Source organism: Hypanus sabinus, chromosome 2 (genome assembly GCF_030144855.1).
Source record: "Hypanus sabinus isolate sHypSab1 chromosome 2, sHypSab1.hap1, whole genome shotgun sequence".
NCBI lineage: Eukaryota > Metazoa > Chordata > Chondrichthyes > Myliobatiformes > Dasyatidae > Hypanus > Hypanus sabinus.
In genome coordinates this window covers 191,809,413-191,881,501 of record NC_082707.1, presented here as the reverse complement: position 1 = coordinate 191,881,501, position 72,089 = coordinate 191,809,413, and positions in this window count along the sequence as shown.

The window sequence follows — 72,089 nt, the reverse complement described above, 5'->3', positions numbered from 1 at the left end:
CCGTTTCAACTGTTTTAGCAGGGGAAACGCAGGAGCCAATGTTGTTATGTACCGTTTGCAGTGTGTTAGCCGGTGTAACACAGCAGCCAATGTCCTGCACCGTTTGAACTGTTTTAGTATTGGAAACACAGGAGCCAATGTCGTTCTGTACCGTTTGAACGCTGTTAGCATGGGAGACACGGGAGCCAATGTCGTTCTGTACCGTTTAAACTGATTTAGCAGGGGAAACACTGGAGCCAAAGTCGTTCTGTACCGTTTGAACTGTTATAGCTTGGGAAACATAGGAGCCAATGTAGTTCTGTACCGTTTGAACGGTGTTAGCATGGGAAACACGGGAGCCAATGTCCTTCACCATTTGAACTCTCTGAGTACGGGAAACAGGGGAGCCAATGTCGTTCTGTACCGTTTGAACTGTTTTAGCAGGGTATACACGGGAGCCAATGTCGTTCTGTACCGTTTGTACTGTTTTAGCACGTGAAACACAGGAGCCAATATCGGTCTGCACCGTTTGAACTGTGTTAGCATGGGAAACGCAGGAGCCAATGTTGTTATGTACCGTTTGAAGTGTGTTAGCATGGGAAACACGGGAGCCAATGTCCTGCACCGTTTGAACTGTGTTAGCATGGGAAACGCAGGAGCCAATGTGGTTCTGTACCGTTTGAACTGTTTTAGCATGGGAAACACTGCAGCCAACGTCGTACTCTACCGTTTGAACTGTTTTAGCTTGGGAAACACGGGAGCCAATGTCGTTCTGCACCGTTTGAACTGTTTTAGCATGAGAAACACGGGAGCCAATGTCATTCTGTACCGTTTCAACTGTTTTAGCAGGAGAAACACAGGGGCCAATGTCGTTCTGTACCGTTTGAACTGTGTTAGCAGGGGAAACACAGGAGCCAATGTCGTTCTGTACTGCTTGAACTCTTTTAGCAGGGGAAGCACAGGAGCCAATGTCGTTCCGTACCGTTCTAACTGTTTTAGCAGGGTAAACCCGGAAGTAAACTTGGTTCTGTACCGCTTCAACTGTTTTAGCAGGGGAAACACAGGAGCCAATGTCGTTCTGTACCGCTTGAACTGTTTTAGCATGGGAAACACTGGAGCCAACGTCGTTCTGTACCGTTTGAACTGTTTTAGCAGGGGAAACACAGGAGCCAATGTCGTTCTGTACCGTTCGAACTGTGTTAGCAGGGGAAACACGGAAGTAAACGTCGTTCTGTACCGTTTGAACTGTGTAGGCAGGGGAAACACGGGAGCCAATGTCGTTCTGTACCGTTCGAACTGTGTTAGCAGGGGAAACACGGAAGTGACCGTCGTTCTGTACCGTTTGAACTGTTTTAGCAGGAGAAACACAGGGGCCAATGTCGTCCTGCACCGTTTGAACTGTGCTAGCAGGGGAAACACAGGAGCCAATGTCGTTCTGTACCGTTCTACCTGTTTTAGCAGGGGAAACACGGAAGTAAACGTCGTTCTGTACCGCTTGAACTGTTTTAGCAGGGTAAACACAGGGGCCAATGTCGTTCTGTACCGCTTGAACTGCGTTAGCATGGGAAACACAGCATCCAACGTCGTTCTGTACCGTTTGAACTGTTTTAGCAGGGGAAACAGGGCAGCCAATGTCGTTCTGTACCGTTTGAACTGTGTTAGCAGGGGAAACAGGGCAGCCAATGTCGTTCTGTACCGTTTGAACTGTGTTAGCAGGGGAAACACGGAGACAATTTCCTGCACCATTTGAACTGTGTTAGCCGGTGTAACACAGCAGCCAATGTCCTGCACCGTTTGAACTGTTTTAGTATTGGAAACACAGGAGCCAATGTCGTTCTGTACCGTTTGAACGCTGTTAGCATGGGAAACACGGGAGCCAATGTCGTTCTGTACCGTTTAAACTGATTTAGCAGGGGAAACACTGGAGCCAAAGTCGTTCTGTACCGTTTGAACTGTTATAGCTTGGGAAACACAGGAGCCAATATCGTTCTGTACCGTTTGAACGGTGTTAGCATGGGAAACACGGGAGCCAATGTCCTTCACCATTTGAACTCTCTGAGTACGGGAAACAGGGGAGCCAATGTCGTTCTGTACCGTTTGAACTGTTTTAGCAGGGTAAACACGGGAGCCAATGTCGTTCTGTACCGTTTGTACTGTTTTAGCACGGGAAACACAGGAGCCAATATCGGTCTGCACCGTTTGAACTGTGTTAGCATGGGAAACACGGGAGCCAACGTCGTTCTGTACCGTTTGAACTGTTTTAGCAGGGGAAACGCAGGAGCCAATGTTGTTATGTACCGTTTGCAGTGTGTTAGCCGGTGTAACACAGCAGCCAATGTCCTGCACCGTTTGAACTGTTTTAGTATTGGAAACACAGGAGCCAATGTCGTTCTGTACCGTTTGAACGCTGTTAGCATGGGATACACGGGAGCCAATGTCGTTCTGTACCGTTTAAACTGATTTAGCAGGGGAAACACTGGAGCCAAAGTCGTTCTGTACCGTTTGAACTGTTATAGCTTGGGAAACATAGGAGCCAATGTAGTTCTGTACCGTTTGAACGGTGTTAGCATGGGAAACACGGGAGCCAATGTCCTTCACCATTTGAACTCTCTGAGTACGGGAAACAGGGGAGCCAATGTCGTTCTGTACCGTTTGAACTGTTTTAGCAGGGTAAACACGGGAGCCAATGTCGTTCTGTACCGTTTGTACTGTTTTAGCACGGGAAACACAGGAGCCAATATCGGTCTGCACCGTTTGAACTGTGTTAGCATTGGAAACGCAGGAGCCAATGTTGTTATGTACCGTTTGAAGTGTGTTAGCATGGGAAACACGGGAGCCAATGTCCTGCACCGTTTGAACTGTGTTAGCATGGGAAACGCAGGAGCCAATGTGGTTCTGTACCGTTTGAACTGTTTTAGCTTGGGAAACACGGGAGCCAATGTCGTTCTGCACCGTTTGAACTGTTTTAGCATGAGAAACACGGGAGCCAATGTCATTCTGTACCGTTTCAACTGTTTTAGCAGGAGAAACACAGGGGCCAATGTCGTTCTGTACCGTTTGAACTGTGTTAGCAGGGGAAACACAGGAGCCAATGTCGTTCTGTACTGCTTGAACTGTTTTAGAAGGGGAAGCACAGGAGCCAATGTCGTTCCGTACCGTTCTAACTGTTTTAGCAGGGTAAACCCGGAAGTAAACTTGGTTCTGTACCGCTTCAACTGTTTTAGCAGGGGAAACACAGCAGCCAATGTCGTTCTGTACCGCTTGAACTGTTTTAGCATGGGAAACACTGGAGCCAACGTCGTTCTGTACCGTTTGAACTCTTTTAGCTTGGGAAACACGGGAGCCAATGTCGTTCTGTACCGTTCTAACTGTTTTAGCAGGGTAAACACAGAAGTAAACGTCGTTCTGTACCGTTTGAACTGTTTTACCAGGGGAAACACAGGGGCCAATGTCGTTCTGTACCGTTTGAACGGTTTTTGCATCGGAAACACAGGAGCCAATGTCCTTCACCATTTGAACTGTGTTAGCCGGTGTAACACAGCAGCCAATGTCCTGCACCGTTTGAACTGTTTTAGTATGAGAACCCCAGGAGCCAAAGTCGTTCTGTACCGTTTGAACTGTTTTAGTTTGGGAAACACAGGAGCCAATGTCGTTCTGTACCGTTTGATCGGTGTTAGCATGGGAAACACGGGAGCCAATGTCCTTCACCATTTGAACTCTCTTAGTACGGGAAACAGGGGAGCCAATGTCGTTCTGTACCGTTTGAACTGTGTAGGCAGGGTAAACACGGGAGCCAATGTCGTTCTGTACCGTTCGAACTGTGTTAGCAGGGGAAACACGGAAGTGACCGTCGTTCTGTACCGTTTGAACTGTTTTAGCAGGAGAAACACAGGGGCCAATGTCGTTCTGTACCGTTCTACCTGTTTTAGCAGGGGAAACACGGAAGTAAACGTCGTTCCGTACCGCTTGAACTGTTTTAGCAGGGTAAACACAGGGGCCAATGTCGTTCTGTACCACTTGAACTGCGTTAGCATGGGAAACACAGCATCCAACGTCGTTCTGTACCGTTTGAACTGTTTTAGCAGGGGAAACCGGGCAGCCAATGTCGTTCTGTACCGTTTGAACTGTGTTAGCAGGGGAAACACGGAGACAATGTCCTGCACCATTTGAACTGTGTTAGCCGGTGTAACACAGCAGCCAATGTCCTGCACCGTTTGAACTGTTTTAGTATTGGAAACACAGGAGCCAATGTCGTTCTGTACCATTTGAACGGTGTTAGCATGGGAAACACGGGAGCCAATGTCGTTCTGTACCGTTTAAACTGATTTAGCAGGGGAAACACTGGAGCCAACGTCGTTCTGTACCGTTTGAACTGTTATAGCTTGGGAAACACAGGAGCCAATATCATTCTGTACCGTTTGAACGGTGTTAGCATGGGAAACACGGGAGCCAATGTCCTTCACCATTTGAACTCTCTGAGTACGGGAAACAGGGGAGCCAACGTCGTTCTGTACCGTTTGAACTGTTTTAGCAGGGTAAACACGGGAGCCAATGTCGTTCTGTACCGTTTCAACTGTTTTAGCAGGGGAAACGCAGGAGCCAATGTTGTTATGTACCGTTTGAAGTGTGTTAGCATGGGAAACACGGGAGCCAATGTCCTGCACCGTTTGAACTGTGTTAGCATGGGAAACACAGGAGCCAATGTCGTTCTGTACCGTTTGAACTGTTTTAGCAAGGGAAACACTGGAGCCAACGTCGTACTCTACCGTTTGAACTGTTTTAGCTTGGGAAACACGGGAGCCAATGTCGTTCTGCACCGTTTGAACTGTTTTATCAGGGTAAACACAGGAGCCAATGTCGTTCTGTACCGTTCGAACTGTGTTAGCAGGGGAAACACGGAAGTAAACGTCGTTCTGTACCGTTTGAACTGTGTAGGCAGGGGAAACACGGGAGCCAATGTCGTTCTGTACCGTTCGAACTGTGTTAGCAGGGGAGACACGGAAGTGACCGTCGTTCTGTACCGTTTGAACTGTTTTAGCAGGAGAAACACAGGGGCCAATGTCGTTCTGTACCGTTCTACCTGTTTTAGCAGGGGAAACACGGGAGCCAACGTCGTTCTGTACCGTTTGAACTGTTTTAGCAGGGGAAACGCAGGAGCCAATGTTGTTCTGTACCGTTTGAAGTGTGTTAGCATTGGAAACACAGGAACCAATGTCGTTCTGTACCGTTTGAACTGTGTTAGCATGGGAAACACGGGAGCCAATGTACTGCACCGTTTGAAATCTGTTAGCATGGGAAACACAGGAGCCAATGTCGTTCTGTATCGTTTGAACTGTCTTAGCATGGATAACACGGGAGCCAATGTCCTCCACCATTTGAACTGTTTTAGTATGGGAAACACGGGAGCCAATATCCTGCACCGTTTGAACTGTGTTAGCATGGGAATCACAGGAGCCAACGTCGTTCTGTACCGTTTGAAATGTGTTAGCAGGGGAACACTGGAGCCTACGTCGTTCTGTACCGTTTGAACTTTGTTAGCATGGGAAACACAGGAGCCAAGGTCGTTCTGTACCGTTTGAACTGTTTTAGCAGGGCAACACGGGAGCCTACGTCGTTCTGTACCGTTTGAACATTTTTTAGCATCGGGAACACTGGAGACAACGTCGTTCTGTACCTTTTGAACTGTTTTTGCTTGGGAAACACAGGAGCCAATGTCGTTCTGTACCGTATAAACTGATTTAGCAGGGGAAACACGGGAGCCAACGTCGTTCTGTCCCGTTTGAACTGTTTTAGCAGGGGAAACACAGGAGCCAATGTCGTTCTGTACCGTTCGAACTGTGTTAGCAGGGGAAACACGGAAGTAAACGTCGTTCTGTAGCGTTTGAACTGTGTAGGCGGGGGAAACACGGGAGCCAATGTCGTTCTGTACCGTTCGAACTGTGTTAGCAGGGGAAACACGGAAGTGACCGTCGTTCTGTACCGTTTGAACTGTTTTAGCAGGAGAAACACAGGGGCCAATGTCGTCCTGCACCGTTTGAACTGTGCTAGCAGGGGAAACACAGGAGCCAATGTCGTTCTGTACCGTTCTACCTGTTTTAGCAGGGGAAACACGGAAGTAAACGTCGTTCTGTACCGCTTGAACTGTTTTAGCAGGGTAAACACAGGGGCCAATGTCGTTCTGTACCGCTTGAACTGCGTTAGCATGGGAAACACAGCATCCAACGTCGTTCTGTACCGTTTGAACTGTTTTAGCAGGAGAAATACAGAGGCCAATGTCGTTCTGTACCGTTTGAAATGTTTTAGCAGGGGAAACACAGGAGCCAATATCGTTCTGTACCGCTTGAACTGTTTTTGCATTGGAAACACTGGTGCCAACGTCGTTCTGTACCGTTTGAACTGTTTTATCTTGGGAAAAACGGGAGCCAATTTCGTTCTGTACCGTTTGAACTGTTTTAGCTGGGAAAACACGGGAGCCAACGTCGTTCTGTACCGTTTGAACTGTGTTAGCAGGGGAAACACAGGAGCCAATGTCGTTTTGTACCGCTTGAACTGTTTTAGCAGGGGAAACACGGAAGTAAACGTCGTTCTGTACCGTTTGAACTGTTTTAGCAGCGGAAACACGGAAGCCAATGTCGTTCTGTACCGCTTGAACTGTTTTAGCAGGGGAAACACGGAAGTAAACGTCGTTCTGTACCGTTTGAACTGTTTTAGCAGGGTAAACACGGGAGCCATTGTCGTTCTGTACCGTTTGAACTGTTTTAGCATGGGAAGCACGGGAGCCAAAGTCGTTCTGTACCGTTTGAACTGTTTTTGGAGGGGAAACACAGTAGCCAATGTCATTCTGTACCGCTTGAACTGTTTTAGCAGGGGAAACACAGGAGCCAATGTCGTTCTGTACCGTTCGAACTGTGTTAGCAGGGGAAACACGGAAGTAAACGTCGTTCCGTGCCGTTTCAACTGTGTAGGCAGGGGAATCACGGGAGCCAATGTCGTTCTGTACCGTTCGTACTGTGATAGCAGGGGAAACACGGAAGTAACCGTCGTTCTGTACCGTTTGAACTGTTTTAGCAGGAGAAACACAGGAGCCAATATCGTTCTGTACCGCTTGAACTGTTTTAGCATTGGAAACACTGGAGCCAACGTCGTTCTGTACCGTTTGAAGTTTTTTAGCAGGGGTAACACAGGAGCCAATATCGTTCTGTACCGCTTGAACTGTTTTAGCATTGGAAACACTGGAGCCAACGTCGTTCTGTACCGTTTGAACTATTTTAGCTTGGGAAAAACGGGAGCCAATTTCGTTCTGTACCGTTTGAACTTTTTTAGCAGGGAGAACACGGGAGCCAACGTCGTTCTGTACCGTTTGAACTGTGTTTGCAGGGGAAACACAGGAGCCAATGTCGTTTTGTACCGCTTGAACTGTTTTAGCAGGGGAAACACGGAAGTAAACGTCGTTCTGTACCGTTTGAAATGTTTAAGCAGCGGAAACACGGGAGCCAATGTCGTTCTGTACCGTTTGAACTGTTTTAGCATGGGAAACACTGGAGCCAACGTTGTTCTGTACCGTTTGAACTGTGATACAATGGGAAAAACCGGAGCCAAAGTCGTTCTGTACCTGTTGAACTGTTTTAGCATGGGAAGCACGGGAGCCAATGTCGTTCTGTACCGTTTGAACTGTTTTATCAGGGTAAACACGGGAGCCAATGTCGTTCTGTACCGTTTGAACTGTTTTAGCATGGGAAGCACGGGAGCCAAAGTCGTTCTGTACCGTTTGAACTGTTTTTGGAGGGGAAACACTGTAGCCAATGTCGTTCTGTACCGCTTGAACTGTTTTAGCAGGGGAAACACAGGAGCCAATGTCGTTCTGTACCGTTCGAACTGTGTTAGCAGGGGAAACACGGAAGTAAACGTCGTTCTGTACCGTTTGAACTGTGTAGGCAGGGGAACACGGGATCCAATGTCGTTCTGTACCGTTCGAACTGTGTTAGCAGGGGAAACACGGAAGCAGCCGTCGTTCTGTACCGATTGAACTGTTTTAGCATTGGAAACACTGGAGCCAATGTCGTTTTGTACCGCTTGAACTGTTTTAGCAGGGGAAACACGGAAGTTAACGTCGTTCTGTACCGTTTGAAATGTTTAAGCAGCGGAAACACGGGAGCCAATGTCGTTCTGTACCGTTTGCACTGTTTTAGCATGGGAAACACTGGCGCCAACGTTGTTCTGTACCGTTTGAACTGTGATACAATGGGAAAAACAGGAGCCAATGTCGTTCTGTACCTGTTGAACTGTTTTAGCATGGGAAGCACGGGAGCCAATGTCGTTCTGTACCGTTTGAACTGTTTTAGCAGGGTAAACACGGGAGCCAATGTCGTTCTGTACCGTTTGAACTGTTTTAGCATGGGAAGCACGGGAGCTAAAGTCGTTCTGTACCGTTTGAACTGTTTTTGGAGGGGAAACACAGTAGCCAATGTCGTTCTGTACCGCTTGAACTGTTTTAGCAGGGGAAACACAGGAGCCAATGTCGTTCTGTACCGTTCGAACTGTGTTAGCAGTGGAAACACGGAAGTAAACGTCGTTCCGTACCGTTTGAACTGTGTAGGCAGGGGAATCACGGGAGCCAATGTCGTTCTGTACCGTTCGTACTGTGATAGCAGGGGAAACACGGAAGTAACCGTCGTTCTGTACCGTTTGAACTGTTTTAGCAGGAGAAATACAGAGGCCAATGTCGTTCTGTACCGTTTGAATTGTGTAGGCAGGGGAACACGGGATCCAATGTCGTTCTGTACCGCTTGAACTGTGTTAGCAGAGGAAACACGGAAGTAAAAGTCGTTCTGTACCGTTTGAACTGTTTTAGCTTGGGAAACACGGGAGCCAATGTCGTTCTGGACGGCTTGAACTGTTTTAGCAGGGGAAACACGGGAGCCAATATCGGTCTGTACCATTCGAACTGTGTTAGCAGGGGAAACACGGAAGTAACCGTCGTTCTGTACCGTTTGAACTGTTTTAGCAGGAGAAACACAGGGGCCAATGTCGTTCTGAACCGTTTGAACTGTGTTAGCAGGGGAAACACAGGAGCCAATGTCGTTCTGTACCGCTTGAACTGTTTTAGCAGGGGAAACACGGAAGTAAACGTCGTTCTGTACCGTTTGAAATGTTTGAGCAGAGGAAACACGGGAGCCAATGTCGTTCAGTACCGTTTGAACTCTTTTAGCATGGGAAACACTGGAGCCAGCGTTGTTCTGTACCGTTTGAACTGTGATACAATGGGAAAAACAGGAGCCAATGTCGTTCTGTACCGGTTGAACTATTTGTAGCATGGGCAGCACGGGAGCCAATGTCGTTCTGTACCGTTTGAACTGTTTCAGCAGGGTAAACACGGGAGCCAATGTCGTTCTGTACCGTTTGAACTGTTTTAGCATGGGAAACACATGAGCCAATGTCGGTCTGCACCGTTTGAACTGTGTTAGTAGTGTAAACACGGGAGCCAATGTTCTTCTGTACCGTTTGAACTGTTTTAGCATGGGAAACACGGGAGCCAACATCGTTCTGTACCGTTTGAACTATTTTAGCATGGGAAACAGAGGAGCCAAAGTCGTTCTCTATCGTTTGAACTGTCTTAGCATGGGAAACACGGGAGCCAAAGTCCTGCACCATTTGAACTTTTTTAGTATAGGAAACAGGGGAGCCAATGTCGTTCTACACCGTTTGAACTGTTATAGCATTGGAAACACGTGAGCCAATGTCCTGCACCGTTTGAACTCTGTTAGCTTGGGAAACACAGGAGCCAGTGTCGTTCTGTACCGTTTGAACTGTTTTCGTATGGGAAACACAGGAGCCAATGTCGTTCTGTACTGTTTGAACTGTGTTAGCATGGGAAACATGGGAGCCAATGTCCTACACCGTTTGAATTGTGTTAGCATGGGAAACACAGGAGCCATTGTCGTTCTGTATCGTTTGAACTGTCTTAGCATGGGTAACAGGGAGCCAATGCCTTGCATCATTTGAACTGTTTTAGTATGGGAAACAGGGGAGCTAATGTCGTTCTGCACCGTTTGAACTGTTATAGCTTTGGAAACACGTGAGCCAATGTCCTGCACCGTTTGAACTGTGTTAGCATCGGAAACACAGGAGCAAATGTCGTTCTGTACCTTTTGAACTGTGTTAGCAGGGGAAACACAGGAGCCAATGTCGTTCTGTACCGCTTGAACTGTTTTAGCAGGGGAAACACAGGAGCCAATGTCGTTCTGTACAGTTCGAACTCTGTTAGCAGGGGAAACACGGAAGTAAACGTCGTTCTGTACCGTTTGAACTGTATAGGCAGGGGAACACGGGATCCAATGTCGTTCTGTACCGTTCGAACTGTGTTAGCAGGGGAAACACGGAAGCAACCGTCGTTCTGTACCGATTGAACTGTGTAGGCAGGAGAACACGGGATCCAATGTCGTTCTGTGCCGTTCGAACTGTGTTAGCAGGGGAAACACGGAAGTACCCTTCATTCTGTACCGTTTGAACTGTTTTAGCAGGAGAACCACAGGGTCCAATGTCGTTCTGTACCGTTTGAACTGTGTTAGCAGGGGAAACACAGGGTCCAATGTCGTTCTGTACCGTTCGAACTGTTTTAGCCGGGGAAACACGGAAGTAAACGTCGTTCTCTACCGTTTGAACTGTTTTAGCAGGGGAAACACAGGAGCCAATATCGTTCCGTACCGTTCTAACTGTTTTAGCAGGGTAAACACTGAAGTAAACGTCTTTCTGTACCGCTTGAACTGTTTTAGCAGGGGAAACACAGGAGCCAATATCGTTCCGTACCGTTCTAACTGTTTTAGCAGGGTAAACACTGAAGTAAACGTCTTTCTGTACCGCTTGAACTGTTTTAGCAGGGGAAACACAGGAGCCAATATCGTTCTGTACCGCTTGAACTGTTTTAGCATTGGAAACACTGGAGCCAACGTCGTTCTGTACCGTTTGAACTGTTTTAGCTTGGGAAAAACGGGAGCCAATTTCGTTCTGTACCGCTTGAACTGTTTTAGCAGGCGAAACACGGAAGTAAACGTCGTTCTGTACCGTTTGAAATGTTTAAGCAGCGGAAACACGGGAGCCAATGTCGTTCTGTACCGTTTGAACTGTTTTAGCATGGGAAACACTGGAGCCAACGTTGTTCTGTACCGTTTGAACTGTGATACAATGGGAAAAACAGGAGCCAATGTCGTTCTGTACCTGTTGAACTGTTTTAGCATGGGAAGCATGGGAGCCAATGTCGTTCTGTACCGTTTGAACTGTTTTAGCAGGGTAAACACGGGAGCCATTGTCGTTCTGTACCGTTTGAACTGTTTTAGCATGGGAAGCACGGGAGCCAAAGTCGTTCTGTACCGTTTGAACTGTTTTTGGAGGGGAAACACAGTAGCCAATGTCATTCTGTACCGCTTGAACTGTTTTAGCAGGGGAAACACAGGAGCCAATGTCGTTCTGTACCGTTCGAACTGTGTTAGCAGGGGAAACACGGAAGTAAACGTCGTTCCGTACCGTTTGAACTGTGTAGGCAGGGGAATCACGGGAGCCAATGTCGTTCTGTACCGTTCGTACTGTGATAGCAGGGGAAACACGGAAGTAACCGTCGTTCTGTACCGTTTGAACTGTTTTAGCAGGAGAAACACAGGAGCCAATATCGTTCTGTACCGCTTGAACTGTTTTAGCATTGGAAACACTGGAGCCAACGTCGTTCTGTACCGTTTGAAGTGTTTTAGCAGGGGAAACACAGGAGCCAATATCGTTCTGTACCGCTTGAACTGTTTTAGCATTGGAAACACTGGAGCCAACGTCGTTCTGTACCGTTTGAACTGTTTTAGCTTGGGAAAAACGGGAGCCAATTTCGTTCTGTACCGTTTGAACTGTTTTAGCAGGGAGAACACGGGAGCCAACGTCGTTCTGTACCGTTTGAACTGTGTTAGCAGGGGAAACACAGGAGCCAATGTCGTTTTGTACCGCTTGAACTGTTTTAGCAGGGGAAACACGGAAGTAAACGTCGTTCTGTACCGTTTGAAATGTTTAAGCAGCGGAAACACGGTAGCCAATGTCGTTCTGTACCGTTTGAACTGTTTTAGCATGGGAAACACTGGAGCCAACGTTGTTCTGTACCGTTTGAACTGTGATACAATGGGAAAAACCGGAGCCAATGTCGTTCTGTACCTGTTGAACTGTTTTAGCATGGGAAGCACGGGAGCCAATGTCGTTCTGTACCGTTTGAACTGTTTTATCAGGGTAAACACGGGAGCCAATGTCGTTCTGTACCGTTTGAACTGTTTTAGCATGGGAAGCACGGGAGCCAAAGTCGTTCTGTACCGTTTGAACTGTCTTTGGAGGGGAAACACAGTAGCCAATGTCGTTCTGTACCGCTTGAACTGTTTTAGCAGGGGAAACACAGGAGCCAATGTCGTTCTGTACCGTTCGAACTGTGTTAGCAGGGGAAACACGGAAGTAAACGTCGTTCTGTACCGTTTGAACTGTGTAGGCAGGGGAACACGGGAGCCAATGTCGTTCTGTACCGTTCGAACTGTGTTAGCAGGGGAAACACGGAAGTAACCGTCGTTCTGTACCGTTTGAACTGTTTGAGCAGGAGAACCACAGGGGCCAATGTCGTTCTGTACCGTTTGAACTGTGTTAGCAGGGGAAACACAGGAGCCAATGTCGTTCTGTACCGTTCGAACTGTTTTGGCAGGGGAAACACGGACGTAAACGTCGTTCTGTACCGTTTGAACTGTTTTAGCAGCGGAAACACGGGAGCCAATGTCGTTCTGTACCGCTTGAACTGTTTTAGCATGGGAAACACAGGAGCCAACGTCGTTCTCTACCGTTTGAACTGTTTTAGCATGGGAAACACTGGAGCCAATGTCGTTCTGCACCGTTTGAACTGTTATAGCTTTGGAAACACGTGAGCCAATGTCCTGCACCGTTTGAACTGTGTTAGCATCGGAAACACAGGAGCAAATGTCGTTCTGTACCTTTTGAACTGTGTTAGCAGGTAAACACAGGAGCCAATGTCGTTCTGTACCGCTTGAACTGTTTTAGCAGGGGAAACACAGGAGCCAATGTCGTTCTGTACAGTTCGAACTCTGTTAGCAGGGGAAACACGGAAGTAAACGTCGTTCTGTACCGTTTGAACTGTATAGGCAGGGGAACACGGGATCCAATGTCGTTCTGTACCGTTCGAACTGTGTTAGCAGGGGAAACACGGAAGCAACCGTCGTTCTGTACCGATTGAACTGTGTAGGCAGGAGAACACGGGATCCAATGTCGTTCTGTGCCGTTCGAACTGTGTTAGCAGGGGAAACACGGAAGTACCCTTCATTCTGTACCGTTTGAACTGTTTTAGCAGGAGAACCACAGGGTCCAATGTCGTTCTGTACCGTTTGAACTGTGTTAGCAGGGGAAACACAGGGTCCAATGTCGTTCTGTACCGTTCGAACTGTTTTAGCCGGGGAAACACGGAAGTAAACGTCGTTCTCTACCGTTTGAACTGTTTTAGCAGGGGAAACACAGGAGCCAATATCGTTCCGTACCGTTCTAACTGTTTTAGCAGGGTAAACACTGAAGTAAACGTCTTTCTGTACCGCTTGAACTGTTTTAGCAGGGGAAACACAGGAGCCAATATCGTTCCGTACCGTTCTAACTGTTTTAGCAGGGTAAACACTGAAGTAAACGTCTTTCTGTACCGCTTGAACTGTTTTAGCAGGGGAAACACAGGAGCCAATATCGTTCTGTACCGCTTGAACTGTTTTAGCATTGGAAACACTGGAGCCAACGTCGTTCTGTACCGTTTGAACTGTTTTAGCTTGGGAAAAACGGGAGCCAATTTCGTTCTGTACCGCTTGAACTGTTTTAGCAGGCGAAACACGGAAGTAAACGTCGTTCTGTACCGTTTGAAATGTTTAAGCAGCGGAAACACGGGAGCCAATGTCGTTCTGTACCGTTTGAACTGTTTTAGCATGGGAATCACTGGAGCCAACGTTGTTCTGTACCGTTTGAACTGTGATACAATGGGAAAAACAGGAGCCAATGTCGTTCTGTACCTGTTGAACTGTTTTAGCATGGGAAGCATGGGAGCCAATGTCGTTCTGTACCGTTTGAACTGTTTTAGCAGGGTAAACACGGGAGCCATTGTCGTTCTGTACCGTTTGAACTGTTTTAGCATGGGAAGCACGGGAGCCAAAGTCGTTCTGTACCGTTTGAACTGTTTTTGGAGGGGAAACACAGTAGCCAATGTCATTCTGTACCGCTTGAACTGTTTTAGCATTGGAAACACTGGAGCCAACGTCGTTCTGTACCGTTTGAAGTGTTTTAGCAGGGGAAACACAGGAGCCAATATCGTTCTGTACCGCTTGAACTGTTTTAGCATTGGAAACACTGGAGCCAACGTCGTTCTGTACCGTTTGAACTGTTTTAGCTTGGGAAAAACGGGAGCCAATTTCGTTCTGTACCGTTTGAACTGTTTTAGCAGGGAGAACACGGGAGCCAACGTCGTTCTGTACCGTTTGAACTGTGTTAGCAGGGGAAACACAGGAGCCAATGTCGTTTTGTACCGCTTGAACTGTTTTAGCAGGGGAAACACGGAAGTAAACGTCGTTCTGTACCGTTTGAAATGTTTAAGCAGCGGAAACACGGGAGCCAATGTCGTTCTGTACCGTTTGAACTGTTTTAGCATGGGAAACACTGGAGCCAACGTTGTTCTGTACCGTTTGAACTGTGATACAATGGGAAAAACCGGAGCCAATGTCGTTCTGTACCTGTTGAACTGTTTTAGCATGGGAAACACAGTAGCCAATGTCGTTCTGTACCGCTTGAACTGTTTTAGCAGGGGAAACACAGGAGCCAATGTCGTTCTGTACCGTTCGAACTGTGTTAGCAGGGGAAACACGGAAGTAAACGTCGTTCTGTACCGTTTGAACTGTGTAGGCAGGGGAACACGGGAGCCAATGTCGTTCTGTACCGTTCGAACTGTTTTAGCAGGGGAAACACGGAAGTAAACGTCGTTCTGTACCGTTTGAAATGTTTAAGCAGCGGAAACACGGGAGCCAATGTCGTTCTGTACCGTTTGAACTGTTTTAGCATGGGAAACACTGGAGCCAACGTTGTTCTGTACCGTTTGAACTGTGATACAATGGGAAAAACCGGAGCCAATGTCGTTCTGTACCTGTTGAACTGTTTTAGCATGGGAAACACAGTAGCCAATGTCGTTCTGTACCGCTTGAACTGTTTTAGCAGGGGAAACACAGGAGCCAATGTCGTTCTGTACCGTTCGAACTGTGTTAGCAGGGGAAACACGGAAGTAAACGTCGTTCTGTACCGTTTGAACTGTGTAGGCAGGGGAACACGGGAGCCAATGTCGTTCTGTACCGTTCGAACTGTGTTAGCAGGGGAAACACGGAAGTAACCGTCGTTCTGTACCGTTTGAACTGTTTGAGCAGGAGAACCACAGGGGCCAATGTCGTTCTGTACCGTTTGAACTGTGTTAGCAGGGGAAACACAGGAGCCAATGTCGTTCTGTACCGTTCGAACTGTTTTGGCAGGGGAAACACGGACGTAAACGTCGTTCTGTACCGTTTGAACTGTTTTAGCAGCGGAAACACGGGAGCCAATGTCGTTCTGTACCGCTTGAACTGTTTTAGCATGGGAAACACAGGAGCCAACGTCGTTCTCTACCGTTTGAACTGTTTTAGCATGGGAAACACTGGAGCCAACGTCGTTCTGTACCGTTTGAACTGTTATAGCATGGGAAAAACAGGAGCCAATGTCGTTCAGTACCGTTTGAACTGTTTTAGCAGGGAAAACACAGGAGCCAATGTCCTCCTCCGTTTAAACTGTGTTAGTGTGGGAAACACAGGAGCCAATATCGTTCTGTAACATTTGGACTGTATAGCAGGGAACACAGTGGAGCCAATATCGTTCTGTACCGTTTCAACAGGTTTAGCATGGGAAACACCGGATCCAATGTCGTTCTGTACCGTTTGAACTGATTTAGCAGGGTAAACACGGGAGCCAATGTCCTTCACCATTTGAACTCTCTGAGTACGGGAAACAGGGGAGCCAATGTCGTTCTGTACCGTTTGAACTGTTTTAGCAGGGTAAACACGGGAGCCAATGTCGTTCTGTACCGTTTGTACTGTTTTAGCACGGGAAACACAGGAGCCAATATCGGTCTGCACCGTTTGAACTGTGTTAGCATGGGAAACACAGGAGCCAACGTCGTTCTCTACCGTTTGAACTGTTTTAGCATGGGAAACACTGGAGCCAACGTCGTTCTGTACCGTTTGAACTGTTATAGCATGGGAAAAACAGGAGCCAATGTCGTTCTGTACCGTTTGAACTGTTTTAGCAGGGAAAACACAGGAGCCAATGTCCTCCTCCGTTTAAACTGTGTTAGTGTGGGAAACACAGGAGCCAATGTCGTTCTGTAACATTTGGACTGTATAGCAGGGAACACAGTGGAGCCAATATCGTTCTGTACCGTTTCAACAGGTTTAGCATGGGAAACACCGGATCCAATGTCGTTCTGTACCGTTTGAACTGATTTAGCAGGGTAAACACGGGAGCCAATGTCCTTCACCATTTGAACTCTCTGAGTACGGGAAACAGGGGAGCCAATGTCGTTCTGTACCGTTTGAACTGTTTTAGCAGGGAAAACACGGGAGCCAATGTCGTTCTGTACCGTTTGTACTGTTTTAGCACGGGAAACACAGGAGCCAATATCGGTCTGCACCGTTTGAACTGTGTTAGCATGGGAAACGCAGGAGCCAATGTTGTTATGTACCGTTTGAAGTGTGTTAGCATGGGAAACACGGGAGCCAATGTCCTGCACCGTTTGAACTGTGTTAGCATGGGAAACGCAGGAGCCAATGTGGTTCTGTACCGTTTGAACTGTTTTAGCATGGGAAACACTGCAGCCAACGTCGTACTCTACCGTTTGAACTGTTTTAGCTTGGGAAACACGGGAGCCAATGTCGTTCTGCACCGTTTGAACTGTTTTAGCATGAGAAACACGGGAGCCAATGTCATTCTGTACCGTTTCAACTGTTTTAGCAGGGTAAACACGTGAGCCAATGTCGTTCTGCACCGTTTGAACTGTTTTATCAGGGGAACACGGGAGCCTACGTCGTTCTGTACCGTTTGAACTTTTTTAGCATGGGAAACACTGGAGCCAACGTCGTTCTGTACCTTTTGAACTGTTTTAGCTTGGGAAACACAGGAGCCAATGCCGTTCTGTACCGTTTAAACTGATTTAGCAGGGGAAACACGGGAGCCAACGTCGTTCTGTACCGTTTGAACTGTTTTATCAGGGGAAACACGGAAGTAAACGTCGTTCTGTACCGTTTGAACTGTTTTAGCATGGGAAACACTGGAGCCAACGTCGTACTCTACCGTTTGAACTGTTTTAGCTTGGGAAACACGGGAGCCAATGTCGTTCTGCACCGTTTGAACTGTTTTAGCATGAGAAACACGGGAGCCAATGTCATTCTGTACCGTTTGAACTGTGTTAGCAGGGGAAACACAGGAGCCAATGTCGTTCTGTACTGCTTGAACTGTTTTAGCAGGGGAAGCACAGGAGCCAATGTCGTTCCGTACCGTTCTAACTGTTTTAGCAGGGTAAACCCGGAAGTAAACGTCGTTCTGTACCGTTTGAACTGTTTTACCAGGGGAAATACAGGGGCCAATGTCGTTCTGTACCGCTTGAACTATTTTAGTAGGGGAAACACAGGGGCCAATGTCGTTCTGTACCGTTCGAACTGTGTTATCAGGGGAAACACGGAAGTAGCCGTCGTTCTGTACCGTTTGAACTGTTTTAGCAGGAGAAACACAGGGGCCAATGTCGTTCTGAACCGTTTGAACTGTGTTAGCAGAGGAAACACAGGAGCCAATGTCGTTCAATACCGCTTGAACTGTTTTAGCAGGGGAAACACGGGAGCCAATGTCGTTCTGTACCGTTTGAACTGTTTTAGCATGGGAAACACTGGAGCCAACGTTGTTCTGTACCGTTTGAACTGTTATACAATGGGAAAAACAGGAGCCAATGTCGTTCTGTACCGTTTCAACTGTTTTAGCAGGGGGACACGGGAGCCAACGTCGTTCTGTACCGTTTGAACTGTTTTTGGAGGGGAAACACAGTAGACAATGTCGTTCTGTACCGTTTGAACAGTATTGGCATGGGAAACACAGGAGCCAACGTCGTTCTCTACCGTTTGAACGGTTTTAGCATGGGAAACAAAGGAGCCAATGTCCTGCACCGTTTGAACTGTGTTAGCGTGGGAAACACAGGAGCCAGTCGTTCTGCACCTTTGGACTGTGTTAGCAGGGGAAACACAGGATCCAATGTCGTTCTGTACCGTTTGAACTGTGTTAGCAGGGAAAACACGGGAGCCAATGTCCTGCACCATTTGAACTGTGTTAGCAGGGGTAACACGGGAGCCAATGTCCTGCACCATTTGAACTGTTTTAGCATGGGAAACACAGGAGCCAACGTCGTTCTGTACCGTTTGAACTGTGTTAGCAGGGGAAACACGGGAGTCAATGTCCTGCAACGTTTGAACTGTGTTAGCGTGGGAAACACAGGAGCCAGTCGTTCTGCACCTTTGGACTGTGTTAGCAGGGGAAACACAGGATCCAATGTCGTTCTGTACCGTTTGAACTGTGTTAGCAGGGGAAGCACGGGAGCCAATGTCCTGCACCATTTGAACTCTGTTAGCAGCGGTAACACGGGAGCCAATGTCCTGCACCATTTGAACTGTTTTAGCATGGGAAACACAGGAGCCAACGTCGTTCTGTACCGTTTGAACTGTTTTAGCTTGGGAAACACAGGAGCCAATGTCGTTCTGTACCGTTTGAACTGTGTTAGCATGGGAAACACGGGAGCCAATGTCCTGCACCATTTGAATTGTCTTAGTACAGGAAACAGGGGAGCCAATGTCGTTCTGTACCGTTTGAACTGTTATAGCTTGGGAAACACAGGAGCCAATGTAGTTCTGTCCCGTTTGAACGGTGTTAGCATGGGAAACACGGGAGCCAATGTCCTTCACCATTTGAACTCTCTGAGTACGGGAAACAGGGGAGCCAATGTCGTTCTGTACCGTTTGAACTGTGTAGGCAGGGGAACACGGGAGCCAATGTCGTTCTGTACCGTTCGAACTGTGTTAGCAGGGGAAACACGGAAGTAACCGTCGTTCTGTACCGTTTGAACTGTTTGAGCAGGAGAACCGCAGGGGCCAATGTCGTTCTGTACCGTTTGAACTGTGTTAGCAGGGGAAACACAGGAGCCAATGTCGTTCTGTACCGTTTGAACTGTTTTAGCAGCGGAAACACGGGAGCCAATGTCGTTCTGTACCGCTTGAACTGTTTTAGCATGGGAAACACAGGAGCCAACGTCGTTCTCTACCGTTTGAACTGTTTTAGCATGGGAAACACTGGAGCCAACGTCGTTCTGTACCGTTTGAACTGTTATAGCATGGGAAAAACAGGAGCCAATGTCGTTCTGTACCGTTTGAACTGTTTTAGCAGGGAAAACACAGGAGCCAATGTCCTCCTCCGTTTAAACTGTGTTAGTGTGGGAAACACAGGAGCCAATGTCGTTCTGTAACATTTGGACTGTATAGCAGGGAACACAGTGGAGCCAATATCGTTCTGTACCGTTTCAACAGGTTTAGCATGGGAAACACCGGATCCAATGTCGTTCTGTACCGTTTGAACTGATTTAGCAGGGTAAACACGGGAGCTAATGTCGTTCTGTACCGTTTGAACTGTTTTAGCAGGGGGAACACGGGAGCCCACGTCGTTCTGTACGGTTTGAACAGTTTTAGGAGGGGAAACACAGTAGCCAATATCGTTCTGTACCGTTTGAACTGTGTTAGCATGGGAAACACAGGAGCCAATGTCGTTCTGTACCGTTTGAACGGTTTTTGCATCGGAAACACAGGAGCCAATGTCCTTCACCATTTGAACTGTGTTAACCGGTGTAACACAGCAGTCAATGTCCTGCACCGTTTGAACTGTTTTAGTATGAGAACCCCAGGAGCCAAAGTCGTTCTGTACCGTTTGAACTGTTTTAGTTTGGGAAACACAGGAGCCAATGTCGTTCTGTACCGTTTGATCGGTGTTAGCATGGGAAACACGGGAGCCAATGTCCTTCACCATTTGAACTCTCTTAGTACGGGAAACAGGGGAGCCAATGTCGTTCTGTACCGTTTGAACTGTGTAGGCAGGGTAACCACGTGAGCCAATGTCGTTCTGTACCGTTCGAACTGTGTTAGCAGGGGAAACACGGAAGTGACCGTCGTTCTGTACCGTTTGAACTGTTTTAGCAGGAGAAACACAGGGGCCAATGTCCTTCTGTACCGTTCTACCTGTTTTAGCAGGGGAAACACGGAAGTAAACGTCGTTCTGTACCGCTTGAACTGTTTTAGCAGGGTAAACACAGGGGCCAATGTCGTTCTGTACCACTTGAACTGCGTTAGCATGGGAAACACAGCATCCAACGTCGTTCTGTACCGTTTGAACTGTTTTAGCAGGGGAAACCGGGCAGCCAATGTCGTTCTGTACCGTTTGAACTGTGTTAGCAGGGGAAACACGGAGACAATGTCCTGCACCATTTGAACTGTGTTAGCCGGTGTAACACAGCAGCCAATGTCCTGCACCGTTTGAACTGTTTTAGTATTGGAAACACAGGAACCAATGTCGTTCTGTACCATTTGAACGGTGTTAGCATGGGAAACACGGGAGCCAATGTCGTTCTGTACCGTTTAAACTGATTTTGCAGGGGAAACACTGGAGCCAACGTCGTTCTGTACCGTTTGAACTGTTATAGCTTGGGAAACACAGGAGCCAATGTAGTTCTGTACCGTTTGAACGGTGTTAGCATGGGAAACACGGGAGCCAATGTCCTTCACCATTTGAACTCTCTGAGTACGGGAAACAGGGGAGCCAACGTCGTTCTGTACCGTTTGAACTGTTTTAGCAGGGTAAACACGGGAGCCAATGTCGTTCTGTACCGTTTCAACTGTTTTAGCAGGGGAAACGCAGGAGCCAATGTTGTTATGTACCGTTTGAAGTGTGTTAGCATGGGAAACACGGGAGCCAATGTCCTGCACCGTTTGAACTGTGTTAGCATGGGAAACACAGGAGCCAATTTCGTTCTGTACCGTTTGAACTGTTTTAGCAAGGGAAACACTGGAGCCAACGTCGTACTCTACCGTTTGAACTGTTTTAGCTTGGGAAACACGGGAGCCAATGTCGTTCTGCTCCGTCTGAACTGTTTTATCAGGGTAAACACAGGAGCCAATGTCGTTCTGTACCGTTCGAACTGTGTTAGCAGGGGAAACACGGAAGTAAACGTCGTTCTGTACCGTTTGAACTGTGTAGGCAGGGGAAACACGGGAGCCAATGTCGTTCTGTACCGTTCGAACTGTGTTAGCAGGGGAGACACGGAAGTGACCGTCGTTCTGTACCGTTTGAACTGTTTTAGCAGGAGAAACACAGGGGCCAATGTCGTTCTGTACCGTTCTACCTGTTTTAGCAGGGGAAACACGGAAGTAAACGTCGTTCTGTACCGTTTGAACTGTTTTAGCAGGGGAAACCGGGCAGCCAATGTCGTTCTGTACCGTTTGAACTGTGTTAGCAGGGGAAACACGGAGACAATGTCATTCTGTACCGTTTCAACTGTTTTAGCAGGGTAAGCACGTGTGCCAATGTCGTTCTGTACCGTTTAAACTGTTTTAGCAGGGGAAACGCAGGAGCCAATGTTGTTCTCTACCGTTTGAAGTGTGTTAGCATTGGAAACACAGGAACCAATGTCGTTCTGTACCGTTTGAACTGTGTTAGCATGGGAAACACGGGAGCCAATGTACTGCACCGTTTGAAATGTGTTAGCATGGGAAACACAGGAGCCAATGTCGTTCTGTATCGTTTGAACTGTCTTAGCATGGGTAACACGGGAGCCAATGTCCTGCACCATTTGAACTGTTTTAGTATGGGAAACACGGGAGCCAATATCCTGCACCGTTTGAACTGTGTTAGCATGGGAATCACAGGAGGCAACGTCGTTCTGTACCGTTTGAAATGTGTTAGCAGGGGAACACTGGAGCCTACGTCGTTCTGTACCGTTTGAACTTTGTTAGCATGGGAAACACAGTAGCCAAGGTCGTTCTGTACCGTTTGAACTGTTTTAGCAGGGCAACACGGGAGCCTACGTCGTTCTGTACCGTTTGAACATTTTTTAGCATCGGGAACACTGGAGACAACGTCGTTCTGTACCTTTTGAACTGTTTTTGCTTGGGAAACACAGGAGCCAATGTCGTTCTGTACCGTATAAACTGATTTAGCAGGGGAAACACGGGAGCCAACGTCGTTCTGTCCCGTTTGAACTGTTTTAGCAGGGGAAACACAGGAGCCAATGTCGTTCTGTACCGTTCGAACTGTGTTAGCAGGGGAAACACGGAAGTAAACGTCGTTCTGTACCGTTTGAACTGTTTTAGCAGGAGAAACACAGTGGCCAATGTCGTCCTGCACCGTTTGGACTGTGCTAGCAGGGGAAACACAGGAGCCAATGTCGTTCTGTACCGTTCTACCTGTTTTAGCAGGGGAAACACGGAAGTAAACGTCGTTCTGTACCGCTTGAACTGTTTTAGCAGGGTAAACACAGGGGCCAATGTCGTTCTGTACCGCTTGAACTGCGTTAGCATGGGAAACACAGCATCCAACGTCGTTCTGTACCGTTTGAACTGTTTTAGCAGGGGAAACAGGGCAGCCAATGTCGTTCTGTACCGTTTGAACTGTGTTAGCAGGGGAAACACGGAGACAATGTCCTGCACCATTTGAACTGTGTTAGCCGGTGTAACACAGCAGCCAATGTCCTGCACCGTTTGAACTGTTTTAGTGTTGGAAACACAGGAGCCAATGTCGTTCTGTACCGGTTGAACGCTGTTAGCATGGGAAACACGGGAGCCAATGTCGTTCTGTACCGTTTAAACTGATTTAGCAGGGGAAACACTGGAGCCAAATTCGTTCTGTACCGTTTGAACTGTTATAGCTTGGGAAACACAGGAGCCAATATTGTTCTGTACCGTTTGAACGGTGTTAGCATGGGAAACACGGGAGCCAATGTCCTTCACCATTTGAACTCTCTGAGTACGGGAAACAGGGGAGCCAATGTCGTTCTGTACCGTTTGAACTGTTTTAGCAGGGTAAACACGGGAGCCAATGTCGTTCTGTACCGTTTGTACTGTTTTAGCACGGGAAACACAGGAGCCAATATCGGTCTGCACCGTTTGAACTGTGTTAGCATGGGAAACACGGGAGCCAACGTCGTTCTGTACCGTTTGAACTGTTTTACCAGGGGAAACGCAGGAGCCAATGTTGTTATGTACCGTTTGCAGTGTGTTAGCCGGTGTAACACAGCAGCCAATGTCCTGCACCGTTTGAACTGTTTTAGTATTGGAAACACAGGAGCCAATGTCGTTCTGTACCGTTTGAACGCTGTTAGCATGGGAGACACGGGAGCCAATGTCGTTCTGTACCGTTTAAACTGATTTAGCAGGGGAAACACTGGAGCCAAAGTCGTTCTGTACCGTTTGAACTGTAATAGCTTGGGAAACATAGGAGCCAATGTAGTTCTGTACCGTTTGAACGGTGTTAGCATGGGAAACACGGGAGCCAATGTCCTTCACCATTTGAACTCTCTGAGTACGGGAAACAGGGGAGCCAATGTCGTTCTGTACCGTTTGAACTGTTTTAGCACGGGAAACACAGGAGCCAATATCGGTCTGCACCGTTTCAACTGTGTTAGCATGGGAAACGCAGGAGCCAATGTTGTTATGTACCGTTTGAAGTGTGTTAGCATGGGAAACACGGGAGCCAATGTCCTGCACCGTTTGAACTGTGTTAGCATGGGAAACGCAGGAGCCAATGTGGTTCTGTACCGTTTGAACTGTTTTAGCATGGGAAACACTGCAGCCAACGTCGTACTCTACCGTTTGAACTGTTTTAGCTTGGGAAACACGGGAGCCAATGTCGTTCTGCACCGTTCGAACTGTGTTAGCAGGGGAAACACGGAAGTGACCGTCGTTCTGTACCGTTTGAACTGTTTTAGCAGGAGAAACACAGGGGCCAATGTCGTCCTGCACCGTTTGAACTGTGCTAGCAGGGGAAACACAGGAGCCAATGTCGTTCTGTACCGTTCTACCTGTTTTAGCAGGGGAAACACGGAAGTAAACGTCGATCTGTACCGCTTGAACTGTTTTAGCAGGGTAAACACAGTGGCCAATGTCGTTCTGTACCGCTTGAACTGCGTTAGCATGGGAAACACAGCATCCAACGTCGTTCTGTACCGTTTGAACTGTTTTAGCAGGGGAAACAGGGCAGCCAATGTCGTTCTGTACCGTTTGAACTGTGTTAGCAGGGGAAACACGGAGACAATGTCCTGCACCATTTGAACTGTGTTAGCCGGTGTAACACAGCAGCCAATGTCCTGCACCGTTTGAACTGTTTTAGTATTGGAAACACAGGAGCCAATGTCGTTCTGTACCGTTTAAACTGATTTAGCAGGGGAAACACTGGAGCCAAAGTCGTTCTGTACCGTTTGAACTGTTATAGCTTGGGAAACACAGGAGCCAATATCGTTCTGTACCGTTTGAACGGTGTTAGCATGGGAAACACGGGAGCCAATGTCCTTCACCATTTGAACTCTCTGAGTACGGGAAACAGGGGAGCCAATGTCGTTCTGTACCGTTTGTACTGTTTTAGCACGGGAAACACAGGAGCCAATATCGGTCTGCACCGTTTGAACTGTGTTAGCATGGGAAACACGGGAGCCAACGTCGTTCTGTACCGTTTGAACTGTTTTCCCAGGGGAAACGCAGGAGCCAATGTTGTTATGTACCGTTTGCAGTGTGTTAGCCGGTGTAACACAGCAGCCAATGTCCTGCACCGTTTGAACTGTTTTAGTATTGGAAACACAGGAGCCAATGTCGTTCTGTACCGTTTGAACGCTGTTAGCATGGGAGACACGGGAGCCAATGTCGTTCTGTACCGTTTAAACTGATTTAGCAGGGGAAACACTGGAGCCAAAGTCGTTCTGTACCGTTTGAACTGTTATAGCTTGGGAAACATAGGAGCCAATGTAGTTCTGTACCGTTTGAACGGTGTTAGCATGGGAAACACGGGAGCCAATGTCCTTCACCATTTGAACTCTCTGAGTACGGGAAACAGGGGAGCCAATGTCGTTCTGTACAGTTTGAACTGTTTTAGCAGGGTAAACACGGGAGCCAATGTCGTTCTGTACCGTTTGTACTGTTTTAGCACGGGAAACACAGGAGCCAATATCGGTCTGCACCGTTTGAACTGTGTTAGCATGGGAAACGCAGGAGCCAATGTTGTTATGTACCGCTTGAAGTGTGTTAGCATGGGAAACACGGGAGCCAATGTCCTGCACCGTTTGAACTGTGTTAGCATGGGAAACGCAGGAGCCAATGTGGTTCTGTACCGTTTGAACTGTTTTAGCATGGGAAACACTGCAGCCAACGTCGTACTCTACCGTTTGAACTGTTTTAGCTTGGGAAACACGGGAGCCAATGTCGTTCTGCACCGTTTGAACTGTTTTAGCATGAGAAACACGGGAGCCAATGTCATTCTGTACCGTTTCAACTGTTTTAGCAGGAGAAACACAGGGGCCAATGTCGTTCTGTACCGTTTGAACTGTGTTAGCAGGGGAAACACAGGAGCCAATGTCGTTCTGTACTGCTTGAACTGTTTTAGCAGGGGAAGCACAGGAGCCAATGTCGTTCCGTACCGTTCTAACTGTTTTAGCAGGGTAAACCCGGAAGTAAACTTGGTTCTGTACCGCTTCAACTGTTTTAGCAGGGGAAACACAGGAGCCAAAGTCGTTCTGTACCGCTTGAACTGTTTTAGCATGGGAAACACTGGAGCCAACGTCGTTCTGTACCGTTTGAACAGTTTTAGCTTGGGAAACACGGGAGCCAATGTCGTTCTGTACCGTTCTAACTGTTTTAGCAGGGTAAACACAGAAGTAAACGTCGTTCTGTACCGTTTGAACTGTTTTACCAGGGGAAACACAGGGGCCAATGTCGTTCTGTACCGCTTGAACTATTTTAGTAGGGGAAACACAGTAGCCAATGTCGTTCTGTACCGTTTGAACTGTGTTAGCATGGGAAACACAGGAGCCAATGTCGTTCTGTACCGTTTGTACGGTTTTTGCATCGGAAACACAGGAGCCAATGTCCTTCACCATTTGAACTGTGTTAGCCGGTGTAACACAGCAGCCAATGTCCTGCACCGTTTGAACTGTTTTAGTATGAGAAACACAGGAGCCAATGTCGTTCTGTACCGTTTGAACTGTTTTAGTTTGGGAAACACAGGAGCCAATGTCGTTCTGTACCGTTTGATCGGTGTTAGCATGGGAAACACGGGAGCCAATGTCCTTCACCATTTGAACTCTCTTAGTACGGGAAACAGGGGAGCCAATGTCGTTCTGTACCGTTTGAACTGTGTAGGCAGGGTAACCACGGGAGCCAATGTCGTTCTGTACCGTTCGAACTGTGTTAGCAGGGGAAACACGGAAGTGACCGTCGTTCTCTACCGTTTGAACTGTTTTAGCAGGAGAAACACAGGGGCCAATGTCGTCCTGCACCGTTTGAACTGTGCTAGCAGGGGAAACACAGGAGCCAATGTCGTTCTGTACCGTTCTACCTGTTTTAGCAGGGGAAACACGGAAGTAAACGTCGATCTGTACCGCTTGAACTGTTTTAGCAGGGTAAACACAGTGGCCAATGTCGTTCTGTACCGCTTGAACTGCGTTAGCATGGGAAACACAGCATCCAACGTCGTTCTGTACCGTTTGAACTGTTTTAGCAGGGGAAACAGGGCAGCCAATGTCGTTCTGTACCGTTTGAACTGTGTTAGCAGGGGAAACACGGAGACAATGTCCTGCACCATTTGAACTGTGTTAGCCGGTGTAACACAGCAGCCAATGTCCTGCACCGTTTGAACTGTTTTAGTATTTGAAACACAGGAGTCAATGTCGTTCTGTACCATTTGAACGGTGTTAGCATGGGAAACACGGGAGCCAATGTCGTTCTGTACCGTTTAAACTGATTTAGCAGGGGAAACACGGGAGCCAACATCGTTCTGTCCCGTTCGAACTGTGTTAGCAGGGGAAACACGGAAGTAAACGTCGTTCTGTACCGTTTGAACTGTTTTAGCAGGGGAAACCGGGCAGCCAATGTCGTTCTGTACCGTTTGAACTGTGTTAGCAGGGGAAACACGGAGACAATGTCATTCTGTACCGTTTCAACTGTTTTAGCAGGGTAAGCACGTGAGCCAATGTCGTTCTGTACCGTTTAAACTGATTTAGCAGGGGAAACACGGGAGCCAACGTCGTTCTGTACCGTTTGAACTGTTTTAGCAGGGGAAACGCAGGAGCCAATGTTGTTCTGTACCGTTTGAAGTGTGTTAACATTGGAAACACAGGAACCAATGTCGTTCAGTAGCGTTTGGACTGTGTTAGCATGGGAAACACGGGAGCCAATGTACTGCACCGTTTGAAATGTGTTAGCATGGGAAACACAGGAGCCAATGTCGTTCTGTACCGTTTGAACTGTCTTAGCATGGGCAACACGGGAGCCAATGTCCTGCACCATTTGAACTGTTTTAGTATGGGAAACACGGGAGCCAATATCCTGCACCGTTTGAACTGTGTTAGCATGGGAATCACAGGAGCCAACGTCGTTCTGTACCGTTTGAAATGTGTTAGCAGGGGAACACTGGAGCCTTCGTCGTTCTGTACCGTTTGAACTTTGTTAGCATGGGAAACACAGGAGCCAAGGTCGTTCTGTACCGTTTGAACTGTTTTAGCAGGGCAACACGGGAGCCTACGTCGTTCTGTACCGTTTGAACATTTTTTAGCATCGGGAACACTGGAGACAACGTCGTTCTGTACCTTTTGAACTGTTTTTGCTTGGGAAACACAGGAGCCAATGTCGTTCTTTACCGTATAAACTGATTTAGCAGGGGAAACACGGAAGTAAACGTCGTTCTGTACCGTTTGAACTGTGTAGGCAGGGGAAACACGGGAGCCAATGTCGTTCGGTACCGTTCGAACTGTGTTAGCAGGGGAGACACGGAAGTGACCGTCGTTCTGTACCGTTTGACCTGTTTTAGCAGGAGAAACACGGAGACAATGTCATTCTGTACCGTTTCAACTGTTTTAGCAGGGTAAGCACGTGAGCCAATGTCGTTCTGTACCGTTTAAACTGATTTAGCAGGGGAAACACGGGAGCCAACGTCGTTCTGTACCGTTTGAACTGTTTTAGCAGGGGAAACGCAGGAGCCAATGTTGTTCTGTACCGTTTAAAGTGTGTTAGCATTGGAAACACAGGAACCAATATCGTTCTGTACCGTTTGAACTGTGTTAGCATGGGAAACACGGGAGCCAATGTACTGCACCGTTTGAAATGTGTTAGCATGGGAAACACAGGAGCCAATGTCGATCTGTATCGTTTGTACTGTCTTAGCATGGGTAACACGGGAGCCAATGTCCTGCACCATTTGAACTGTTTTAGTATGGGAAACACGGGAGCCAATATCCTGCACCGTTTGAACTGTGTTAGCATGGGAATCACAGGAGCCAACGTCGTTCTGTACCGTTTGAAATGTGTTAGCAGGGGAACACTGGAGCCTTCGTCGTTCTGTACCGTTTGAACTTTGTTAGCATGGGAAACACAGGAGCCAAGGTCGTTCTGTACCGTTTGAACTGTTTTAGCAGGGCAACACGGGAGCCTACGTCGTTCTGTACCGTTTGAACATTTTTTAGCATCGGGAACACTGGAGACAACGTCGTTCTGTACCTTTTGAACTGTTTTTGCTTGGGAAACACAGGAGCCAATGTCGTTCTGTACCGTATAAACTGATTTAGCAGGGGAAACACGGGAGCCAACGTCGTTCTGTCCCGTTTGAACTGTTTTAGCAGGGGAAACACAGGAGCCAATGTCGTTCTGTACCGTTCGAACTGTGTTAGCAGGGGAAACACGGAAGTAAACGTCGTTCTGTACCGTTTGAACTGTGTAGGCAGGGGAAACACGGGAGCCAATGTCGTTCTGTACCGTTCGAACTGTGTTAGCAGGGGAAACACGGAAGTGACCGTCGTTCTGTACCGTTTGAACTGTTTTAGCAGGAGAAACACAGGGGCCAGTGTCGTCCTGCACCGTTTGAACTGTGCTAGCAGGGGAAACACAGGAGCCAATGTCGTTCTGTACCGTTCTACCTGTATTAGCAGGGGAAACACGGAAGTAAACGTCGTTCTGTACCGCTTGAACTGTTTTAGCAGGGTAAACACAGGGGCCAATGTCGTTCTGTACCGCTTGAACTGCGTTAGCATGGGAAACACAGCATCCAACGTCGTTCTGTACCGTTTGAACTATTTTAGCAGGGGAAACAGGGCAACCAATGTCGTTCTGTACCGTTTGAACTGTGTTAGCAGGGGAAACACGGAGACAATGTCCTGCACCATTTGAACTGTGTTAGCCGGTGTAACACAGCAGCCAATGTCCTGCACCGTTTGAACTGTTTTAGTATTGGAAACACAGGAGCCAATATCGTTCTGTACCGTTTGAACGCTGTTAGCATGGGAAACACGGGAGCCAATGTCGTTCTGTACCGTTTAAACTGATTTAGCAGGGGAAACACTGGAGCCAAAGTCGTTCTGTACCGTTTGAACTGTTATAGCTTGGGAAACACAGGAGCCAATATCGTTCTGTACCGTTTGAACGGTGTTAGCATGGGAAACACGGGAGCCAATGTCCTTCACCATTTGAACTCTCTGAGTACGGGAAACAGGGGAGCCAATGTCGTTCTGTACCGTTTAAACTGTTTTAGCAGGGTAAACACAGAAGTAAACGTCGTTCTGTACCGTTTGAACTGTTTTACCAGGGGAAACACAGGGGCCAATGTCGTTCTGTACCGCTTGAACTATTTTAGTAGGGGAAACACAGTAGCCAATGTCGTTCTGTACCGTTTGAACTGTGTTAGCATGGGAAACACAGGAGCCAATGTCGTTCTGTACCATTTGAACGGTGTTAGCATGGGAAACACGGGAGCCAATGTCGTTCTGTACCGTTTGAACTGTGTTAGCAGGGGAAACACGGAGACAATGTCATTCTGTACCGTTTCAACTGTTTTAGCAGGGTAAGCACGTGAGCCAATGTCGTTCTGTACCGTTTAAACTGATTTAGCAGGGGAAACACGGGAACCAACGTCGTTCTGTACCGTTTGAACTGTTTTAGCAGGGGAAACGCAGGAGCCAATGTTGTTCTGTACCGTTTGAAGTGTGTTAGCATTGGAAACACAGGAACCAATGTCGTTCAGTAGCGTTTGAACTGTGTTAGCATGGGAAACACGGGAGCCAATGTACTGCACCGTTTGAAATGTGTTAGCATGGGAAACACAGGAGCCAATGTCGTTCTGTATCGCTTGAACTGACTTAGCATGGGTAACACGGGAGCCAATGTCCTGCACCATTTGAACTGTTTTAGTATGGGAAACACGGGAGCCAATATCCTGCACCGTTTCAACTGTGTTAGCATGGGAATCACAGGAGCCAACGTCGTTCTGTACCGTTTGAAATGTGTTAGCAGGGGAACACTGGAGCCTCCGTCGTTCTGTACCGTTTGAACTTTGTTAGCATGGGAAACACAGGAGCCAAGGTCGTTCTGTACCGTTTGAACTGTTTTAGCAGGGCAACACGGGAGCCTACGTCGTTCTGTACCGTTTGAACATTTTTTAGCATCGGGAACACTGGAGACAACTTCGTTCTGTACCTTTTGAACTGTTTTTGCTTGGGAAACACAGGAGCCAATGTCGTTCTGTACCGTTTGAACTGTTTTAGCAGGGGAAACGCAGGAGCCAATGTTGTTCTGTACCGTTTGAAGTGTGTTAGCATTGGAAACACAGGAACCAATGTCGTTCAGTAGCGTTTGAACTGTGTTAGCATGGGAAACACGGGAGCCAATGTACTGCACCGTTTGAAATGTGTTAGCATGGGAAACACAGGAGCCAATGTCGTTCTGTACCGTTTGAACTGTCTTAGCATGGGTAACACGGGAGCCAATGTCCTGCACCATTTGAACTGTTTTAGTATGGGAAACACGGGAGCCAATATCCTGCACCGTTTGAACTGTGTTAGCATGGGAATCACAGGAGCCAACGTCGTTATGTACCGTTTGAAATGTGTTAGCAGGGGAACACTGGAGCCTACGTCGTTCTGTACCGTTTGAACTTTGTTAGCATGGGAAACACAGGAGCCAAGGTCGTTCTGTACCGTTTGAACTGTTTTAGCAGGGCAACACGGGAGCCTACGTCGTTCTGTACCGTTTGAACATTTTTTAGCATCGGGAACACTGGAGACAACGTCGTTCTGTACCTTTTGAACTGTTTTTGCTTGGGAAACACAGGAGCCAATGTCGTTCTGTACCGTATAAACTGATTTAGCAGGGGAAACACGGGAGCCAACGTCGTTCTGTCCCGTTTGAACTGTTTTAGCAGGGGAAACACAGGAGCCAATGTCGTTCTGTACCGTTCGAACTGTGTTAGCAGGGGAAACACGGAAGTAAACGTCGTTCTGTACCGTTTGAACTGTGTAGGCAGGGGAAACACGGGAGCCAATGTCGTTCTGTACCGTTCGAACTGTGTTAGCAGGGGAAACACGGAAGTGACCGTCGTTCTGTACCGTTTGAACTGTTTTAGCAGGAGAAACACAGGGGCCAATGTCGTCCTGCACCGTTTGAACTGTGCTAGCAGGGGAAACACAGGAGCCAATGTCGTTCTGTACCGTTCTACCTGTATTAGCAGGGGAAACACGGAAGTAAACGTCGTTCTGTACCGCTTGAACTGTTTTAGCAGGGTAAACACAGGGGCCAATGTCGTTCTGTACCGCTTGAACTGCGTTAGCATGGGAAACACAGCATCCAACGTCGTTCTGTACCGTTTGAACTGTTTTAGCAGGGGAAACAGGGCAGCCAATGTCGTTCTGTACCGTTTGAACTGTGTTAGCAGGGGAAACACGGAGACAATGTCCTGCACCATTTGAACTGTGTTAGCCGGTGTAACACAGCAGCCAATGTCCTGCACCGTTTGAACTGTTTTAGTATTGGAAACACAGGAGCCAATGTCGTTCTGTACCGTTTGAACGCTGTTAGCATGGGAAACACGGGAGCCAATGTCGTTCTGTACCGTTTAAACTGATTTAGCAGGGGAAACACTGGAGCCAAAGTCGTTCTGTACCGTTTGAACTGTTATAGCTTGGGAAACACAGGAGCCAATATCGTTCTGTACCGTTTGAACGGTGTTAGCATGGGAAACACGGGAGCCAATGTCCTTCACCATTTGAACTCTCTGAGTACGGGAAACAGGGGAGCCAATGTCGTTCTGTACCGTTTAAACTGTTTTAGCTGGGTAAACACAGAAGTAAACGTCGTTCTGTACCGTTTGAACTGTTTTACCAGGGGAAACACAGGGGCCAATGTCGTTCTGTACCGCTTGAACTATTTTAGTAGGGGAAACACAGTAGCCAATGTCGTTCTGTACCGTTTGAACTGTGTTAGCATGGGAAACACAGGAGCCAGTGTCGTTCTGTACCATTTCAACGGTGTTAGCATGGGAAACACGGGAGCCAATGTCGTTCTGTACCGTTTGAACTGTGTTAGCAGGGGAAACACGGAGACAATGTCATTCTGTACCGTTTCAACTGTTTTAGCAGGGTAAGCACGTGAGCCAATGTCGTTCTGTACCGTTTAAACTGATTTAGCAGGGGAAACACGGGAGCCAACGTCGTTCTGTACCGTTTGAACTGTTTTAGCAGGGGAAACGCAGGAGCCAATGTTGTTCTGTACCGTTTGAAGTGTGTTAGCATTGGAAACACAGGAACCAATGTCGTTCAGTAGCGTTTGAACTGTGTTAGCATGGGAAACACGGGAGCCAATGTACTGCACCGTTTGAAATGTGTTAGCATGGGAAACACAGGAGCCAATGTCGTTCTGTATCGCTTGAACTGACTTAGCATGGGTAACACGGGAGCCAATGTCCTGCACCATTTGAACTGTTTTAGTATGGGAAACACGGGAGCCAACATCCTGCACCGTTTCAACTGTGTTAGCATGGGAATCACAGGAGCCAACGTCGTTCTGTACCGTTTGAAATGTGTTAGCAGGGGAACACTGGAGCCTACGTCGTTCTGTACCGTTTGAACTTTGTTAGCATGGGAAACACAGGAGCCAAGGTCGTTCTGTACCGTTTGAACTGTTTTTACAGGGCAACACGGGAGCCTACGTCGTTCTGTACCGTTTGAACATTTTTTAGCATCGGGAACACTGGAGACAACGTCGTTCTGTACCTTTTGAACTGTTTTTGCTTGGGAAACACAGGAGCCAATGTCGTTCTGTACCGTATAAACTGATTTAGCAGGGGAAACACGGGAGCCAACGTCGTTCTGTCCCGTTTGAACTGTTTTAGCAGGGGAAACACAGGAGCCAATGTCGTTCTGTACCGTTCGAACTGTTTTAGCAGGAGAAACACAGGGGCCAATGTCGTCCTGCACCGCTTGAACTGTTTTAGCAGGGTAAACACAGGGGCCAATGTCGTTCTGTACCGCTTGAACTGCGTTAGCATGGGAAACACAGCATCCAACGTCGTTCTGTACCGTTTGAACTGTTTTAGCAGGGGAAACCGGGCAGCCAATGTCGTTCTGTACCGTTTGAACTGTGTTAGCAGGGGAAACACGGAGACAATGTCCTGCATCATTTGAACTGTGTTAGCCGGTGTAACACAGCAGCCAATGTCCTGCACCGTTTGAACTGTTTTAGTATTGGAAACACAGGAGCCAATGTCGTTCTGTACCGTTTGAACGCTGTTAGCATGGGAGACACGGGAGCCAATGTCGTTCTGTACCGTTTAAACTGTTTTAGCAGGAGAAACACAGGGGCCAATGTCGTCCTGCACCGCTTGAACTGTTTTAGCAGGGTAAACACAGGGGCCAATGTCGTTCTGTACCGCTTGAACTGCGTTAGCATGGGAAACACAGCATCCAACGTCGTTCTGTACCGTTTGAACTGTTTTAGCAGGGGAAACAGGGCAGCCAATGTCGTTCTGTACCGTTTGAACTGTGTTAGCAGGGGAAACACGGAGACAATGTCCTGCATCATTTGAACTGTGTTAGCCGGTGTAACACAGCAGCCAATGTCCTGCACCGTTTGAACTGTTTTAGTATTGGAAACACAGGAGCCAATGTCGTTCTGTACCGTTTGAACGCTGTTAGCATGGGAAACACGGGAGCCAATGTCGTTCTGTACCGTTTAAACTGATTTAGCAGGGGAAACACTGGAGCCAAAGTCGTTCTGTACCGTTTGAACTGTTATAGCTTGGGAAACACAGGAGCCAATATCGTTCTGTACCGTTTGAACGGTGTTAGCATGGGAAACACGGGAGCCAATGTCCTTCACCATTTGAACTCTCTGAGTACGGGAAACAGGGGAGCCAATGTCGTTCTGTACCGTTTGAACTGTTTTAGCAGGGTAAACACGGGAGCCAATGTCGTTCTGTACCGTTTGTACTGTTTTAGCACGGGAAACACAGGAGCCAATATCGGTCTGCACCGTTTGAACTGTGTTAGCATGGGAAACACGGGAGCCAACGTCGTTCTGTACCGTTTGAACTGTTTTAGCAGGGGAAACGCAGGAGCCAATGTTGTTATGTACCGTTTGCAGTGTGTTAGCCGGTGTAACACAGCAGCCAATGTCCTGCACCGTTTGAACTGTTTTAGTATTGGAAACACAGGAGCCAATGTCGTTCTGTACCGTTTGAACGCTGTTAGCATGGGAGACACGGGAGCCAATGTCGTTCTGTACCGTTTAAACTGATTTAGCAGGGGAAACACTGGAGCCAAAGTCGTTCTGTACCGTTTGAACTGTTATAGCTTGGGAAACATAGGAGCCAATGTAGTTCTGTACCGTTTGAACGGTGTTAGCATGGGAAACACGGGAGCCAATGTCCTTCACCATTTGAACTCTCTGAGTACGGGAAACAGGGGAGCCAATGTCGTTCTGTACCGTTTGAACTGTTTTAGCAGGGTATACACGGGAGCCAATGTCGTTCTGTACCGTTTGTACTGTTTTAGCACGTGAAACACAGGAGCCAATATCGGTCTGCACCGTTTGAACTGTGTTAGCATGGGAAACGCAGGAGCCAATGTTGTTATGTACCGTTTGAAGTGTGTTAGCATGGGAAACACGGGAGCCAATGTCCTGCACCGTTTGAACTGTGTTAGCATGGGAAACGCAGGAGCCAATGTGGTTCTGTACCGTTTGAACTGTTTTAGCATGGGAAACACTGCAGCCAACGTCGTACTCTACCGTTTGAACTGTTTTAGCTTGGGAAACACGGGAGCCAATGTCGTTCTGCACCGTTTGAACTGTTTTAGCATGAGAAACACGGGAGCCAATGTCATTCTGTACCGTTTCAACTGTTTTAGCAGGAGAAACACAGGGGCCAATGTCGTTCTGTACCGTTTGAACTGTGTTAGCAGGGGAAACACAGGAGCCAATGTCGTTCTGTACTGCTTGAACTCTTTTAGCAGGGGAAGGACAGGAGCCAATGTCGTTTCGTACCGTTCTAACTGTTTTAGCAGGGTAAACCCGGAAGTAAACTTGGTTCTGTACCGCTTCAACTGTTTTAGCAGGGGAAACACAGGAGCCAATGTCGTTCTGTACCGCTTGAACTGTTTTAGCATGGGAAACACTGGAGCCAACGTCGTTCTGTACCGTTTGAACTGTTTTAGCAGGGGAAACACAGGAGCCAATGTCGTTCTGTACCGTTCGAACTGTGTTAGCAGGGGAAACACGGAAGTAAACGTCGTTCTGTACCGTTTGAACTGTGTAGGCAGGGGAAACACGGGAGCCAATGTCGTTCTGTACCGTTCGAACTGTGTTAGCAGGGGAAACACGGAAGTGACCGTCGTTCTGTACCGTTTGAACTGTTTTAGCAGGAGAAACACAGGGGCCAATGTCGTCCTGCACCGTTTGAACTGTGCTAGCAGGGGAAACACAGGAGCCAATGTCGTTCTGTACTGTTCTACCTGTTTTAGCAGGGGAAACACGGAAGTAAACGTCGTTCTGTACCGCTTGAACTGTTTTAGCAGGGTAAACACAGGGGCCAATGTCGTTCTGTACCGCTTGAACTGCGTTAGCATGGGAAACACAGCATCCAACGTCGTTCTGTACCGTTTGAACTGTTTTAGCAGGGGAAACAGGGCAGCCAATGTCGTTCTGTACCGTTTGAACTGTGTTAGCAGGGGAAACACGGAGACAATGTCCTGCACCATTTGAACTGTGTTAGCCGGTGTAACACAGCAGCCAATGTCCTGCACCGTTTGAACTGTTTTAGTATTGGAAACACAGGAGCCAATGTCGTTCTGTACCGTTTGAACGCTGTTAGCATGGGAAACACGGGAGCCAATGTCGTTCTGTACCGTTTAAACTGATTTAGCAGGGGAAACACTGGAGCCAAAGTCGTTCTGTACCGTTTGAACTGTTATAGCTTGGGAAACACAGGAGCCAATATCGTTCTGTACCGTTTGAACGGTGTTAGCATGGGAAACACGGGAGCCAATGTCCTTCACCATTTGAACTCTCTGAGTACGGGAAACAGGGGAGCCAATTTCGTTCTGTACCGTTTGAACTGTTTTAGCAGGGTAAACACGGGAGCCAATGTCGTTCTGTACCGTTTGTACTGTTTTAGCACGGGAAACACAGGAGCCAATATCGGTCTGCACCGTTTGAACTGTGTTAGCATGGGAAACACGGGAGCCAACGTCGTTCTGTACCGTTTGAACTGTATTAGCAGGGGAAACGCAGGAGCCAATGTTGTTATGTACCGTTTGCAGTGTGTTAGCCGGTGTAACACAGCAGCCAATGTCCTGCACCGTTTGAACTGTTTTAGTATTGGAAACACAGGAGCCAATGTCGTTCTGTACCGTTTGAACGCTGTTAGCATGGGAGACACGGGAGCCAATGTCGTTCTGTACCGTTTAAACTGATTTAGCAGGGGAAACACTGGAGCCAAAGTCGTTCTGTACCGTTTGAACTGTTATAGCTTGGGAAACATAGGAGCCAATGTAGTTCTGTACCGTTTGAACGGTGTTAGCATGGGAAGCACGGGAGCCAATGTCCTTCACCATTTGAACTCTCTGAGTACGGGAAACAGGGGAGCCAATGTCGTTCTGTACCGTTTGAACTGTTTTAGCAGGGTAAACACGGGAGCCAATGTCGTTCTGTACCGTTTGTACTGTTTTAGCACGGGAAACACAGGAGCCAATATCGGTCTGCACCGTTTGAACTGTGTTAGCATGGGAAACGCAGGAGCCAATGTTGTTATGTACCGTTTGAAGTGTGTTAGCATGGGAAACACGGGAGCCAATGTCCTGCACCGTTTGAACTGTGTTAGCATGGGAAACGCAGGAGCCAATGTGGTTCTGTACCGTTTGAACTGTTTTAGCTTGGGAAACACGGGAGCCAATGTCGTTCTGCACCGTTTGAACTGTTTTAGCATGAGAAACACGGGAGCCAATGTCATTCTGTACCGTTTCAACTGTTTTAGCAGGAGAAACACAGGGGCCAATGTCGTTCTGTACCGTTTGAACTGTGTTAGCAGGGGAAACACAGGAGCCAATGTCGTTCTGTACTGCTTGAACTGTTTTAGAAGGGGAAGCACAGGAGCCAATGTCGTTCCGTACCGTTCTAACTGTTTTAGCAGGGTAAACCCGGAAGTAAACTTGGTTCTGTACCGCTTCAACTGTTTTAGCAGGGGAAACACAGGAGCCAATGTCGTTCTGTACCGCTTGAACTATTTTAGCATGGGAAACACTGGAGCCAACGTCGTTCTGTACCGTTTGAACTGTTTTAGCTTGGGAAACACGGGAGCCAATGTCGTTCTGTACCGTTCTAACTGTTTTAGCAGGGTAAACACAGAAGTAAACGTCGTTCTGTACCGTTTGAACTGTTTTACCAGGGGAAACACAGGGGCCAATGTCGTTCTGTACCGTTTGAACGGTTTTTGCATCGGAAACACAGGAGCCAATGTCCTTCACCATTTGAACTGTGTTAGCCGGTGTAACACAGCAGCCAATGTCCTGCACCGTTTGAACTGTTTTAGTATGAGAACCCCAGGAGCCAAAGTCGTTCTGTACCGTTTGAACTGTTTTAGTTTGGGAAACACAGGAGCCAATGTCGTTCTGTACCGTTTGATCGGTGTTAGCATGGGAAACACGGGAGCCAATGTCCTTCACCATTTGAACTCTCTTAGTACGGGAAACAGGGGAGCCAATGTCGTTCTGTACCGTTTGAACTGTGTAGGCAGGGTAAACACGGGAGCCAATGTCGTTCTGTACCGTTCGAACTGTGTTAGCAGGGGAAACACGGAAGTGACCGTCGTTCTGTACCGTTTGAACTGTTTTAGCAGGAGAAACACAGGGGCCAATGTCGTTCTGTACCGTTCTACATGTTTTAGCAGGGGAAACACGGAAGTAAACGTCGTTCTGTACCGCTTGAACTGTTTTAGCAGGGTAAACACAGGGGCCAATGTCGTTCTGTACCACTTGAACTGCGTTAGCATGGGAAACACAGCATCCAACGTCGTTCTGTACCGTTTGAACTGTTTTAGCAGGGGAAACCGGGCAGCCAATGTCGTTCTGTACCGTTTGAACTGTGTTAGCAGGGGAAACACGGAGACAATGTCCTGCACCATTTGAACTGTGTTAGCCGGTGTAACACAGCAGCCAATGTCCTGCACCGTTTGAACTGTTTTAGTATTGGAAACACAGGAGCCAATGTCGTTCTGTACCATTTGAACGGTGTTAGCATGGGAAACACGGGAGCCAATGTCGTTCTGTACCGTTTAAACTGATTTAGCAGGGGAAACACTGGAGCCAACGTCGTTCTGTACCGTTTGAACTGTTATAGCTTGGGAAACACAGGAGCCAATATCGTTCTGTACCGTTTGAACGGTGTTAGCATGGGAAACACGGGAGCCAATGTCCTTCACCATTTGAACTCTCTGAGTACGGGAAACAGGGGAGCCAACGTCGTTCTGTACCGTTTGAACTGTTTTAGCAGGGTAAACACGGGAGCCAATGTCGTTCTGTACCGTTTCAACTGTTTTAGCAGGGGAAACGCAGGAGCCAATGTTGTTATGTACCGTTTGAAGTGTGTTAGCATGGGAAACACGGGAGCCAATGTCCTGCACCGTTTGAACTGTGTTAGCATGGGAAACACAGGAGCCAATGTCGTTCTGTACCGTTTGAACTGTTTTAGCAAGGGAAACACTGGAGCCAACGTCGTACTCTACCGTTTGAACTGTTTTAGCTTGGGAAACACGGGAGCCAATGTCGTTCTGCACCGTTTGAACTGTTTTATCAGGGTAAACACAGGAGCCAATGTCGTTCTGTACCGTTCGAACTGTGTTAGCAGGGGAAACACGGAAGTAAACGTCGTTCTGTACCGTTTGAACTGTGTAGGCAGGGGAAACACGGGAGCCAATGTCGTTCTGCACCGTTTGAACTGTTTTAGCATGAGAAACACGGGAGCCAATGTCATTCTGTACCGTTTCAACTGTTTTAGCAGGAGAAACACAGGGGCCAATGTCGTTCTGTACCGTTTGAACTGTGTTAGCAGGGGAAACACAGGAGCCAATGTCGTTCTGTACTGCTTGAACTGTTTTAGAAGGGGACGCACAGGAGCCAATGTCGTTCCGTACCGTTCTAACTGTTTTAGCAGGGTAAACCCGGAAGTAAACTTGGTTCTGTACCGCTTCAACTGTTTTAGCAGGGGAAACACAGGAGCCAATGTCGTTCTGTACCGCTTGAACTATTTTAGCATGGGAAACACTGGAGCCAACGTCGTTCTGTACCGTTTGAACTGTTTTAGCTTGGGAAACACGGGAGCCAATGTCGTTCTGTACCGTTCTAACTGTTTTAGCAGGGTAAACACAGAAGTAAACGTCGTTCTGTACCGTTTGAACTGTTTTACCAGGGGAAACACAGGGGCCAATGTCGTTCTGTACCGTTTGAACGGTTTTTGCATCGGAAACACAGGAGCCAATGTCCTTCACCATTTGAACTGTGTTAGCCGGTGTAACACAGCAGCCAATGTCCTGCACCGTTTGAACTGTTTTAGTATGAGAACCCCAGGAGCCAAAGTCGTTCTGTACCGTTTGAACTGTTTTAGTTTGGGAAACACAGGAGCCAATGTCGTTCTGTACCGTTTGATCGGTGTTAGCATGGGCAACACGGGAGCCAATGTCCTGCACCATTTGAACTGTTTTAGTATGGGAAACACGGGAGCCAATATCCTGCACCGTTTGAACTGTGTTAGCATGGGAATCACAGGAGCCAACGTCGTTATGTACCGTTTGAAATGTGTTAGCAGGGGAACACTGGAGCCTACGTCGTTCTGTACCGTTTGAACTTTGTTAGCATGGGAAACACAGGAGCCAAGGTCGTTCTGTACCGTTTGAACTGTTTTAGCAGGGCAACACGGGAGCCTACGTCGTTCTGTACCGTTTGAACATTTTTTAGCATCGGGAACACTGGAGACAACGTCGTTCTGTACCTTTTGAACTGTTTTTGCTTGGGAAACACAGGAGCCAATGTCGTTCTGTACCGTATAAACTGATTTAGCAGGGGAAACACGGGAGCCAACGTCGTTCTGTCCCGTTTGAACTGTTTTAGCAGGGGAAACACAGGAGCCAATGTCGTTCTGTACCGTTCGAACTGTGTTAGCAGGGGAAACACGGAAGTAAACGTCGTTCTGTACCGTTTGAACTGTGTAGGCAGGGGAAACACGGGAGCCAATGTCGTTCTGTACCGTTCGAACTGTGTTAGCAGGGGAAACACGGAAGTGACCGTCGTTCTGTACCGTTTGAACTGTTTTAGCAGGAGAAACACAGGGGCCAATGTCGTCCTGCACCGTTTGAACTGTGCTAGCAGGGGAAACACAGGAGCCAATGTCGTTCTGTACCGTTCTACCTGTATTAGCAGGGGAAACACGGAAGTAAACGTCGTTCTGTACCGCTTGAACTGTTTTAGCAGGGTAAACACAGGGGCCAATGTCGTTCTGTACCGCTTGAACTGCGTTAGCATGGGAAACACAGCATCCAACGTCGTTCTGTACCGTTTGAACTGTTTTAGCAGGGGAAACAGGGCAGCCAATGTCGTTCTGTACCGTTTGAACTGTGTTAGCAGGGGAAACACGGAGACAATGTCCTGCACCATTTGAACTGTGTTAGCCGGTGTAACACAGCAGCCAATGTCCTGCACCGTTTGAACTGTTTTAGTATTGGAAACACAGGAGCCAATGTCGTTCTGTACCGTTTGAACGCTGTTAGCATGGGAAACACGGGAGCCAATGTCGTTCTGTACCGTTTAAACTGATTTAGCAGGGGAAACACTGGAGCCAAAGTCGTTCTGTACCGTTTGAACTGTTATAGCTTGGGAAACACAGGAGCCAATATCGTTCTGTACCGTTTGAACGGTGTTAGCATGGGAAACACGGGAGCCAATGTCCTTCACCATTTGAACTCTCTGAGTACGGGAAACAGGGGAGCCAATGTCGTTCTGTACCGTTTAAACTGTTTTAGCTGGGTAAACACAGAAGTAAACGTCGTTCTGTACCGTTTGAACTGTTTTACCAGGGGAAACACAGGGGCCAATGTCGTTCTGTACCGCTTGAACTATTTTAGTAGGGGAAACACAGTAGCCAATGTCGTTCTGTACCGTTTGAACTGTGTTAGCATGGGAAACACAGGAGCCAGTGTCGTTCTGTACCATTTCAACGGTGTTAGCATGGGAAACACGGGAGCCAATGTCGTTCTGTACCGTTTGAACTGTGTTAGCAGGGGAAACACGGAGACAATGTCATTCTGTACCGTTTCAACTGTTTTAGCAGGGTAAGCACGTGAGCCAATGTCGTTCTGTACCGTTTAAACTGATTTAGCAGGGGAAACACGGGAGCCAACGTCGTTCTGTACCGTTTGAACTGTTTTAGCAGGGGAAACGCAGGAGCCAATGTTGTTCTGTACCGTTTGAAGTGTGTTAGCATTGGAAACACAGGAACCAATGTCGTTCAGTAGCGTTTGAACTGTGTTAGCATGGGAAACACGGGAGCCAATGTACTGCACCGTTTGAAATGTGTTAGCATGGGAAACACAGGAGCCAATGTCGTTCTGTATCGCTTGAACTGACTTAGCATGGGTAACACGGGAGCCAATGTCCTGCACCATTTGAACTGTTTTAGTATGGGAAACACGGGAGCCAACATCCTGCACCGTTTCAACTGTGTTAGCATGGGAATCACAGGAGCCAACGTCGTTCTGTACCGTTTGAAATGTGTTAGCAGGGGAACACTGGAGCCTACGTCGTTCTGTACCGTTTGAACTTTGTTAGCATGGGAAACACAGGAGCCAAGGTCGTTCTGTACCGTTTGAACTGTTTTTACAGGGCAACACGGGAGCCTACGTCGTTCTGTACCGTTTGAACATTTTTTAGCATCGGGAACACTGGAGACAACGTCGTTCTGTACCTTTTGAACTGTTTTTGCTTGGGAAACACAGGAGCCAATGTCGTTCTGTACCGTATAAACTGATTTAGCAGGGGAAACACGGGAGCCAACGTCGTTCTGTCCCGTTTGAACTGTTTTAGCAGGGGAAACACAGGAGCCAATGTCGTTCTGTACCGTTCGAACTGTTTTAGCAGGAGAAACACAGGGGCCAATGTCGTCCTGCACCGCTTGAACTGTTTTAGCAGGGTAAACACAGGGGCCAATGTCGTTCTGTACCGCTTGAACTGCGTTAGCATGGGAAACACAGCATCCAACGTCGTTCTGTACCGTTTGAACTGTTTTAGCAGGGGAAACCGGGCAGCCAATGTCGTTCTGTACCGTTTGAACTGTGTTAGCAGGGGAAACACGGAGACAATGTCCTGCATCATTTGAACTGTGTTAGCCGGTGTAACACAGCAGCCAATGTCCTGCACCGTTTGAACTGTTTTAGTATTGGAAACACAGGAGCCAATGTCGTTCTGTACCGTTTGAACGCTGTTAGCATGGGAGACACGGGAGCCAATGTCGTTCTGTACCGTTTAAACTGTTTTAGCAGGAGAAACACAGGGGCCAATGTCGTCCTGCACCGCTTGAACTGTTTTAGCAGGGTAAACACAGGGGCCAATGTCGTTCTGTACCGCTTGAACTGCGTTAGCATGGGAAACACAGCATCCAACGTCGTTCTGTACCGTTTGAACTGTTTTAGCAGGGGAAACAGGGCAGCCAATGTCGTTCTGTACCGTTTGAACTGTGTTAGCAGGGGAAACACGGAGACAATGTCCTGCATCATTTGAACTGTGTTAGCCGGTGTAACACAGCAGCCAATGTCCTGCACCGTTTGAACTGTTTTAGTATTGGAAACACAGGAGCCAATGTCGTTCTGTACCGTTTGAACGCTGTTAGCATGGGAAACACGGGAGCCAATGTCGTTCTGTACCGTTTAAACTGATTTAGCAGGGGAAACACTGGAGCCAAAGTCGTTCTGTACCGTTTGAACTGTTATAGCTTGGGAAACACAGGAGCCAATATCGTTCTGTACCGTTTGAACGGTGTTAGCATGGGAAACACGGGAGCCAATGTCCTTCACCATTTGAACTCTCTGAGTACGGGAAACAGGGGAGCCAATGTCGTTCTGTACCGTTTGAACTGTTTTAGCAGGGTAAACACGGGAGCCAATGTCGTTCTGTACCGTTTGTACTGTTTTAGCACGGGAAACACAGGAGCCAATATCGGTCTGCACCGTTTGAACTGTGTTAGCATGGGAAACACGGGAGCCAACGTCGTTCTGTACCGTTTGAACTGTTTTAGCAGGGGAAACGCAGGAGCCAATGTTGTTATGTACCGTTTGCAGTGTGTTAGCCGGTGTAACACAGCAGCCAATGTCCTGCACCGTTTGAACTGTTTTAGTATTGGAAACACAGGAGCCAATGTCGTTCTGTACCGTTTGAACGCTGTTAGCATGGGAGACACGGGAGCCAATGTCGTTCTGTACCGTTTAAACTGATTTAGCAGGGGAAACACTGGAGCCAAAGTCGTTCTGTACCGTTTGAACTGTTATAGCTTGGGAAACATAGGAGCCAATGTAGTTCTGTACCGTTTGAACGGTGTTAGCATGGGAAACACGGGAGCCAATGTCCTTCACCATTTGAACTCTCTGAGTACGGGAAACAGGGGAGCCAATGTCGTTCTGTACCGTTTGAACTGTTTTAGCAGGGTATACACGGGAGCCAATGTCGTTCTGTACCGTTTGTACTGTTTTAGCACGTGAAACACAGGAGCCAATATCGGTCTGCACCGTTTGAACTGTGTTAGCATGGGAAACGCAGGAGCCAATGTTGTTATGTACCGTTTGAAGTGTGTTAGCATGGGAAACACGGGAGCCAATGTCCTGCACCGTTTGAACTGTGTTAGCATGGGAAACGCAGGAGCCAATGTGGTTCTGTACCGTTTGAACTGTTTTAGCATGGGAAACACTGCAGCCAACGTCGTACTCTACCGTTTGAACTGTTTTAGCTTGGGAAACACGGGAGCCAATGTCGTTCTGCACCGTTTGAACTGTTTTAGCATGAGAAACACGGGAGCCAATGTCATTCTGTACCGTTTCAACTGTTTTAGCAGGAGAAACACAGGGGCCAATGTCGTTCTGTACCGTTTGAACTGTGTTAGCAGGGGAAACACAGGAGCCAATGTCGTTCTGTACTGCTTGAACTCTTTTAGCAGGGGAAGGACAGGAGCCAATGTCGTTTCGTACCGTTCTAACTGTTTTAGCAGGGTAAACCCGGAAGTAAACTTGGTTCTGTACCGCTTCAACTGTTTTAGCAGGGGAAACACAGGAGCCAATGTCGTTCTGTACCGCTTGAACTGTTTTAGCATGGGAAACACTGGAGCCAACGTCGTTCTGTACCGTTTGAACTGTTTTAGCAGGGGAAACACAGGAGCCAATGTCGTTCTGTACCGTTCGAACTGTGTTAGCAGGGGAAACACGGAAGTAAACGTCGTTCTGTACCGTTTGAACTGTGTAGGCAGGGGAAACACGGGAGCCAATGTCGTTCTGTACCGTTCGAACTGTGTTAGCAGGGGAAACACGGAAGTGACCGTCGTTCTGTACCGTTTGAACTGTTTTAGCAGGAGAAACACAGGGGCCAATGTCGTCCTGCACCGTTTGAACTGTGCTAGCAGGGGAAACACAGGAGCCAATGTCGTTCTGTACTGTTCTACCTGTTTTAGCAGGGGAAACACGGAAGTAAACGTCGTTCTGTACCGCTTGAACTGTTTTAGCAGGGTAAACACAGGGGCCAATGTCGTTCTGTACCGCTTGAACTGCGTTAGCATGGGAAACACAGCATCCAACGTCGTTCTGTACCGTTTGAACTGTTTTAGCAGGGGAAACAGGGCAGCCAATGTCGTTCTGTACCGTTTGAACTGTGTTAGCAGGGGAAACACGGAGACAATGTCCTGCACCATTTGAACTGTGTTAGCCGGTGTAACACAGCAGCCAATGTCCTGCACCGTTTGAACTGTTTTAGTATTGGAAACACAGGAGCCAATGTCGTTCTGTACCGTTTGAACGCTGTTAGCATGGGAAACACGGGAGCCAATGTCGTTCTGTACCGTTTAAACTGATTTAGCAGGGGAAACACTGGAGCCAAAGTCGTTCTGTACCGTTTGAACTGTTATAGCTTGGGAAACACAGGAGCCAATATCGTTCTGTACCGTTTGAACGGTGTTAGCATGGGAAACACGGGAGCCAATGTCCTTCACCATTTGAACTCTCTGAGTACGGGAAACAGGGGAGCCAATTTCGTTCTGTACCGTTTGAACTGTTTTAGCAGGGTAAACACGGGAGCCAATGTCGTTCTGTACCGTTTGTACTGTTTTAGCACGGGAAACACAGGAGCCAATATCGGTCTGCACCGTTTGAACTGTGTTAGCATGGGAAACACGGGAGCCAACGTCGTTCTGTACCGTTTGAACTGTATTAGCAGGGGAAACGCAGGAGCCAATGTTGTTATGTACCGTTTGCAGTGTGTTAGCCGGTGTAACACAGCAGCCAATGTCCTGCACCGTTTGAACTGTTTTAGTATTGGAAACACAGGAGCCAATGTCGTTCTGTACCGTTTGAACGCTGTTAGCATGGGAGACACGGGAGCCAATGTCGTTCTGTACCGTTTAAACTGATTTAGCAGGGGAAACACTGGAGCCAAAGTCGTTCTGTACCGTTTGAACTGTTATAGCTTGGGAAACATAGGAGCCAATGTAGTTCTGTACCGTTTGAACGGTGTTAGCATGGGAAGCACGGGAGCCAATGTCCTTCACCATTTGAACTCTCTGAGTACGGGAAACAGGGGAGCCAATGTCGTTCTGTACCGTTTGAACTGTTTTAGCAGGGTAAACACGGGAGCCAATGTCGTTCTGTACCGTTTGTACTGTTTTAGCACGGGAAACACAGGAGCCAATATCGGTCTGCACCGTTTGAACTGTGTTAGCATGGGAAACGCAGGAGCCAATGTTGTTATGTACCGTTTGAAGTGTGTTAGCATGGGAAACACGGGAGCCAATGTCCTGCACCGTTTGAACTGTGTTAGCATGGGAAACGCAGGAGCCAATGTGGTTCTGTACCGTTTGAACTGTTTTAGCTTGGGAAACACGGGAGCCAATGTCGTTCTGCACCGTTTGAACTGTTTTAGCATGAGAAACACGGGAGCCAATGTCATTCTGTACCGTTTCAACTGTTTTAGCAGGAGAAACACAGGGGCCAATGTCGTTCTGTACCGTTTGAACTGTGTTAGCAGGGGAAACACAGGAGCCAATGTCGTTCTGTACTGCTTGAACTGTTTTAGAAGGGGAAGCACAGGAGCCAATGTCGTTCCGTACCGTTCTAACTGTTTTAGCAGGGTAAACCCGGAAGTAAACTTGGTTCTGTACCGCTTCAACTGTTTTAGCAGGGGAAACACAGGAGCCAATGTCGTTCTGTACCGCTTGAACTATTTTAGCATGGGAAACACTGGAGCCAACGTCGTTCTGTACCGTTTGAACTGTTTTAGCTTGGGAAACACGGGAGCCAATGTCGTTCTGTACCGTTCTAACTGTTTTAGCAGGGTAAACACAGAAGTAAACGTCGTTCTGTACCGTTTGAACTGTTTTACCAGGGGAAACACAGGGGCCAATGTCGTTCTGTACCGTTTGAACGGTTTTTGCATCGGAAACACAGGAGCCAATGTCCTTCACCATTTGAACTGTGTTAGCCGGTGTAACACAGCAGCCAATGTCCTGCACCGTTTGAACTGTTTTAGTATGAGAACCCCAGGAGCCAAAGTCGTTCTGTACCGTTTGAACTGTTTTAGTTTGGGAAACACAGGAGCCAATGTCGTTCTGTACCGTTTGATCGGTGTTAGCATGGGAAACACGGGAGCCAATGTCCTTCACCATTTGAACTCTCTTAGTACGGGAAACAGGGGAGCCAATGTCGTTCTGTACCGTTTGAACTGTGTAGGCAGGGTAAACACGGGAGCCAATGTCGTTCTGTACCGTTCGAACTGTGTTAGCAGGGGAAACACGGAAGTGACCGTCGTTCTGTACCGTTTGAACTGTTTTAGCAGGAGAAACACAGGGGCCAATGTCGTTCTGTACCGTTCTACATGTTTTAGCAGGGGAAACACGGAAGTAAACGTCGTTCTGTACCGCTTGAACTGTTTTAGCAGGGTAAACACAGGGGCCAATGTCGTTCTGTACCACTTGAACTGCGTTAGCATGGGAAACACAGCATCCAACGTCGTTCTGTACCGTTTGAACTGTTTTAGCAGGGGAAACCGGGCAGCCAATGTCGTTCTGTACCGTTTGAACTGTGTTAGCAGGGGAAACACGGAGACAATGTCCTGCACCATTTGAACTGTGTTAGCCGGTGTAACACAGCAGCCAATGTCCTGCACCGTTTGAACTGTTTTAGTATTGGAAACACAGGAGCCAATGTCGTTCTGTACCATTTGAACGGTGTTAGCATGGGAAACACGGGAGCCAATGTCGTTCTGTACCGTTTAAACTGATTTAGCAGGGGAAACACTGGAGCCAACGTCGTTCTGTACCGTTTGAACTGTTATAGCTTGGGAAACACAGGAGCCAATATCGTTCTGTACCGTTTGAACGGTGTTAGCATGGGAAACACGGGAGCCAATGTCCTTCACCATTTGAACTCTCTGAGTACGGGAAACAGGGGAGCCAACGTCGTTCTGTACCGTTTGAACTGTTTTAGCAGGGTAAACACGGGAGCCAATGTCGTTCTGTACCGTTTCAACTGTTTTAGCAGGGGAAACGCAGGAGCCAATGTTGTTATGTACCGTTTGAAGTGTGTTAGCATGGGAAACACGGGAGCCAATGTCCTGCACCGTTTGAACTGTGTTAGCATGGGAAACACAGGAGCCAATGTCGTTCTGTACCGTTTGAACTGTTTTAGCAAGGGAAACACTGGAGCCAACGTCGTACTCTACCGTTTGAACTGTTTTAGCTTGGGAAACACGGGAGCCAATGTCGTTCTGCACCGTTTGAACTGTTTTATCAGGGTAAACACAGGAGCCAATGTCGTTCTGTACCGTTCGAACTGTGTTAGCAGGGGAAACACGGAAGTAAACGTCGTTCTGTACCGTTTGAACTGTGTAGGCAGGGGAAACACGGGAGCCAATGTCGTTCTGCACCGTTTGAACTGTTTTAGCATGAGAAACACGGGAGCCAATGTCATTCTGTACCGTTTCAACTGTTTTAGCAGGAGAAACACAGGGGCCAATGTCGTTCTGTACCGTTTGAACTGTGTTAGCAGGGGAAACACAGGAGCCAATGTCGTTCTGTACTGCTTGAACTGTTTTAGAAGGGGACGCACAGGAGCCAATGTCGTTCCGTACCGTTCTAACTGTTTTAGCAGGGTAAACCCGGAAGTAAACTTGGTTCTGTACCGCTTCAACTGTTTTAGCAGGGGAAACACAGGAGCCAATGTCGTTCTGTACCGCTTGAACTATTTTAGCATGGGAAACACTGGAGCCAACGTCGTTCTGTACCGTTTGAACTGTTTTAGCTTGGGAAACACGGGAGCCAATGTCGTTCTGTACCGTTCTAACTGTTTTAGCAGGGTAAACACAGAAGTAAACGTCGTTCTGTACCGTTTGAACTGTTTTACCAGGGGAAACACAGGGGCCAATGTCGTTCTGTACCGTTTGAACGGTTTTTGCATCGGAAACACAGGAGCCAATGTCCTTCACCATTTGAACTGTGTTAGCCGGTGTAACACAGCAGCCAATGTCCTGCACCGTTTGAACTGTTTTAGTATGAGAACCCCAGGAGCCAAAGTCGTTCTGTACCGTTTGAACTGTTTTAGTTTGGGAAACACAGGAGCCAATGTCGTTCTGTACCGTTTGATCGGTGTTAGCATGGGAAACACGGGAGCCAATGTCCTTCACCATTTGAACTCTCTTAGTACGGGAAACAGGGGAGCCAATGTCGTTCTGTACCGTTTGAACTGTGTAGGCAGGGTAAACACGGGAGCCAATGTCGTTCTGTACCGTTCGAACTGTGTTAGCAGGGGAAACACGGAAGTGACCGTCGTTCTGTACCGTTTGAACTGTTTTAGCAGGAGAAACACAGGGGCCAATGTCGTTCTGTACCGTTCTACATGTTTTAGCAGGGGAAACACGGAAGTAAACGTCGTTCTGTACCGCTTGAACTGTTTTAGCAGGGTAAACACAGGGGCCAATGTCGTTCTGTACCACTTGAACTGCGTTAGCATGGGAAACACAGCATCCAACGTCGTTCTGTACCGTTTGAACTGTTTTAGCAGGGGAAACCGGGCAGCCAATGTCGTTCTGTACCGTTTGAACTGTGTTAGCAGGGGAAACACGGAGACAATGTCCTGCACCATTTGAACTGTGTTAGCCGGTGTAACACAGCAGCCAATGTCCTGCACCGTTTGAACTGTTTTAGTATTGGAAACACAGGAGCCAATGTCGTTCTGTACCATTTGAACGGTGTTAGCATGGGAAACACGGGAGCCAATGTCGTTCTGTACCGTTTAAACTGATTTAGCAGGGGAAACACTGGAGCCAACGTCGTTCTGTACCGTTTGAACTGTTATAGCTTGGGAAACACAGGAGCCAATATCGTTCTGTACCGTTTGAACGGTGTTAGCATGGGAAACACGGGAGCCAATGTCCTTCACCATTTGAACTCTCTGAGTACGGGAAACAGGGGAGCCAACGTCGTTCTGTACCGTTTGAACTGTTTTAGCAGGGTAAACACGGGAGCCAATGTCGTTCTGTACCGTTTCAACTGTTTTAGCAGGGGAAACGCAGGAGCCAATGTTGTTATGTACCGTTTGAAGTGTGTTAGCATGGGAAACACGGGAGCCAATGTCCTGCACCGTTTGAACTGTGTTAGCATGGGAAACACAGGAGCCAATGTCGTTCTGTACCGTTTGAACTGTTTTAGCAAGGGAAACACTGGAGCCAACGTCGTACTCTACCGTTTGAACTGTTTTAGCTTGGGAAACACGGGAGCCAATGTCGTTCTGCACCGTTTGAACTGTTTTATCAGGGTAAACACAGGAGCCAATGTCGTTCTGTACCGTTCGAACTGTGTTAGCAGGGGAAACACGGAAGTAAACGTCGTTCTGTACCGTTTGAACTGTGTAGGCAGGGGAAACACGGGAGCCAATGTCGTTCTGTACCGTTCGAACTGTGTTAGCAGGGGAGACACGGAAGTGACCGTCGTTCTGTACCGTTTGAACTGTTTTAGCAGGAGAAACACAGGGGCCAATGTCGTTCTGTACCGTTCTACCTGTTTTAGCAGGGGATACACGGGAGCCAACGTCGTTCTGTACCGTTTGAACTGTTTTAGCAGGGGAAACGCAGGAGCCAATGTTGTTCTGTACCGTTTGAAGTGTGTTAGCATTGGAAACACAGGAACCAATGTCGTTCTGTACCGTTTGAACTGTGTTAGCATGGGAAACACGGGAGCCAATGTACTGCACCGTTTGAAATGTGTTAGCATGGGAAACACAGGAGCCAATGTCGTTCTGTATCGTTTGAACTGTCTTAGCATGGATAACACGGGAGCCAATGTCCTCCACCATTTGAACTGTTTTAGTATGGGAAACACGGGAGCCAATATCCTGCACCGTTTGAACTGTGTTAGCATGGGAATCACAGGAGCCAACGTCGTTCTGTACCGTTTGAAATGTGTTAGCAGGGGAACACTGGAGCCTACGTCGTTCTGTACCGTTTGAACTTTGTTAGCATGGGAAACACAGGAGCCAAGGTCGTTCTGTACCGTTTGAACTGTTTTAGCAGGGCAACACGGGAGCCTACGTCGTTCTGTACCGTTTGAACATTTTTTAGCATCGGGAACACTGGAGACAACGTCGTTCTGTACCTTTTGAACTGTTTTTGCTTGGGAAACACAGGAGCCAATGTCGTTCTGTACCGTATAAACTGATTTAGCAGGGGAAACACGGGAGCCAACGTCGTTCTGTCCCGTTTGAACTGTTTTAGCAGGGGAAACACAGGAGCCAATGTCGTTCTGTACCGTTCGAACTGTGTTAGCAGGGGAAACACGGAAGTAAACGTCGTTCTGTACCGTTTGAACTGTGTAGGCAGGGGAAACACGGGAGCCAATGTCGTTCTGTACCGTTCGAACTGTGTTAGCAGGGGAAACACGGAAGTGACCGTCGTTCTGTACCGTTTGAACTGTTTTAGCAGGAGAAACACAGGGGCCAATGTCGTCCTGCACCGTTTGAACTGTGCTAGCAGGGGAAACACAGGAGCCAATGTCGTTCTGTACCGTTCTACCTGTTTTAGCAGGGGAAACACGGAAGTAAACGTCGTTCTGTACCGCTTGAACTGTTTTAGCAGGGTAAACACAGGGGCCAATGTCGTTCTGTACCGCTTGAACTGCGTTAGCATGGGAAACACAGCATCCAACGTCGTTCTGTACCGTTTGAACTGTTTTAGCAGGGGAAACAGGGCAGCCAATGTCGTTCTGTACCGTTTGAACTGTGTTAGCCGGTGTAACACAGCAGCCAATGTCCTGCACCGTTTGAACTGTTTTAGTATTGGAAACACAGGAGCCAATGTCGTTCTGTACCGTTTGAACTGTTTTAGCAGGGTAAACACGGGAGCCAATGTCGTTCTGTACCGTTTGTACTGTTTTAGCACGGGAAACACAGGAGCCAATATCGGTCTGCACCGTTTGAACTGTGTTAGCATGGGAAACACGGGAGCCAACGTCGTTCTGTACCGTTTGAACTGTTTTAGCAGGGGAAACGCAGGAGCCAATGTTGTTATGTACCGTTTGCAGTGTGTTAGCCGGTGTAACACAGCAGCCAATGTCCTGCACCGTTTGAACTGTTTTAGTATTGGAAACACAGGAGCCAATGTCGTTCTGTACCGTTTGAACGCTGTTAGCATGGGAGACACGGGAGCCAATGTCGTTCTGTACCGTTTAAACTGATTTAGCAGGGGAAACACTGGAGCCAAAGTCGTTCTGTACCGTTTGAACTGTTATAGCTTGGGAAACATAGGAGCCAATGTAGTTCTGTACCGTTTGAACGGTGTTAGCATGGGAAACACGGGAGCCAATGTCCTTCACCATTTGAACTCTCTGAGTACGGGAAACAGGGGAGCCAATGTCGTTCTGTACCGTTTGAACTGTTTTAGCAGGGTAAACACGGGAGCCAATGTCGTTCTGTACCGTTTTTGTACTGTTTTAGCACGGGGAACACAGGAGCCAATATCGGTCTGCACCGTTTGAACTGTGTTAGCATGGGAAACGCAGGAGCCAATGTTGTTATGTACCGTTTGAAGTGTGTTAGCATGGGAAACACGGGAGCCAATGTCCTGCACCGTTTGAACTGTGTTAGCATGGGAAACGCAGGAGCCAATGTGGTTCTGTACCTTTTGAACTGTTTTAGCATGGGAAACACTGCAGCCAACGTCGTACTCTACCGTTTGAACTGTTTTAGCTTGGGAAACACGGGAGCCAATGTCGTTCTGCACCGTTTGAACTGTTTTAGCATGAGAAACACGGGAGCCAATGTCATTCTGTACCGTTTCAACTGTTTTAGCAGGGTAAACACGTGAGCCAATGTCGTTCTGCACCGTTTGAACTGTTTTATCAGGGGAACACGGGAGCCTACGTCGTTCTGTACCGTTTGAACTTTTTTAGCATGGGAAACACTGGAGCCAACGTCGTTCTGTACCTTTTGAACTGTTTTAGCTTGGGAAACACAGGAGCTAATGTCGTTCTGTACCGTTTAAACTGATTTAGCAGGGGAAACACGGGAGCCAACGTCGTTCTGTCCCGTTTGAACTGTTTTAGCAGGGGAAACACAGGAGCCAATGTCGTTCTGTACCGTTCGAACTGTGTTAGCAGGGGAAACACGGAAGTAAACGTCGTTCTGTACCGTTTGAACTGTGTAGGCAGGGGAAACACGGGAGCCAATGTCGTTCTGTACCGTTCGAACTGTGTTAGCAGGGGAAACACGGAAGTGACCGTCGTTCTGTACCGTTTGAACTGTTTTAGCAGGAGAAACACAGGGGCCAATGTCGTCCTGCACCGTTTGAACTGTGCTAGCAGGGGAAACACAGGAGCCAATGTCGTTCTGTACCGTTCTACCTGTTTTAGCAGGGGAAACACGGAAGTAAACGTCGTTCTGTACCGCTTGAACTGTTTTAGCAGGGTAAACACAGGGGCCAATGTCGTTCTGTACCGCTTGAACTGCGTTAGCATGGGAAACACAGCATCCAACGTCGTTCTGTACCGTTTGAACTGTTTTAGCAGGGGAAACAGGGCAGCCAATGTCGTTCTGTACCGTTTGAACTGTGTTAGCCGGTGTAACACAGCAGCCAATGTCCTGCACCGTTTGAACTATTTTAGTATTGGAAACACAGGAGCCAATGTCGTTCTGTACCGTTCGAACTGTGTTAGCAGGGGAAACACGGAAGTAAACGTCGTTCTGTACCGTTTGAACTGTGTAGGCAGGGGAAACACGGGAGCCAATGTCGTTCTGTACCGTTCGAACTGTGTTAGCAGGGGAAACACGGAAGTGACCGTCGTTCTGTACCGGTTGAACTGTTTTAGCAGGAGAAACACAGGGGCCAATGTCGTCCTGCACCGTTTGAACTGTGCTAGCAGGGGAAACACAGGAGCCAATGTCGTTCTGTACCGTTCTACCTGTTTTAGCAGGGGAAACACGGAAGTAAACGTCGTTCTGTACCGCTTGAACTGTTTTAGCAGGGTAAACACAGGGGCCAATGTCGTTCTGTACCGCTTGAACTGCGTTAGCATGGGAAACACAGCATCCAACGTCGTTCTGTACCGTTTGAACTGTTTTAGCAGGGGAAACAGGGCAGCCAATGTCGTTCTGTACCGTTTGAACTGTGTTAGCCGGTGTAACACAGCAGCCAATGTCCTGCACCGTTTGAACTATTTTAGTATTGGAAACACAGGAGCCAATGTCGTTCTGTACCGTTCGAACTGTGTTAGCAGGGGAAACACGGAAGTAAACGTCGTTCTGTACCGTTTGAACTGTGTAGGCAGGGGAAACACGGGAGCCAATGTCGTTCTGTACCGTTCGAACTGTGTTAGCAGGGGAAACACGGAAGTGACCGTCGTTCTGTACCGTTTGAACTGTTTTAGCAGGGTAAACACGGGAGCCAATGTCGTTCTGTACCGTTTGTACTGTTTTAGCACGGGAAACACAGGAGCCAATATCGGTCTGCACCGTTTGAACTGTGTTAGCATGGGAAACACGGGAGCCAACGTCGTTCTGTACCGTTTGAACTGTTTTAGCAGGGGAACCGCAGGAGCTAATGTTGTTATGTACCGTTTGCAGTGTGTTAGCCGGTGTAACACAGCAGCCAATGTCCTGCACCGTTTGAACTGTTTTAGTATTGGAAACACAGGAGCCAATGTCGTTCTGTACCGTTTGAACGCTGTTAGCATGGGAGACACGGGAGCCAATGTCGTTCTGTACCGTTTAAACTGATTTAGCAGGGGAAACACTGGAGCCAAAGTCGTTCTGTACCGTTTGAACTGTTATAGCTTGGGAAACATAGGAGCCAATGTAGTTCTGTACCGTTTGAACGGTGTTAGCATGGGAAACACGGGAGCCAATGTCCTTCACCATTTGAACTCTCTGAGTACGGGAAACAGGGGAGCCAATGTCGTTCTGTACCGTTTGAACTGTTTTAGCAGGGTAAACACGGGAGCCAATGTCGTTCTGTACCGTTTGTACTGTTTTAGCACGGGAAACACAGGAGCCAATATCGGTCTGCACCGTTTGAACTGTGTTAGCATGGGAAACGCAGGAGCCAATGTTGTTATGTACCGTTTGAAGTGTGTTAGCATGGGAAACACGGGAGCCAATGTCCTGCACCGTTTGAACTGTGTTATCATGGGAAACGCAGGAGCCAATGTGGTTCTGTACCGTTTGAACTGTTTTAGCATGGGAAACACTGCAGCCAACGTCGTACTCTACCGTTTGAACTGTTTTAGCTTGGGAAACACGGGAGCCAATGTCGTTCTGCACCGTTTGAACTGTTTTAGCATGAGAAACACGGGAGCCAATGTCATTCTGTACCGTTTCAACTGTTTTAGCAGGGTAAACACGTGAGCCAATGTCGTTCTGCACCGTTTGAACTGTTTTATCAGGGGACCACGGGAGCCTACGTCGTTCTGTACCGTTTGAACTTTTTTAGCATGGGAAACACTGGAGCCAACGTCGTTCTGTACCTTTTGAACTGTTTTAGCTTGGGAAACACAGGAGCCAATGTCGTTCTGTACCGTTTAAACTGATTTAGCAGGGGAAACACGGGAGCCAACGTCGTTCTGTACCGTTTGAACTGTTTTATCAGGGGAAACACGGAAGTAAACGTCGTTCTGTACCGTTTGAACTGTTTTAGCATGGGAAACACTGGAGCCAACGTCGTACTCTACCGTTTGAACTGTTTTAGCTTGGGAAACACGGGAGCCAATGTCGTTCTGCACCGTTTGAACTGTTTTAGCATGAGAAACACGGGAGCCAATGTCATTCTGTACCGTTTCAACTGTTTTAGCAGGAGAAACACAGGGGCCAATGTCGTTCTGTACCGTTTGAACTGTGTTAGCAGGGGAAACACAGGAGCCAATGTCGTTCTGTACTGCTTGAACTGTTTTAGCAGGGGAAGCACAGGAGCCAATGTCGTTCCGTACCGTTCTAACTGTTTTAGCAGGGTAAACCCGGAAGTAAACTTGGTTCTGTACCGCTTCAACTGTTTTAGCAGGGGAAACACAGGAGCCAATGTCGTTCTGTACCGCTTGAACTGTTTTAGCATGGGAAACACTGGAGCCAACGTCGTTCTGTACCGTTTGAACTGTTTTAGCTTGGGAAACACGGGAGCCAATGTCGTTCTGTACCGTTCTAACTGTTTTAGCAGGGTAAACACAGAAGTAAACGTCGTTCTGTACCGTTTGAACTGTTTTACCAGGGGAAACACAGGGGCCAATGTCGTTCTGTACCGCTTGAACTATTTTAGTAGGGGAAACACAGGGGCCAATGTCTTTCTGTACCGTGCGAACTGTGTTATCAGGGGAAACACGGAAGTAGCCGTCGTTCTGTACCGTTTGAACTGTTTTAGCAGGAGAAACACAGGGGCCAATGTCGTTCTGAACCGTTTGAACTGTGTTAGCAGAGGAAACACAGGAGCCAATGTCGTTCAATACCGCTTGAACTGTTTTAGCAGGGGAAACACGGGAGCCAATGTCGTTCTGTACCGTTTGAACTGTTTTAGCATGGGAAACACTGGAGCCAACGTTGTTCTGTACCGTTTGAACTGTTATACAATGGGAAAAACAGGAGCCAATGTCGTTCTGTACCGTTTCAACTGTTTTAGCAGGGGGACACGGGAGCCAACGTCGTTCTGTACCGTTTGAACTGTTTTTGGAGGGGAAACACAGTAGACAATGTCGTTCTGTACCGTTTGAACAGTATTGGCATGGGAAACACAGGAGCCAACGTCGTTCTGTACCGTTTGAACTGTTTTAGCAGGGGAAACACAGGAGCCAATGTCGTTCTGTACCGTTCGAACTGTGTTAGCAGGGGAAACACGGAAGTAAACGTCGTTCTGTACCGTTTGAACTGTGTAGGCAGGGGAAACACGGGAGCCAATGTCGTTCTGTACCGTTCGAACTGTGTTAGCAGGGGAAACACAGGAGCCAATGTCGTTCTGTACCGTTCTACCTGTTTTAGCAGGGGAAACACGGAAGTAAACGTCGTTCTGTACCGCTTGAACTGTTTTAGCAGGGTAAACACAGGGGCCAATGTCGTTCTGTACCGCTTGAACTGCGTTAGCATGGGAAACACAGCATCCAACGTCGTTCTGTACCGTTTGAACTGTTTTAGCAGGGGAAACAGGGCAGCCAATGTCGTTCTGTACCGTTTGAACTGTGTTAGCCGGTGTAACACAGCAGCCAATGTCCTGCACCGTTTGAACTGTTTTAGTATTGGAAACACAGGAGCCAATGTCGTTCTGTACCGTTTGAACTGTTTTAGCAGGGTAAACACGGGAGCCAATGTCGTTCTGTACCGTTTGTACTGTTTTAGCACGGGAAACACAGGAGCCAATATCGGTCTGCACCGTTTGAACTGTGTTAGCATGGGAAACACGGGAGCCAACGTCGTTCTGTACCGTTTGAACTGTTTTAGCAGGGGAAACGCAGGAGCCAATGTTGTTATGTACCGTTTGCAGTGTGTTAGCCGGTGTAACACAGCAGCCAATGTCCTGCACCGTTTGAACTGTTTTAGTATTGGAAACACAGGAGCCAATGTCGTTCTGTACCGTTTGAACGCTGTTAGCATGGGAGACACGGGAGCCAATGTCGTTCTGTACCGTTTAAACTGATTTAGCAGGGGAAACACTGGAGCCAAAGTCGTTCTGTACCGTTTGAACTGTTATAGCTTGGGAAACATAGGAGCCAATGTAGTTCTGTACCGTTTGAACGGTGTTAGCATGGGAAACACGGGAGCCAATGTCCTTCACCATTTGAACTCTCTGAGTACGGGAAACAGGGGAGCCAATGTCGTTCTGTACCGTTTGAACTGTTTTAGCAGGGTAAACACGGGAGCCAATGTCGTTCTGTACCGTTTTTGTACTGTTTTAGCACGGGGAACACAGGAGCCAATATCGGTCTGCACCGTTTGAACTGTGTTAGCATGGGAAACGCAGGAGCCAATGTTGTTATGTACCGTTTGAAGTGTGTTAGCATGGGAAACACGGGAGCCAATGTCCTGCACCGTTTGAACTGTGTTAGCATGGGAAACGCAGGAGCCAATGTGGTTCTGTACCTTTTGAACTGTTTTAGCATGGGAAACACTGCAGCCAACGTCGTACTCTACCGTTTGAACTGTTTTAGCTTGGGAAACACGGGAGCCAATGTCGTTCTGCACCGTTTGAACTGTTTTAGCATGAGAAACACGGGAGCCAATGTCATTCTGTACCGTTTCAACTGTTTTAGCAGGGTAAACACGTGAGCCAATGTCGTTCTGCACCGTTTGAACTGTTTTATCAGGGGAACACGGGAGCCTACGTCGTTCTGTACCGTTTGAACTTTTTTAGCATGGGAAACACTGGAGCCAACGTCGTTCTGTACCTTTTGAACTGTTTTAGCTTGGGAAACACAGGAGCTAATGTCGTTCTGTACCGTTTAAACTGATTTAGCAGGGGAAACACGGGAGCCAACGTCGTTCTGTCCCGTTTGAACTGTTTTAGCAGGGGAAACACAGGAGCCAATGTCGTTCTGTACCGTTCGAACTGTGTTAGCAGGGGAAACACGGAAGTAAACGTCGTTCTGTACCGTTTGAACTGTGTAGGCAGGGGAAACACGGGAGCCAATGTCGTTCTGTACCGTTCGAACTGTGTTAGCAGGGGAAACACGGAAGTGACCGTCGTTCTGTACCGTTTGAACTGTTTTAGCAGGAGAAACACAGGGGCCAATGTCGTCCTGCACCGTTTGAACTGTGCTAGCAGGGGAAACACAGGAGCCAATGTCGTTCTGTACCGTTCTACCTGTTTTAGCAGGGGAAACACGGAAGTAAACGTCGTTCTGTACCGCTTGAACTGTTTTAGCAGGGTAAACACAGGGGCCAATGTCGTTCTGTACCGCTTGAACTGCGTTAGCATGGGAAACACAGCATCCAACGTCGTTCTGTACCGTTTGAACTGTTTTAGCAGGGGAAACAGGGCAGCCAATGTCGTTCTGTACCGTTTGAACTGTGTTAGCCGGTGTAACACAGCAGCCAATGTCCTGCACCGTTTGAACTATTTTAGTATTGGAAACACAGGAGCCAATGTCGTTCTGTACCGTTCGAACTGTGTTAGCAGGGGAAACACGGAAGTAAACGTCGTTCTGTACCGTTTGAACTGTGTAGGCAGGGGAAACACGGGAGCCAATGTCGTTCTGTACCGTTCGAACTGTGTTAGCAGGGGAAACACGGAAGTGACCGTCGTTCTGTACCGGTTGAACTGTTTTAGCAGGAGAAACACAGGGGCCAATGTCGTCCTGCACCGTTTGAACTGTGCTAGCAGGGGAAACACAGGAGCCAATGTCGTTCTGTACCGTTCTACCTGTTTTAGCAGGGGAAACACGGAAGTAAACGTCGTTCTGTACCGCTTGAACTGTTTTAGCAGGGTAAACACAGGGGCCAATGTCGTTCTGTACCGCTTGAACTGCGTTAGCATGGGAAACACAGCATCCAACGTCGTTCTGTACCGTTTGAACTGTTTTAGCAGGGGAAACAGGGCAGCCAATGTCGTTCTGTACCGTTTGAACTGTGTTAGCCGGTGTAACACAGCAGCCAATGTCCTGCACCGTTTGAACTATTTTAGTATTGGAAACACAGGAGCCAATGTCGTTCTGTACCGTTCGAACTGTGTTAGCAGGGGAAACACGGAAGTAAACGTCGTTCTGTACCGTTTGAACTGTGTAGGCAGGGGAAACACGGGAGCCAATGTCGTTCTGTACCGTTCGAACTGTGTTAGCAGGGGAAACACGGAAGTGACCGTCGTTCTGTACCGTTTGAACTGTTTTAGCAGGGTAAACACGGGAGCCAATGTCGTTCTGTACCGTTTGTACTGTTTTAGCACGGGAAACACAGGAGCCAATATCGGTCTGCACCGTTTGAACTGTGTTAGCATGGGAAACACGGGAGCCAACGTCGTTCTGTACCGTTTGAACTGTTTTAGCAGGGGAACCGCAGGAGCTAATGTTGTTATGTACCGTTTGCAGTGTGTTAGCCGGTGTAACACAGCAGCCAATGTCCTGCACCGTTTGAACTGTTTTAGTATTGGAAACACAGGAGCCAATGTCGTTCTGTACCGTTTGAACGCTGTTAGCATGGGAGACACGGGAGCCAATGTCGTTCTGTACCGTTTAAACTGATTTAGCAGGGGAAACACTGGAGCCAAAGTCGTTCTGTACCGTTTGAACTGTTATAGCTTGGGAAACATAGGAGCCAATGTAGTTCTGTACCGTTTGAACGGTGTTAGCATGGGAAACACGGGAGCCAATGTCCTTCACCATTTGAACTCTCTGAGTACGGGAAACAGGGGAGCCAATGTCGTTCTGTACCGTTTGAACTGTTTTAGCAGGGTAAACACGGGAGCCAATGTCGTTCTGTACCGTTTGTACTGTTTTAGCACGGGAAACACAGGAGCCAATATCGGTCTGCACCGTTTGAACTGTGTTAGCATGGGAAACGCAGGAGCCAATGTTGTTATGTACCGTTTGAAGTGTGTTAGCATGGGAAACACGGGAGCCAATGTCCTGCACCGTTTGAACTGTGTTATCATGGGAAACGCAGGAGCCAATGTGGTTCTGTACCGTTTGAACTGTTTTAGCATGGGAAACACTGCAGCCAACGTCGTACTCTACCGTTTGAACTGTTTTAGCTTGGGAAACACGGGAGCCAATGTCGTTCTGCACCGTTTGAACTGTTTTAGCATGAGAAACACGGGAGCCAATGTCATTCTGTACCGTTTCAACTGTTTTAGCAGGGTAAACACGTGAGCCAATGTCGTTCTGCACCGTTTGAACTGTTTTATCAGGGGACCACGGGAGCCTACGTCGTTCTGTACCGTTTGAACTTTTTTAGCATGGGAAACACTGGAGCCAACGTCGTTCTGTACCTTTTGAACTGTTTTAGCTTGGGAAACACAGGAGCCAATGTCGTTCTGTACCGTTTAAACTGATTTAGCAGGGGAAACACGGGAGCCAACGTCGTTCTGTACCGTTTGAACTGTTTTATCAGGGGAAACACGGAAGTAAACGTCGTTCTGTACCGTTTGAACTGTTTTAGCATGGGAAACACTGGAGCCAACGTCGTACTCTACCGTTTGAACTGTTTTAGCTTGGGAAACACGGGAGCCAATGTCGTTCTGCACCGTTTGAACTGTTTTAGCATGAGAAACACGGGAGCCAATGTCATTCTGTACCGTTTCAACTGTTTTAGCAGGAGAAACACAGGGGCCAATGTCGTTCTGTACCGTTTGAACTGTGTTAGCAGGGGAAACACAGGAGCCAATGTCGTTCTGTACTGCTTGAACTGTTTTAGCAGGGGAAGCACAGGAGCCAATGTCGTTCCGTACCGTTCTAACTGTTTTAGCAGGGTAAACCCGGAAGTAAACTTGGTTCTGTACCGCTTCAACTGTTTTAGCAGGGGAAACACAGGAGCCAATGTCGTTCTGTACCGCTTGAACTGTTTTAGCATGGGAAACACTGGAGCCAACGTCGTTCTGTACCGTTTGAACTGTTTTAGCTTGGGAAACACGGGAGCCAATGTCGTTCTGTACCGTTCTAACTGTTTTAGCAGGGTAAACACAGAAGTAAACGTCGTTCTGTACCGTTTGAACTGTTTTACCAGGGGAAACACAGGGGCCAATGTCGTTCTGTACCGCTTGAACTATTTTAGTAGGGGAAACACAGGGGCCAATGTCTTTCTGTACCGTGCGAACTGTGTTATCAGGGGAAACACGGAAGTAGCCGTCGTTCTGTACCGTTTGAACTGTTTTAGCAGGAGAAACACAGGGGCCAATGTCGTTCTGAACCGTTTGAACTGTGTTAGCAGAGGAAACACAGGAGCCAATGTCGTTCAATACCGCTTGAACTGTTTTAGCAGGGGAAACACGGGAGCCAATGTCGTTCTGTACCGTTTGAACTGTTTTAGCATGGGAAACACTGGAGCCAACGTTGTTCTGTACCGTTTGAACTGTTATACAATGGGAAAAACAGGAGCCAATGTCGTTCTGTACCGTTTCAACTGTTTTAGCAGGGGGACACGGGAGCCAACGTCGTTCTGTACCGTTTGAACTGTTTTTGGAGGGGAAACACAGTAGACAATGTCGTTCTGTACCGTTTGAACAGTATTGGCATGGGAAACACAGGAGCCAACGTCGTTCTCTACCGTTTGAACGGTTTTAGCATGGGAAATACAGGAGCCAATGTCCTGCACCGTTTGAACTGTGTTAGCGTGGGAAACACAGGAGCCAGTCGTTCTGCACCTTTGGACTGTGTTAGCAGGGGAAACACAGGATCCAACGTCGTTCTGTACCGTTTGAACTGTGTTAGCAGGGGAAACACGGGAGCCAATGTCCTGCACCATTTGAACTGTGTTAGCATGGGAAACACAGGAGCCAACGTCGTTCTGTACCGTTTGAACTGTTTTAGCAGGGGAAACAGGGCAGCCAATGTCGTTCTGTACCGTTTGAACTGTGTTAGCAGGGGAAACACGGAGACAATGTCCTGCACCATTTGAACTGTGTTAGCCGGTGTAACACAGCAGCCAATGTCCTGCACCGTTTGAACTGTTTTAGTATTGGAAACACAGGAGCCAATGTCGTTCTGTACCGTTTGAACGCTGTTAGCATGGGAAACACGGGAGCCAATGTCGTTCTGTACCGTTTAAACTGATTTAGCAGGGGAAACACTGGAGCCAAAGTCGTTCTGTACCGTTTGAACTGTTATAGCTTGGGAAACACAGGAGCCAATATCGTTCTGTACCGTTTGAACGGTGTTAGCATGGGAAACACGGGAGCCAATGTCCTTCACCATTTGAACTCTCTGAGTACGGGAAACAGGGGAGCCAATTTCGTTCTGTACCGTTTGAACTGTTTTAGCAGGGTAAACACGGGAGCCAATGTCGTTCTGTACCGTTTGTACTGTTTTAGCACGGGAAACACAGGAGCCAATATCGGTCTGCACCGTTTGAACTGTGTTAGCATGGGAAACACGGGAGCCAACGTCGTTCTGTACCGTTTGAACTGTATTAGCAGGGGAAACGCAGGAGCCAATGTTGTTATGTACCGTTTGCAGTGTGTTAGCCGGTGTAACACAGCAGCCAATGTCCTGCACCGTTTGAACTGTTTTAGTATTGGAAACACAGGAGCCAATGTCGTTCTGTACCGTTTGAACGCTGTTAGCATGGGAGACACGGGAGCCAATGTCGTTCTGTACCGTTTAAACTGATTTAGCAGGGGAAACACTGGAGCCAAAGTCGTTCTGTACCGTTTGAACTGTTATAGCTTGGGAAACATAGGAGCCAATGTAGTTCTGTACCGTTTGAACGGTGTTAGCATGGGAAGCACGGGAGCCAATGTCCTTCACCATTTGAACTCTCTGAGTACGGGAAACAGGGGAGCCAATGTCGTTCTGTACCGTTTGAACTGTTTTAGCAGGGTAAACACGGGAGCCAATGTCGTTCTGTACCGTTTGTACTGTTTTAGCACGGGAAACACAGGAGCCAATATCGGTCTGCACCGTTTGAACTGTGTTAGCATGGGAAACGCAGGAGCCAATGTTGTTATGTACCGTTTGAAGTGTGTTAGCATGGGAAACACGGGAGCCAATGTCCTGCACCGTTTGAACTGTGTTAGCATGGGAAACGCAGGAGCCAATGTGGTTCTGTACCGTTTGAACTGTTTTAGCTTGGGAAACACGGGAGCCAATGTCGTTCTGCACCGTTTGAACTGTTTTAGCATGAGAAACACGGGAGCCAATGTCATTCTGTACCGTTTCAACTGTTTTAGCAGGAGAAACACAGGGGCCAATGTCGTTCTGTACCGTTTGAACTGTGTTAGCAGGGGAAACACAGGAGCCAATGTCGTTCTGTACTGCTTGAACTGTTTTAGAAGGGGAAGCACAGGAGCCAATGTCGTTCCGTACCGTTCTAACTGTTTTAGCAGGGTAAACCCGGAAGTAAACTTGGTTCTGTACCGCTTCAACTGTTTTAGCAGGGGAAACACAGGAGCCAATGTCGTTCTGTACCGCTTGAACTATTTTAGCATGGGAAACACTGGAGCCAACGTCGTTCTGTACCGTTTGAACTGTTTTAGCTTGGGAAACACGGGAGCCAATGTCGTTCTGTACCGTTCTAACTGTTTTAGCAGGGTAAACACAGAAGTAAACGTCGTTCTGTACCGTTTGAACTGTTTTACCAGGGGAAACACAGGGGCCAATGTCGTTCTGTACCGTTTGAACGGTTTTTGCATCGGAAACACAGGAGCCAATGTCCTTCACCATTTGAACTGTGTTAGCCGGTGTAACACAGCAGCCAATGTCCTGCACCGTTTGAACTGTTTTAGTATGAGAACCCCAGGAGCCAAAGTCGTTCTGTACCGTTTGAACTGTTTTAGTTTGGGAAACACAGGAGCCAATGTCGTTCTGTACCGTTTGATCGGTGTTAGCATGGGAAACACGGGAGCCAATGTCCTTCACCATTTGAACTCTCTTAGTACGGGAAACAGGGGAGCCAATGTCGTTCTGTACCGTTTGAACTGTGTAGGCAGGGTAAACACGGGAGCCAATGTCGTTCTGTACCGTTCGAACTGTGTTAGCAGGGGAAACACGGAAGTGACCGTCGTTCTGTACCGTTTGAACTGTTTTAGCAGGAGAAACACAGGGGCCAATGTCGTTCTGTACCGTTCTACATGTTTTAGCAGGGGAAACACGGAAGTAAACGTCGTTCTGTACCGCTTGAACTGTTTTAGCAGGGTAAACACAGGGGCCAATGTCGTTCTGTACCACTTGAACTGCGTTAGCATGGGAAACACAGCATCCAACGTCGTTCTGTACCGTTTGAACTGTTTTAGCAGGGGAAACCGGGCAGCCAATGTCGTTCTGTACCGTTTGAACTGTGTTAGCAGGGGAAACACGGAGACAATGTCCTGCACCATTTGAACTGTGTTAGCCGGTGTAACACAGCAGCCAATGTCCTGCACCGTTTGAACTGTTTTAGTATTGGAAACACAGGAGCCAATGTCGTTCTGTACCATTTGAACGGTGTTAGCATGGGAAACACGGGAGCCAATGTCGTTCTGTACCGTTTAAACTGATTTAGCAGGGGAAACACTGGAGCCAACGTCGTTCTGTACCGTTTGAACTGTTATAGCTTGGGAAACACAGGAGCCAATATCGTTCTGTACCGTTTGAACGGTGTTAGCATGGGAAACACGGGAGCCAATGTCCTTCACCATTTGAACTCTCTGAGTACGGGAAACAGGGGAGCCAACGTCGTTCTGTACCGTTTGAACTGTTTTAGCAGGGTAAACACGGGAGCCAATGTCGTTCTGTACCGTTTCAACTGTTTTAGCAGGGGAAACGCAGGAGCCAATGTTGTTATGTACCGTTTGAAGTGTGTTAGCATGGGAAACACGGGAGCCAATGTCCTGCACCGTTTGAACTGTGTTAGCATGGGAAACACAGGAGCCAATGTCGTTCTGTACCGTTTGAACTGTTTTAGCAAGGGAAACACTGGAGCCAACGTCGTACTCTACCGTTTGAACTGTTTTAGCTTGGGAAACACGGGAGCCAATGTCGTTCTGCACCGTTTGAACTGTTTTATCAGGGTAAACACAGGAGCCAATGTCGTTCTGTACCGTTCGAACTGTGTTAGCAGGGGAAACACGGAAGTAAACGTCGTTCTGTACCGTTTGAACTGTGTAGGCAGGGGAAACACGGGAGCCAATGTCGTTCTGTACCGTTCGAACTGTGTTAGCAGGGGAGACACGGAAGTGACCGTCGTTCTGTACCGTTTGAACTGTTTTAGCAGGAGAAACACAGGGGCCAATGTCGTTCTGTACCGTTCTACCTGTTTTAGCAGGGGAAACACGGGAGCCAACGTCGTTCTGTACCGTTTGAACTGTTTTAGCAGGGGAAACGCAGGAGCCAATGTTGTTCTGTACCGTTTGAAGTGTGTTAGCATTGGAAACACAGGAACCAATGTCGTTCTGTACCGTTTGAACTGTGTTAGCATGGGAAACACGGGAGCCAATGTACTGCACCGTTTGAAATGTGTTAGCATGGGAAACACAGGAGCCAATGTCGTTCTGTATCGTTTGAACTGTCTTAGCATGGATAACACGGGAGCCAATGTCCTCCACCATTTGAACTGTTTTAGTATGGGAAACACGGGAGCCAATATCCTGCACCGTTTGAACTGTGTTAGCATGGGAATCACAGGAGCCAACGTCGTTCTGTACCGTTTGAAATGTGTTAGCAGGGGAACACTGGAGCCTACGTCGTTCTGTACCGTTTGAACTTTGTTAGCATGGGAAACACAGGAGCCAAGGTCGTTCTGTACCGTTTGAACTGTTTTAGCAGGGCAACACGGGAGCCTACGTCGTTCTGTACCGTTTGAACATTTTTTAGCATCGGGAACACTGGAGACAACGTCGTTCTGTACCTTTTGAACTGTTTTTGCTTGGGAAACACAGGAGCCAATGTCGTTCTGTACCGTATAAACTGATTTAGCAGGGGAAACACGGGAGCCAACGTCGTTCTGTCCCGTTTGAACTGTTTTAGCAGGGGAAACACAGGAGCCAATGTCGTTCTGTACCGTTCGAACTGTGTTAGCAGGGGAAACACGGAAGTAAACGTCGTTCTGTACCGTTTGAACTGTGTAGGCAGGGGAAACACGGGAGACAATGTCGTTCTGTACCGTTCGAACTGTGTTAGCAGGGGAAACACGGAAGTGACCGTCGTTCTGTACCGTTTGAACTGTTTTAGCAGGAGAAACACAGGGGCCAATGTCGTCCTGCACCGTTTGAACTGTGCTAGCAGGGGAAACACAGGAGCCAATGTCGTTCTGTACCGTTCTACCTGTTTTAGCAGGGGAAACACGGAAGTAAACGTCGTTCTGTACCGCTTGAACTGTTTTAGCAGGGTAAACACAGGGGCCAATGTCGTTCTGTACCGCTTGAACTGCGTTAGCATGGGAAACACAGCATCCAACGTCGTTCTGTACCGTTTGAACTGTTTTAGCAGGGGAAACAGGGCAGCCAATGTCGTTCTGTACCGTTTGAACTGTGTTAGCCGGTGTAACACAGCAGCCAATGTCCTGCACCGTTTGAACTGTTTTAGTATTGGAAACACAGGAGCCAATGTCGTTCTGTACCGTTTGAACTGTTTTAGCAGGGTAAACACGGGAGCCAATGTCGTTCTGTACCGTTTGTACTGTTTTAGCACGGGAAACACAGGAGCCAATATCGGTCTGCACCGTTTGAACTGTGTTAGCATGGGAAACACGGGAGCCAACGTCGTTCTGTACCGTTTGAACTGTTTTAGCAGGGGAAACGCAGGAGCCAATGTTGTTATGTACCGTTTGCAGTGTGTTAGCCGGTGTAACACAGCAGCCAATGTCCTGCACCGTTTGAACTGTTTTAGTATTGGAAACACAGGAGCCAATGTCGTTCTGTACCGTTTGAACGCTGTTAGCATGGGAGACACGGGAGCCAATGTCGTTCTGTACCGTTTAAACTGATTTAGCAGGGGAAACACTGGAGCCAAAGTCGTTCTGTACCGTTTGAACTGTTATAGCTTGGGAAACATAGGAGCCAATGTAGTTCTGTACCGTTTGAACGGTGTTAGCATGGGAAACACGGGAGCCAATGTCCTTCACCATTTGAACTCTCTGAGTACGGGAAACAGGGGAGCCAATGTCGTTCTGTACCGTTTGAACTGTTTTAGCAGGGTAAACACGGGAGCCAATGTCGTTCTGTACCGTTTTTGTACTGTTTTAGCACGGGGAACACAGGAGCCAATATCGGTCTGCACCGTTTGAACTGTGTTAGCATGGGAAACGCAGGAGCCAATGTTGTTATGTACCGTTTGAAGTGTGTTAGCATGGGAAACACGGGAGCCAATGTCCTGCACCGTTTGAACTGTGTTAGCATGGGAAACGCAGGAGCCAATGTGGTTCTGTACCTTTTGAACTGTTTTAGCATGGGAAACACTGCAGCCAACGTCGTACTCTACCGTTTGAACTGTTTTAGCTTGGGAAACACGGGAGCCAATGTCGTTCTGCACCGTTTGAACTGTTTTAGCATGAGAAACACGGGAGCCAATGTCATTCTGTACCGTTTCAACTGTTTTAGCAGGGTAAACACGTGAGCCAATGTCGTTCTGCACCGTTTGAACTGTTTTATCAGGGGAACACGGGAGCCTACGTCGTTCTGTACCGTTTGAACTTTTTTAGCATGGGAAACACTGGAGCCAACGTCGTTCTGTACCTTTTGAACTGTTTTAGCTTGGGAAACACAGGAGCTAATGTCGTTCTGTACCGTTTAAACTGATTTAGCAGGGGAAACACGGGAGCCAACGTCGTTCTGTCCCGTTTGAACTGTTTTAGCAGGGGAAACACAGGAGCCAATGTCGTTCTGTACCGTTCGAACTGTGTTAGCAGGGGAAACACGGAAGTAAACGTCGTTCTGTACCGTTTGAACTGTGTAGGCAGGGGAAACACGGGAGCCAATGTCGTTCTGTACCGTTCGAACTGTGTTAGCAGGGGAAACACGGAAGTGACCGTCGTTCTGTACCGTTTGAACTGTTTTAGCAGGAGAAACACAGGGGCCAATGTCGTCCTGCACCGTTTGAACTGTGCTAGCAGGGGAAACACAGGAGCCAATGTCGTTCTGTACCGTTCTACCTGTTTTAGCAGGGGAAACACGGAAGTAAACGTCGTTCTGTACCGCTTGAACTGTTTTAGCAGGGTAAACACAGGGGCCAATGTCGTTCTGTACCGCTTGAACTGCGTTAGCATGGGAAACACAGCATCCAACGTCGTTCTGTACCGTTTGAACTGTTTTAGCAGGGGAAACAGGGCAGCCAATGTCGTTCTGTACCGTTTGAACTGTGTTAGCCGGTGTAACACAGCAGCCAATGTCCTGCACCGTTTGAACTATTTTAGTATTGGAAACACAGGAGCCAATGTCGTTCTGTACCGTTCGAACTGTGTTAGCAGGGGAAACACGGAAGTAAACGTCGTTCTGTACCGTTTGAACTGTGTAGGCAGGGGAAACACGGGAGCCAATGTCGTTCTGTACCGTTCGAACTGTGTTAGCAGGGGAAACACGGAAGTGACCGTCGTTCTGTACCGTTTGAACTGTTTTAGCAGGAGAAACACAGGGGCCAATGTCGTCCTGCACCGTTTGAACTGTGCTAGCAGGGGAAACACAGGAGCCAATGTCGTTCTGTACCGTTCTACCTGTTTTAGCAGGGGAAACACGGAAGTAAACGTCGTTCTGTACCGCTTGAACTGTTTTAGCAGGGTAAACACAGGGGCCAATGTCGTTCTGTACCGCTTGAACTGCGTTAGCATGGGAAACACAGCATCCAACGTCGTTCTGTACCGTTTGAACTGTTTTAGCAGGGGAAACAGGGCAGCCAATGTCGTTCTGTACCGTTTGAACTGTGTTAGCCGGTGTAACACAGCAGCCAATGTCCTGCACCGTTTGAACTATTTTAGTATTGGAAACACAGGAGCCAATGTCGTTCTGTACCGTTTGAACTGTTTTAGCAGGGTAAACACGGGAGCCAATGTCGTTCTGTACCGTTTGTACTGTTTTAGCACGGGAAACACAGGAGCCAATATCGGTCTGCACCGTTTGAACTGTGTTAGCATGGGAAACACGGGAGCCAACGTCGTTCTGTACCGTTTGAACTGTTTTAGCAGGGGAACCGCAGGAGCTAATGTTGTTATGTACCGTTTGCAGTGTGTTAGCCGGTGTAACACAGCAGCCAATGTCCTGCACCGTTTGAACTGTTTTAGTATTGGAAACACAGGAGCCAATGTCGTTCTGTACCGTTTGAACGCTGTTAGCATGGGAGACACGGGAGCCAATGTCGTTCTGTACCGTTTAAACTGATTTAGCAGGGGAAACACTGGAGCCAAAGTCGTTCTGTACCGTTTGAACTGTTATAGCTTGGGAAACATAGGAGCCAATGTAGTTCTGTACCGTTTGAACGGTGTTAGCATGGGAAACACGGGAGCCAATGTCCTTCACCATTTGAACTCTCTGAGTACGGGAAACAGGGGAGCCAATGTCGTTCTGTACCGTTTGAACTGTTTTAGCAGGGTAAACACGGGAGCCAATGTCGTTCTGTACCGTTTGTACTGTTTTAGCACGGGAAACACAGGAGCCAATATCGGTCTGCACCGTTTGAACTGTGTTAGCATGGGAAACGCAGGAGCCAATGTTGTTATGTACCGTTTGAAGTGTGTTAGCATGGGAAACACGGGAGCCAATGTCCTGCACCGTTTGAACTGTGTTATCATGGGAAACGCAGGAGCCAATGTGGTTCTGTACCGTTTGAACTTTTTAGCATGGGAAACACTGCAGCCAACGTCGTACTCTACCGTTTGAACTGTTTTAGCTTGGGAAACACGGGAGCCAATGTCGTTCTGCACCGTTTGAACTGTTTTAGCATGAGAAACACGGGAGCCAATGTCATTCTGTACCGTTTCAACTGTTTTAGCAGGGTAAACACGTGAGCCAATGTCGTTCTGCACCGTTTGAACTGTTTTATCAGGGGACCACGGGAGCCTACGTCGTTCTGTACCGTTTGAACTTTTTTAGCATGGGAAACACTGGAGCCAACGTCGTTCTGTACCTTTTGAACTGTTTTAGCTTGGGAAACACAGGAGCCAATGTCGTTCTGTACCGTTTAAACTGATTTAGCAGGGGAAACACGGGAGCCAACGTCGTTCTGTACCGTTTGAACTGTTTTATCAGGGGAAACACGGAAGTAAACGTCGTTCTGTACCGTTTGAACTGTTTTAGCATGGGAAACACTGGAGCCAACGTCGTACTCTACCGTTTGAACTGTTTTAGCTTGGGAAACACGGGAGCCAATGTCGTTCTGCACCGTTTGAACTGTTTTAGCATGAGAAACACGGGAGCCAATGTCATTCTGTACCGTTTCAACTGTTTTAGCAGGAGAAACACAGGGGCCAATGTCGTTCTGTACCGTTTGAACTGTGTTAGCAGGGGAAACACAGGAGCCAATGTCGTTCTGTACTGCTTGAACTGTTTTAGCAGGGGAAGCACAGGAGCCAATGTCGTTCCGTACCGTTCTAACTGTTTTAGCAGGGTAAACCCGGAAGTAAACTTGGTTCTGTACCGCTTCAACTGTTTTAGCAGGGGAAACACAGGAGCCAATGTCGTTCTGTACCGCTTGAACTGTTTTAGCATGGGAAACACTGGAGCCAACGTCGTTCTGTACCGTTTGAACTGTTTTAGCTTGGGAAACACGGGAGCCAATGTCGTTCTGTACCGTTCTAACTGTTTTAGCAGGGTAAACACAGAAGTAAACGTCGTTCTGTACCGTTTGAACTGTTTTACCAGGGGAAACACAGGGGCCAATGTCGTTCTGTACCGCTTGAACTATTTTAGTAGGGGAAACACAGGGGCCAATGTCTTTCTGTACCGTGCGAACTGTGTTATCAGGGGAAACACGGAAGTAGCCGTCGTTCTGTACCGTTTGAACTGTTTTAGCAGGAGAAACACAGGGGCCAATGTCGTTCTGAACCGTTTGAACTGTGTTAGCAGAGGAAACACAGGAGCCAATGTCGTTCAATACCGCTTGAAC